The sequence below is a fragment of the Salvia hispanica genome, chromosome 1, assembly GCF_029641045.1.
Source record: "Salvia hispanica isolate PSC_SH4W2 chromosome 1, Shi_PSC_v1, whole genome shotgun sequence".
Taxonomy (NCBI): Eukaryota; Viridiplantae; Streptophyta; class Magnoliopsida; order Lamiales; family Lamiaceae; genus Salvia; species Salvia hispanica.
The window spans coordinates 46,332,605-46,404,693 of NC_142692.1; the positions used below are offsets into that span (position 1 = coordinate 46,332,605).

The following is a 72,089-nucleotide window of genomic DNA, read 5'->3' on the forward strand; positions in this document are numbered from 1 at the left end:
ATGACATTCTATATGTATTATATTGACATATTTTACATAATATATTGACATTTGTTGCTATACAAAAAAAATAAAATTTTTGAATTTTTTTTTAAATTTTGATATCAGAACATATACAAGTGAGTTGTTAGAATCCTTATGAAATTATCTTTAATTTGATATATGTTTTAGAATAATTTAAATTGAGGAAGTTATATGCGTTTTAAAGTTATGTGATATTTTTCAAAAGTTAGTTACAAGTTACAACTAATTTGTTGTAAATTGACCTTAATACTCTTATTGAAGTTTTTTTATTGATCGTATTGACATTTCGGGACTGGTGATCTAGGCACTTGATTTGAATATCTAAAGAATATTATTTAATTATAGTTAGTAATTAAGTATTGAGTTAGCAATATAACAGTTCTCCTTCATTATTTAAAGTATAGCATAATTTAGATGAATCCAATTAAATATAATACATAAATAATTTAATGGAGTCGTTTAATTACGTGATATATTTGTTTAAATAAAATAAATTAATTCGTCTATCTCAATGACCAGACATGTTTATAAACTTTTTAAATAGCAGTAATGGGTTAATAAACCAAATCATTTACATTGGGAGTAGTAGTTAGGAATAGATATGCTACAAATGTACGTAGGGCTTTGATTTGTTGGAGTCTTTTTCAACTTGTAACAACCAAATTTAAATAGATATTTTATTTTAACAACCATGTGAAAATCAATTAAATACTCAATGATTGAAAACCCAAAATTAAGTTTTAATCTTTAATATACTCGTAGTAAGACACTAGATACCATATATGTAGGGTAAGGGCATCCACAATGGGGCGGAATATACGACGTCCTAAGCCCCGCCCTATGCACCGCCACATCAGCATTTTATCCTCCGCCTCTTCCACCTGCAATGAGGTGGACTATAGCCCGCCCTAAGCCCCGCCCTAAGCATTTTACTTATTATTTGAATATTTAAACACTACAAAAATTCATTAATCATATTTTTTATGTTTGCAAATATATCAATTAGCAAGAATAAAAATATAAAAACACCACAAATTAAAGGCATATCCTATTGTCAGTATTTATTTTTTATATTTTATATTTTATGCTTGCAAATAAGGAAATCGTCCGAATTCATTATTGAATTTAAAGAGAAATTGAGATGGGGAAGAGAGTAAAGTGAAATGTGTGAAATGAAGTAAAAAAATTGGTGATATATATAGAAGAAAATATAAAAAAAAAGAAAAAAAAAAGAAAAATGTGTCCATAGTCCACCCTATAGTCCGTCCCCCCTGCAATGGGGCGGACTATAGACCGGACTGTGCAAAAATGTGTGCATAGTCCGCGGACGATGCATAGTCCGCGGACTAAGGAATGGGCTTAGGGCGGACGATGCATCGTCCGTCGCATCGTCCGCCCCATTGTGGATGCTCTAATGTTAAATTATACTCCCTCCGTCCCAAGATAAGTGACTTGTATTCCTTTTTGGGGTGTCCCACTATAAGTGATCTATTTCCATTTTTAGCAAAAAGGCATCTCTCTTACTTTATTCTCCACATACTTTATTCTCTTTTCTCTCCTCTATTTTTCCCTCTCTCATACTTTACTCTCCACTTTAACTTATTTAAATATCATTCCTTAAATCCCGTGCCCAAAAGAAGTAGGTCACTTATCTTGGGACGGAGGGAGTATGAAGTACTCCTTTATGGTAGAGGAATCGGTAGAATGGTGGATCTCGTAACCCAAAATTAAGTTTTAGTCTTTAATATACTCGTCGTAAGACACTAGATACCATATATGTAGGGTAATGTTAAATTATATGAAGTACTCCTTTATGGTAGAGGAATCGGTAGAATGGTGGATGTCGTAGTTTTTATATCTTCACGTTGAAGAGATCTTTTATAGTTCACAAATTGCTATAAAAATTTCGAGCAGCAGTCCACAAGCATGGAACTCTTCGTAAGGAGATGCACACGTCTAATTAAGATCTTAATTTGTACTCCTTCCGTCCCACAAAAGATATCACATTTGTGGGATGGCACGGGATTTTAGGAGGTTTTGTTTTGTGTGTTAGGTGGAAAGAGAAAATAGTAATATTTATATTAATGTGAGAGAGAACTTTTTCCAAAAAAGGAAATGTGACATCTTTGTGGGACAAACTAAAAAGGAAAGTGTGACATCTTTTGTGGGACGGAGGGTAATATGGGATTGTGATAGGGGTGGCAAAATGGGTAGCGGGTAATGGGTAATTCCTATTTCGACCCGATACCCGTTGGGTATCGGGACCCATTACTTGACGATAACGGGAAACATGGCAGGATCCGGTAATTTTTTTAGAGGTTTGCGGGTAGCGGGTATACCCGTTAATCCCGATAATACCCGATATTATTAATATTAGCCATGTGCTATACCCACTACCAGCGCATATACTTGTTAATCTAGTTAATACCCATAAAAAATTAGGATATATTGTGAATGACACGAGTTTTAATGTAGAATTGGTAAAGTAAAAGAGAAGGGAAAAAAGTAAGAGAAAAGTAGTGTTAGTGGAATGTGGCGTCCATATTATTAGTAAGAGATAAGGGAAAAAATAAAAAAAGTAAGAGAGAAGTTGTTGAAAACATTCTTTTTTTAGATGTGTTATATTTTTTATGGACAACCAAAAATGACAACTCTTTTATTTTTTGTGGACAGAGAGAGTATTAATTAGTATTAGTCATATACTATCTTTTAATACTTTATAGAATCTAAATGTTCTTTTAAACATTTTTATATTTTAATGAACATACAATTTGAAAACTCACTGGAACTACCTATAGATTTTATTCTCAATCTATTCAAAGCTTACCATCGAGATATTAATACAGTAAATTATTAGAGAACATTATCGGATGTTAGGGTTTTTCAAATTTTCTATTAGGGTTTCGGGTCGCGTACGAGATATCCGCCACGGGTATTGGGTAATCCCAATATGTTGGGGGCGGGTATTGGGACAACAAATTTGGCTAAAATCAGGTACGAGCACCCGATTTATCGGGTACGGATATCAGCGGGTAATCCGTTTCGCCACCCCTAGATTGTGAACTATGCATCTCCTCATATGAAGCCAAGATCGAATGGCATGATTAATTATTAGTATATGGTTAGGAATAGATATGCTATAAATGTACGTAGGGCTTTGATTTGTAATTGTCGCCTATATGAAGTTAATATTCTTCCATTGTGAATTAAGAAAATCCTTTACTTTGGTGAGTTATGTTCATATCAATGGTCTAATAAATGTCTTGTGTGGACAGATGTACCGTAGGAAATTATGAAAATGACAATTAATAAGATCAGATAGGATGACAAATAAAATTGGAGTCTTTTTCAACTTGTAACAACCAAGTTTAAATATATATTTCATTTTAACAAACCATGTGAAAATCAATTAAATACTCAATGATAGAAAACAAAAATTAAGTTTTAGTCTTTAATATACTCGTAGTAAGACACTAGATACCATATATATAGCGTAATGTTAAATTACATGAAGTACTCCTTTGTGGTAGAGGAATTGGTAGAATGGTGGATCTCGTGTTTTTATATCTTCATGTTGAAGAGAGTTTTGAATAAGCTCACCCCGCCTAAGAATAGGGAAAGACATGGGTTTAAGAGATGCAAAGAAAAATGGTGGAAAAAGTTAGTGGAATTAATATGGGTCCCACTTTTAGTGAACTGTAGGGTCCACTATAAAAAATGATAAAAAATGAAATGTGACAAATTCTATGAGACGAACGAAAATGGAAATATGTGACAAATTTTCAGGGACGAAGGGAGTGCTTTTTAGTGGTCATAGATATAGAAAATGAAGAATAAATGCGATAGGACCTCGACATACATGGCGAACACTTCACCCAATCTAACAGCCATGCGGTAGGACCTCGATAGTTCGACCAATCCGACCGAGAGGACTGCCGATGCAGAAGTCAAGAAAGTGCGTCCCAAACGGAAGACTACGAGGCGAAGCGAGATACAAAGACTTTAGTTCTTGATAGAGACCTTATCTTTGTATATATCTTTGTTTTGCTTTCTTTATTTTTGATTAGGTTAGGTTTATCAAATATTCTTTGATTCTTTCCCGAGCTATAAAGTCGAATCAATCAGGGTCAGGATTCTATAACTAATAGAATCCCATAGGAGTCGAATTCATTGCGAAAAAAAGAATATATTTTCACTCACTTTTCAATCAGATTGCTTAAAATCCACACCAAATCCAAATGGATCTTGAAATAGTGGTCTGAGGGAGTACGTTACAGTCTATACATGATTGAGCTTTTGTGAAATTACATATGCTTTTGAGTTGGACAATGAGTTGTTTGACTTATAATATCATTAGACTTCAACTCGATAAATAATACTCCTTCCGTCCTACCAAAGATGACCTACTTTCCTTTTTAGTTTTTAGTTTGTCTCAACCAAGATGACTCATCACTAAATGTAGATACACTTTTATCTCTACTTAATTCTCTCTCTTACTTTACTCTCTCCACTTAAAACATGTAGCATATATCAAGGAAGGATGTGTGGTTACTAATTATATGTGTGCCTTTTTTTTTGGAGATATGATCATCAATTACATGTTAGGTCATCCTTAACAATACAATCATACGTATTACCAAAATAAAATATGCTCAAGTCTCAATATACATGGATTTCTTAGTTCATACTGCATTTAAGAAATCCAAATTTCCAGTCACAAAACGCCACGTAGCAAAATTAAATGAACGGATGGCGACAAGATGATTTCATTTTCATTACTACTAATAATAAACATATGCAATCATGCATGCCCTAAACTAGTATAAATACAAGCCACCCTTGCTAGTTTCCAACCACACCAAAACACAAACATTGAAAAGCAAGAAACCCTAGATAGCCATGGCTCCCCAAACCACCCATTTCAGCTACGACTTCTACAAGCCCGACAAACCGACCGACCTAATCTACCAAGTCGACACCCACTACCCGAGCGAGACCCCCGTCCTCCGCCTCACCAAAACCAACGACCAGGACGTTCCACTGGAGTGGAGCACCGGGCGAGTCCTCTACTCCAAAACCGTCCCTTTCGGGCACGCAGCCGACTTCACCTCCACCGTCAAATTCATCATCAGACCCAACAGCACTTCCCCACAGGCTGACGGCCTCGCCTTCTTCATAGTCCCCAATGGCCACCACTTCCCCTCCCAAATTGGCGGCAACCTCGGCCTCTTTGAACCTCCCACCTCCAAATCACCGCACGTGTTCGCCATCGCCTTCGACACCTACTCTGACAACCCGGACTATGTCAACCTTGGAATCGACATCGAGTCCAGGAAACCCTCGGCTAAGGCGCAGGTCCCCATCAGCTTTGTTGGGAAGGAGCTCACTCTTAATGTCTCCTACGTCTCCGCCACCAAAGCAATCAGCGCCTCTGTCACTGATGGATCGCAGACTTTCCCTGTCACTTTCGCCTACGACTTGAGCCAGATTCTCCCTCCCAGCGTTCAAGTCGGGCTCGCCTCCTCCACCGGTGCTTACGTCTCAGTTCACGACGTCAACACCTGGGAATTCGATTCTACCATCCCGTGATGGCCCGCATTTCACTATCGCATCGTTTTGTTTTGCTCAAAGTCCATCTACGTCTAGTGTTTGTGTGTCTCTGTGTGTGAGAATAAGGACTAGTGTTGAGCTTTCTCTTCTATATTTCTCAATGTATGTGTGTCATATGTTCCTATCTTGATGGGAGTAATGAAATAGTACTATTTTCTTTGAGGCATTTTATCAAACACCGGAGCAAAACATGGTTCTAAGCTACCACTATCACTTGACAATTGACATGTTTCTTTGTCAACTAATTATTGCTTACAATTATATGGCATGTTTCGACGATCAAGAAAGCTATAGTATGTAGGAGTATTAATTAAATTGAGTCAACGTCGATTTCAAAACATAGAAGGTATATACACGATGGGGTTCCTTGAAAAATCTCAAATATACCATACGTGTTGAAATTAATTTTCTGTGACAGTTTGGAATAATAATATTCAGTCTTTGTTAGGAAAAATTAAGGCACATGGTTTCTTTTTTTGTGGGGCTGCTTGTATTTATTATATTCATAGCTTCTCAAGACGCTTTATAGTTTTTAAAGACTTTAATGGACTCACCTAATTACCAGTCATTCATTGAGTTTCTATAGAATATTCAATATAGCGTAATTTTTGTTTTTATTAATTAAATTGAAAAAGATAAAAAAAAAATTATCAAATTAAGTTTTTGCGTGAAAATATTAATATAGTGTTTTGAAAATATCAACACAATGCTTTGAGAACGCCAACACATTGCTTTAAGAATGACATTCTACATGTATTATATTGACATATTTTATATCCTATGTTGACATTTGTTGTTGTACGAAAAAATTAAAAAAGTTCAATATTTTTTTTCAAATTTTGACATCGGAACACATGCAAGTGTGAGTTGTTAGAATCCTTATGAAATTATTTTTAATTTAATATATGTTGTAAAATAATTTAAATCGAGAGATGTTATATGTGTTCTAAAGTTATGTGATATTTTTCAAAAGTTAGTTACAACTAATTTGTTGTAAATTGACCTTAATACCCTTATTGGCGTTTTTTTTTTATCGTATTGACATTTCGGGGCTGATGATCTAGACCCTTGATCAGAATATCTAAGGGCTATTATTTAATTGTAGTTAGCAATTAAGTATTGAGTTAGCAATATAACACTTCTCCTTCATTATTTAAAGTATATTATAATTTAGATGTTACAAGAATACGGCTCTGAGCTATTACCGTATCTGCAGGAGGAGGGGTTTTGGCTTATACGCTATTGGGGGTCGACTACAATGAAACAAGTGGAGAATGTGCGTTTCTCATACTCGACCCTCACTACACAGGCAACGAGGACCTGAAGAAGATAGTGAATGGCGGGTGGCGTGGATGGAAGAAGGCGGTCGTTAACAAGGGGAAGCATTTCTTCTTGCACGATAAGTTCTACAATCTTTTGCTTCCCCAAAGACCTGACATGGTATAACTGAGTTACTACGACTACTTGCTACTTTTTCTTTCTGTACCTTCAAATTCAAAATTCTCTTCTACAATTGCTTGATGAATCCTTGTCTGGAAAACTTAGTTTTTGTATCAAACTTTTTATCATTTCATTACATTTTCTTTTTGTGAAATGATACATAGTATAATTTTTATGGACAAAGATATTAGTATAAAATATATTCAACCTATGCGTACAGAGTACTCCCTCCGTTTCAGATAATTTGGGATACTTTGACCCGACACGGGTTTTAAGAAATCTAATGGAGAGTGAGTTGAAAAAGTTGGTGGGACGTGAGTCCTACTTTTAAAGTATTAGTTTTAAAATAAAATGTAAGTAGGAATGAGTTAGTGGAATACGGGGACCACTACCAAAAATGATAAAAGTGAAGTGGGACAATGTAACACCCCAACCTTTTCGCCCTTTTTATTTGTTCTTGAAAGGACGTCGTTTGTGCACTTGAAAAAAAAAATTCGCCTTTGTTTCTTTTGTCGAGAGAATGATTTTACAATTAAGGCTTTATACAATTATTCTTTTGCAAGTCCAATTATTTTTCTTAAGGAAGCCCATTTATTCTTTTTGAGCCCCAATTCATCTTAATTATTTTTCTGCAAATTAGCTTACCCTAAATCTGCCGTTATATTTCACAAATCTGTTTCCACAAAATCGGCACCCTCTAAAAATATGGAACAGAGTATAAACACGTCTTCCTCACCCTCACGTTCACACTTTTTGACACCACATTCATACCATATTCATTTTGTTTCAAACAATTGAGAAAGATAGAGTGCAGAGAGAGAAACGAAATTGAGCGAGATAGAGTTTGAGAAAAAGAGAGAAGAAGAGAGTGAGATGGAGGAGAGTGGCTGGCGCTCACCGGCGGTAGCGTTCCTCGACCGAACAGTGATGAAAAAGGAGACACAGAGGCGGCGCTGCATCTACCGGACAGCAGCGGCAGCGCTGAATGATCAGCAACGACGATGGATAGCGATGGCGGTGTGGCTCCGAGCGGGCCAGAGCAGCGGCGTGAGTGGATAACGAAAACGGCGCTGAAGCCGCCGTGATTTTCGACGGAGAGAGAAGGAGGAGATGAGGAGGATGATGGTGCAGGCATCGGGTGCGAACAGCAGCGCTGCAATGCACCGTGACAGCAACGACGCTGCATTATGACCGAGGGAAGTGCAGCCTTACGTTCGACCGAGAGAGAGAAAGAGACAAGTTTGGAGGCAGTGGCGACGGAGAGACCAAGCGGGTAGCGGCGCCGTGGAGAAGAGAGCTGCAGCAGCAAAGGCCGACCGTGACGGCGATGAACTCACGGCTGGAACGCGATGACAGTGAGCGACCTCAGCAACGGCTGCAAGGTGATGACTGTAGATGAGAATCGAAAGAGAGAAAAGAGGAATTGGAGAGAGTCGATTAGATGGAGAGAAAAGAGGAATTGGAGCTCTCTGATTTTGGGAGGTCACTGGTCACGTAAGGTAAGAAACGTTGAAGAAGTTTTGGGCATTGTTATATTTAAATATTTTGGGCCTAATGAATTAATTTAAATACCTTGGGCAGGATGAGATAAAAGAGAGAGTAAAGGATGTGCTGAATTAAATCTTGGGCTATTCACGCACGCTTTTCGAGGATGGAGCAGGAAGACAAGTAAGGTGTTCACTGAACGAGGTGGGCTTCCGAACTAAATACTTTCAAGAGCTTTAGTTTTAATATATCGTTTCGAGCATCATTTTATGTGACGAAATGCCTGTGATTGTAATTATAATTTTATTCCGTGATGATGTGATATGTATGCTTGAAGTGAAAGTGATTGTGATTTATTGCGAAGTATAGCTTTTTGAGTGGTTGTGAATTGCTCGATTTTGTTGATATGATGTGATGCTCGAACTTGAGAGAAAATGATTTGTGTTTCAATTACGGTTTATGAGAAAACTGGAGGTTGCAAAAGGTTACGTCATGCCATGTTTTTGTTTTGAGAAATGTCTATCTGTTTGTTTGTTTAGCAAGGGAGTTGTCCCTACTAGACCTATTGAAATCGAATTCTCGTCTGACTAGGGAGTGAGTCCCTACATAGACTAGTACACCATTGGGGATCGTGAGCCGTCTTTCGGGTCGGCTGGTCCGGTGATCGAGTTTGCGGCCACATTCTCATTTCACATGTTGTTGAGGTTGATGTTGAGGTTGTTGAGATGTTGATGTTGAGGTTGTTGAGATGATGATCTTAATGATTGCTTAGTGGGGAGTGAGTCCCTACTATGAGTTTAATCGAATTCGGGTCCTAGAAAGGGTGCATCCCTGCTCGGACTAGTGTACACTATGAGGACTGTGAGTCATCGAATGGGTTGGCCGGTTTTCGTGCTCGTGGAAAGTGGCCACCTTACACGGCACCGTAAAGAACAGATATGACAGTTTCTTAAATAAGTCAAGGAGAAATGGTTGTGTTTTAATATGATGAGGAAAAGGATTTGAGGATGCGTTGAAAGTTTCTGTTTTAGATTTTTAGTGTCTCGGGCCTTTTCAAATTAAAACCCCGAGGTCACTCAATGGCGGCATGACATAACTGTTTTTCAAATTGTTTTGGCATTTGTTCACTGAGTACATCAAGTACTCAGCCCTGCATGTGTTTTCCATATGTGCAGGTTGAGCGGTGACGAGCGCGGTGGGTGTTGAGCATAAAAGTGAAGAATGTCTATCAAATGTTCAGAATATGTTGTGTCTTCATACATAGCATTATTCTACTCTCGAAATGCTTCCGCTGAGTTGTTGTCTTTATTTTGAGTTCTTGTATTGTTGAGATAATATTCTTTTGAGCTGTTGATTGTTGAGATACTTGATTTTATTTGAGCTATTCCCAATTATTTAAGCTTTGGTCGAATTTCGTTGGTTTTCCCTTTCTTTCCCGCTTCTTTAACCCACCCCTAGTCGCGATTCACCGTGTTTTCTATCCATAGAAAATGCGGGCGTGACAGACAAATTACGTGGGACGGACCGAAATGGAATACTGGGACAAATTATATGGGACGGGGGGAGTATATGATTACTGTATTTTGGACAATAGGTATATTTTAATTTCGTCCAACTTATAAAGTGGCCATATTTTATATACGATGTAATTTCTAGTTGTATATAGTAAAGAATCTCATTATACACCGTATATAGTTGATTAATTGAATATGCAAACATGATATGATCATTTGAAATTGAATACTTGTAAAATTACTTTAAATTTGATACATTTCACAATGAATAATTTAAACAGACAGAATTATGAAATAATTTTCAGGAGAAATAAAATGACGAGTTTTAGTTTGTTATTTAATTAACTGCACAATATTTTCGACGTCCATATAAAATTACATCATTAAACGTGTTGTGTGTCCATCATGCAACGTTGCTGATATAGAGTTAATCTGATATGGGCTCGACCGAAGAGAGCCCAATCCAAACAAAAAATGGCCCGGACATAGCCGAAATTGAATGTAATTTAATCAAATCCAGCCCGTATCAATTAAATTCCTAGTAACTCAACGTTACAGCATTAGAAATGCTACTAAATGTCAACGCATGGCCCACATTCCATTTGTCAACTGTGTACACACTTGAATGGTACACTCTCTATCTAAGGAAGATGGCTCTTCTTTGGAGTCAGGGGATTTTATGCAACTTTATTTTGTATGTTAAATGCGTAAATTAAGAGAGATAAATTAAAGTAGAGATAAAAGTATTTTTATTTTTAGTAATCAGTCATCTTGGTTGGGATAAACCAAAAAGGAAAATGAGTCATTTTCAATGGCACAGAGAGAGTAGTAATATTTAATTCCGAGAATGGCTAGAAGAATAATAAATTCAGTCCCACATAGTTTCTATATTCTCAAAAAATTATAACAACTTTTTATTATCTTTACTTCATTAAGATATTTTTTTTATCTTTCGTTTGACTAAGATATAGTAAAAGAAAAGATAATAATATAATTTTAGTATCTCTAGTATGGTCTACTTAAAATAAAAGCAACACTATTATAAAGAGGCATTATAACATCTAAACTATATAATAGAATAACGTAATTCACATAGTTATGTAATTTATTTAATTTATGTGATAGTTTTTTATAATTGTCTACCTATTTTTATTATAAAGACGCTCTATGTTATGAATGTTATGCCCGGAAGAAATCAAGTTCATCCTGACGTAAGAGAGTACGGTCACATAGGGAGGGCAAAGAAAGGATAGAGAAGAGAATAAGAGACGATAGATAGATAAATCTTTTCTCAGTTCATAACGATAAACTAAGGAAGAAATTCACCTACATAATGACCGTATTTAGTTCGACTATCTTTTTATGATCCCGGAAAGAATAGTAAAAAATTCAAAAATTAAAACGGATATAATCACGCTCGTCACTCTAATTTAATCAAATTACAGAATATAAAAAAACTACTTAACCATGTTCTTGAATCTTGATAGATACGGAAGCGTGTTGTCGATATTGCTGCCGATATATAAGAATCTAGTTAAGATTTTGATATCTAAGATAAAACATAACCAAGATCTTCATACTTATGGACACAAGATATGAACCCTAGATTCCGTGATTGTCTTGCCATGAAGAAGTTCTTCAATGTCTTGCACTTTTCCTGATCTTATGCATCATAAATTTTATACATTATGGTTAATTTATTGCAGAAGTATTAAATGTTGAAATTCATATTTATATTTACTAGGCTAGCCTTTTTCCAGAATCAAACTACTATGGAACGGAGGGAGTAGTTCTTTTCATCATTTTAAATTTAAATAATAATAATAATAATACGAATTACACATGACAACTTATACACTACTAGATCTCCCAAAATCCTATTGATTTGAAATAATTGTACTTAGTTATTCAGGAAGAGTTTAGCAATATCTCTAAATAATAATAATACGAATAACACATGTTAGGTCATCCTTAAAAATATAATCATAAGTATTACAAAAATAAAATATGGTTAAGTCTCATTTAGTTGATAGTATTATCTTAAAAACTATCGACTTGTATTTAAGAAATACAATTTCCTGTCATAAAACGCCACCCAGCAATGACTTTTGAATTAACAAGATGATTTCATTCACACATGATACTTTTAATAAGCATATGTAAGCATGCATTCCCTAAAACTAGTATAAATACAAGACACCCTTGGTTATTTCCTTCCACACCAAAACACAAATATTGAAATATACTACCAAGCAAAAAACCCTAGCCATGGCTCCTCAAACCACCAAGTTCAGCTACGACTTCTACAATCCCGGCAAAGTGACTCAACTAATCTACCAAGCCGACGCTGACTACCCGAGAGAGACCCCCGTCCTCCGCCTCACCAGAACCAACGATCAAGACGTTCCTCAAAAGTGGAGCACTGGGCGAATCCTCCACTCCAAAACCATCCCTTTCGGGAACGGAGCCGACTTCACCACCACCGTCACATTCATCATAAGACCTTATAACACTCCCCCACACGCTGACGGCCTCGCCTTCTTCATAGTCCCCGCTGGCCACAACTTCCTCTACCCATTTGGAGACAGCCTCGGCATCTTTGATCCTTCCACCTTCAAAACATCTAACGTGTTTGCCATTGCCTTCGACATCTACTCTGAAACCCGGGGATTTGTGAACCTTGGGATCGACATCGAGTCTAGGATTCCCTCGGCTAAAACCTCGATCCCCGACACCTTTCTCGGGAAGGAGCTCACTCTTAAAGCCTCCTACGTCGCCGCCACCAAAGCAATCAGCGCTTCCGTCACTGATGGATCGTTCACTTTCCCGATCACCTTTACCTACGACTTGAGCCAGAGTCTTCCCTCCAGCGTTCAAGTCGGACTCGCCTCCTCCACCGGTGATTATGTCGCAGTTCACGACGTCAGCACCTGGGATTTCACTTCTACCATCCCGTGAAGACCTACATTTCTCTATCGTATCGCGCGTGTTGTTCAAAGTCGTTCTACGTCTAGTGTTTGTGTGTCTGTGTGTCATAATAAGGACTAGTGATTGAGCCTTCTCTTCTATATTTCTTAACTACTATTATAATCAATGTACGTGTCAACTAACATGATTCTAAGCTACCACTATCACTCAACATGTTTCTTTGTCAACTAATTTTTGTTCACATGACATGTTTCGACTATTAAGAAAACTAAAGTACTATATAGGAGTATTTAAATAGAATCAACGTCGAATACAAACAAAAATATCTAATTTAATTTCAAAACACAGTAGGATATATACACGATGGGGTTCCTTGAATAATCTCAAATGTATAACATACGTATTTAATTAGTTTTCACTTGCTAAGACATAGAAGACAATAACAAGGTTGTTAAAATAGGTTAATTGTCAAATAACATACGTATTTTGATTGTTAAACTAATCAAAAGAGTAAAAATGCACACATAATGGGAACATAATGATGATTAATAAAATTACATATAATATTCATAAGATCACTAAAATATTGTGTAGTTTAGGCCACTATATGACCGTGCAACCGACTATGGACTTTTGTTTTAATTCAAAAATGTAACTAGCTGTCCCAAACGTCAGCTTCCCGTCATTTTGTCGAGTTTCCACACTCCCAAAGTCACAATCATTAAATCTAACAATTTTTTGTAATATATTTGTAGCAATGATCGGGTCGAAACAACATAGAGAGACAACTCTTTCAATCCTGAATTAAATTATTAAATGAAGAAATATGATTAATCATGACATAGAAGGCAATTCACACGACGGGGTTCTTAAAAAAGTCCAAATAACTAATTTATTTTTCACTTGGTCAAATATAAAATTTAAGACATTTGAACACAGAGTGAACTACAAAAATAGTCCATACGTATGCCAGGTCGAACGCTAGAGGTACGCATGTTTTCAAGAATGCAACAGACCTATCTACGTATGGATATAATATCATTTGAGGTCCGTCCTTCTTCATTGTTTCTAGTCATTCATGCCTTTTTTCCCTTCACTTTTTTATCCAAAATGCCACTCCAAGGGTGTTTTAGTCTTTCTAATTTTTATAATTATTAAATTAGTACTTCTTTTTCTGTTATGCATTTTTTATTTAAATACTTAAAATTTAGATTTATAAATTAGTCTACTTGCCAATTCTAATTAGATTCCATATAAGTATTACGTATTTATTTATTTTTTACACTTTTTACCATTCTACATAATATTATGATACTCCTGATTTTATTTTCAAAAACACTTTTTGTAATTAGAATTTTTAAAACAAATATTACACTGAAAAAGAAAAAGTGCAAAATACAAAATATTGAACAACAAATAAATAAATACCTATATAATCTGATATTCTAATTAGAATTTGTAAGTATATTAATATGAATCTAAATTTTAAGTATTTAAATAAAAAATGAAAATAGCATACATGAAGCAAAGAAAAGATAAGAAGAGTAATTGCGTTTCATTCCTTTATTTTTTGTTGCATTTTAAAGACAAAAATGCCCTCAGTGGCATAAATGTAAAAAAGAGAAAGAAAAATGAACATGGAAGACTGTAAAATAGTAAAATAGGATCTCAAATGATATTATATCCATACTTAGAGGGATACGTAGAGGGGTTTGTTGTATATTTTTAAACATAGGTATCTCTAGCGTTTGACCTAACATACGTAGAGGCTCATTTTAATATATTATAAAAAATAAGTTTAAATTCATCATATTGAAAATAAGGTGTATCGAAGTTCGATATACTGAAAATCATGGTTAGGTAAAGGTATATGATTTTTGCTCATATCGAATTTTCGGCAAGGTAAAAAATAAGGTATGTACCTACCCTAGCCAATGCAATCCTCTTTGTTAGGGATCGACCAGCCGAAGGCTAAGGTTGAATAACCGAAGTCTACACAATTTGTGAGGTGATCAAGCCTCACTAAACAGATCAGTTACAAGAAAGAACAAATCCTAAGCAACTACTTGATTAGATCTTCCTGAAACATCAATAAACAATTAGTAACTTCAAGGAAACAATTTATGCCTACAAAATAGACAAAGAAAAGAGAAAAGTGAAAGAGGATCTTGAAACACAGTAGGCTCAAGTTGCACCACGTACAACCGCACAGGTCTATTAACACCAAGCCCACAAATCCCCAAATCTCAACTTGATTTGCCACAAGAGTGAAGAAGCAACAGGCAGACCACAATCCACCAACGATGTATCTCAGAACCCTAGATCCAGTGGCCTTGAATCGAACCAACACAAGCCTGCACACCACACTCTCAAAGTTTCTCCTCGCACACCCTTAGCCACACCAGGAACCTCTCACGGTCAAGAATCACAGACCAGAAACCAGAGGTTTCCTACACACCGCTCACACACTCACCAGAGATTAAACACTCAGGAGAAAGAGAGAGAGAGGAAGAAGATCTCAAGCCAGAGCACAGAGAATCACTAAGGGACAAACCCTAGAATTACAGAGCGTAGCTAATCAGAGGAAAGGGAGAAAACTGAATGAGAGAGAAAGATCTAGGGTTAGGAGGTTAAAAGGCTTCTCTCAAACACCACCCGGGCCAAACGCACACATAACTGGGCCACTGGATATTGGGCCCGGTTACTAAACATTGGCAATTAGACTTTTAGAGATAAGGGCCATATAACATCACACTCTTTTTTTTTCTTGACGATTTCACGCTGCCAATCAGCAAATCCTGTACCAAAATAATCAATTCCAATATTTCCCCAAATTATTAACTCACATTCTCGCAAAACACGGTATTTCAATCTGAATATCCTAATCTTTCCGCCTCCACACATATTACTCTTTTCGCATTTCACCGTCCCAAAGGAAGTAGAGAGCAGAGAAGAGAAAAAGGAGTAGAGAGAAGATAAATTAATTCCTTGCTCGACGAAGGTAAATACACACACCATGCTGTTTACTCCCTTCCCCTATGATTTGGGGTGACCAATATAATAGAGAAATTTCGTTATTAGGGTTAATTACGCTTACCTTTAATTTGGGATGGTCTCTTTTCTTGTTTGGGCCAGAGAGTAATTTAAAATCATGGGCCCAGAACTAATAATTGGGGAACTTTAGCTTGGGCTATCTTTACTCATACGTTGGGCTAGTTTTAATTAATTAAGTAGGCTGATCTTTAATTTATTTATGGGTTGATGCTAATTAAATTATATTGGGTAACGTTAATTTACTTCTCGAATGATTATGGAATTATCTAATGTTCCAGACTAATTAGTTTGAGAGTCTAATTACGGAGTTTTAATCACGTGCTTAAATTCAATCTTGGGATTTATTCTATGTGTACTTTTTTATTAAGTAGTTCCACTCGTGCATAATTTAAAGATCCATTTTGATTAGGCATAAATCTTTAGAAATTGTTTCTTTAATTTTTGGATCAATAACCAAAATACTACTACTATCATTTACGGATAGTAAAAGATACGCAAAAAGAAGTTCACCTTTGTATTTGAAGTAGACATCATTGTCAAAATAGTAAATTTAAATAATATGAATATAGAGAATACATAATTCGATGTATTAATTATGATTTATTTATTCCAAAGATAAAAATATGATATATTTTGGACAAATAAAAAAGAATAGTGTGATATCAACTTTGGATCATAAGGTAGTTTGATTATAATTTCCTCAAGTTTAATACTCCTTAATACTACCTCCGTCCCTGAAAGTTTGACACGGTTTGACCCGACACGGGTTTTAAGAAATGTAAAAAGTGTGTTGAAAAAGTTAGTGGGATATAGATCCTACTATTAAAGAATTAGTTTTATAATAAAATGTGAGTATGAATGAGTTAGTGGAATATGAGGTCCACTACCTATAATGGTAAAAAGTAAAGTGTGTCAAACTTTCAGGGATGGACCGAAATGGTAAACTGTGTCAAACTTTCAGGGACGGAGGTAGTAGGTAGTAGTACGTAGTTGTATAAAATAAAAACTAAACATAATGTAATTAGTATTTATTGCATTATTTCGATATTAATTACAATACCGGATACATACTTGATTGTACATTTTTATAGCATTATTTCCAAACTCAAACTCTCAATTCTCAAACTCGCCGCTATTAGGCCTTCTTCTCCGCATGGTGGAACTGAAAGACCACGCGACGACGTCGTGAACGGCGGCCAAACCTCCGGTGGCAGCAGATAATCCGGCCTGAACTTGTTCAGGTAGAATAGTGCTCAAATCGTACACATAACTCACCTCAAACCCCCTCGCACCGACGCTGCCGTTAACCCTAATCAAATTTGTGGCCGCATTGTAGTCGATGCGGGCACTCACCTCCTGCCCCAAAATCGCGTCGTCGACCGCCGTCACGTTGCTGGAAACCTGAGACTGAATGTCGATCCCTACATGACGAAAACTCGGGTCCCATTCGTTGCTGAAGATGTCGAACTCCACTGCAAAAACGGACGCCTTTTTTCCGGTTAAATCGAAGACTCCGAAGCTCCCGCCGCTTGCGTCGGGGGTGGAGTTGACGGGGGCGAGGAAGAAGACGAGGCCGTCGGCCGGCGGATTGGTGTCGCCTCGGTTCGGCGTGATGACGAATCTCACGGTGGATTCGAAGCTGGCTCTCGCCCGCCGCCGCCTCCCTCCCAAGAATCTGATGGGGTTGGAGTACAAGACTCGGCCGGCGGTGTTGAGCTCTGCGTTGCCGAAAACGTCGGTTTTCGTGAGGCGGAGGCGGGTGGCTCCCGGAGGGAAGTAGGCGTCGCCTTGGAAGGTGAGGTCCAATGGCCTCGAGCCGTTGAAGGTGACGGTAAAGGAGGTCCTTCTTGGTGGCGGACGCGGTCGCTGTGCTTCCGCTGCCGTGAGGAACAAAGCTATGGTGGCAAGGAGAGAAATTAGGGTTTGGAAGGAAGTAGCCATGGGTTTTGATTAGGGTTTTGTTTTGAATAATGTGATTAATATAATGATATCGTTGATTTGTTGGTGGTGTATTTATAGTAATATGTTGAGTTATGCTCAAGTTCTTGGTTTCTTACAAAAGAAGTATGAAAATAGAAAAAGTTATTTGAATGTATAATTTGAGATGCATGACATATGAATGAAACGAAAATATTGCAACTAATGTAACTTTATTAAGTTTAAGACATGTGAAGTCACGGTATATACTCACTCTAGTTTTTCCAAAGCCTGTAAGTAAACTTAAAAGCACTTTGCGGGCACACAGTTTGTGATCAAGGTATAAAGCCGTATAGGAGTTTAGCTTCTACCACCTTAACTTTTTAATAATTTTTTTTAATAAAATTTTTTGATTTTTTTTTCCAAAATTTATGTACTACTTAATGCAAATAGTACTTATATAGTTGAGTAGTAGTTAAGAATAGTTTTAAAAGCAGGAGATTGGATCACTAATCACTTCGCATTATTTAGTATCAAGAGACCATAATGGTTTGTTGGAATTATGTTTTAACTGGAAATTTTCAAAAAAAATTGAATAAATTTTCAACTATAAGGGAAAACAAAAATTAGCCCAAACCGAGCAATTCATCTTTAATTAAGTTTAAAATGAGGCCAACCCAACCTAATTAACTAAAGCAAAATCAAATTAATCCTCTCCTTTGTGCCAAGACCAATTAACCAAGCAATCTAATAGGCCCGAGAGAAATTAAGCAATTAATCTGCAATTATATTTAAAATAAACCCAACCCAAGCTGAGCTAACTAGAGTCCCTGGCCTCTCTGCTGGAACATCAAGTGGTGCATCCATATCTGAGATCTCTCCCTTCAGGAACGCTCAACACTGCCTCATGAAGCTGGTGAAATTTAGGACTTTCGTAGATGTTATCTCAACAACTTCAAATTTTTGTCGACGTTGTGAGAAGAGATGCATGCATGATAGGCGTTGAAGATTTGGAGTCTTTATTATTGTTGAAACAAAGAAAGATCAAATTTTCTATCCCTTGATTCAATTGATATTAGTCTTATACCTGTCGTGATTGCATCTGTTGAAAAAGTGTTTTCTGCTATGAAAGTTGTCAAGAAGAAACAACGAAATAAGATGAGAAATGACTATTTGAACGATGATACGATCCCATATCATATCTTTAGAAATCTCAATTATTTAGTTATATTTTAATTTACCGTATCTTTTCTATATTTGTTTAGATATTTGTTTCTTAGTATCCTAGTCTTATAAATAGGAGATATTGTATTCATTCATTCAATCAATGAATAAGAATGATTATTTCTCCCCAAAGATAACGTGTGTTTTCCAATCCTAATTTGGATTCCCTCCGCCGATCCTGGTTTCTTTTGTGATGTCGGGTTTACCCCCAAATGTCTCATCGGTTCCACCGCCACACCGCACCATCGAGTATACCAGTTGCAGGTCGGATCTCCAATCACTACAACGCTCGAGCATGATGAGTCACTGCAATTTAGTAGCGTCGCCGCCCGTTGCAGCTGCTGTCCGATATTCGAATCTGCCCCAACCAGCCACCATTGTCGCAAAGCAGCCCCACCAAGACTACCAACCGCCGCCAACGCTGCCCAGATCAGATTGCCAGCCACAGCAGCCGAGTCCTCCACCGCCCTTGGAGCTGCTGCCCTACTCCACTTCAGGACCTTCTCGGCCCTTGCAATCGCTGCCGGAGAACGCTCCATTGTTGGCTTTTGATCGTCTTCCGCAAGCTGCTGTCACGAGCTCAAGGTCAAAGGAGCGGCATACGAATCTGCAAAATGTTGATGAGTATGGTTTGATATAGAAAGTTGTGCCTTGTTCTAATGATGTTGTGGGAGAGAAGAACATTGTTGAAGATAAATGGAAAGAAAATGAGATGGGACCGAAGGGTTTAGTGGGGAGTAAAGATGAGGAAGACAATGATATATTTGGGATGATCAAAGTGATCATTTTGCGCGCATTCGATCCTGGTATATTTGTCAGTTTTAGCAAACGAAAGTATGGATTTCTTGCTATGCAGATGGAAAATTCGGATTTACATGAGAGCGAGAAATAGCTGCCACTAGAAGAAGTTATCAAGTGCTTGTTTTCCGCCGCAGAAAACTTTCGCATCGAGCTACACGTGTTTGTCAAACATGTTGTCTTCACTAATGCTCGAAAATTTAATGGAGATGATGAAGGGAAACGCTCAGCTGCTCGGTGTGTGTTTGATCCGGGAAGAGATTATTCGCCAAAGATTCTTCTTTCAACTCTTCGTTGCTTCGTGGTTTCCACCTTGAGGACAAGGTGGATTTTAACCGTGGGGGAGTTGATACGATCCCATATCATATCTTTAGAAATCCCAATTATTTAGTTATATTTTGATTTATCGTATCTTTTCTATATTTGTTTAGATATTTATTTCTTAGTATTCTAGTCTTATAAATAGGAGATATTGTATTCATTCATTCAATCAATGAATAAGAATTATTATTTCTCCCCAAAGATAACGTATGTTTTCCAATCCTAATTTGGATTCCCTCCGCCGATCCTAATTGGACGATGGAGTATTCTATCAGCCGCCTAGTTATCGCGTTGCTCGATGGGAGGAACCCGCGCACAACTCGAAACTATTATGCCGACCCGGCGAAGGGCGCCGGAACTCTTTTCGATCACCGCAAACACGCTGCAGATCGCAGTTAAGGAGAAGGTCCTTAACAAACGACAATTTGGTGATATTCAATGAAAGGTCCACCTTCACTACGGATCCAAATAAAAAAAATTTGAAGCATTTTCAAGGTAGGAATAATCGTCCAAATCATTTGTCATGACCAACAAATTCTAGTGATATTTGAAGTATTATACTTCCTCCGTCCACGAAAAACAGGACTATTCCATTTTTATTCCTCGTTTTGGAAAAATGATAGGAGTAATAAATAGTTAAAGTGGATAGAAAGAAAAGTAAGAGAGAGAATAATATAGAGAAGTCTATTGTCTATATTATTCTCTCTCTTACTTTTCTTTCTCTCCACTTTAACTATTTATTATCATTTTTCCAAAACAAGGGATAAAAACAGAATAGCTCTATTTCTCTTGGACGGAGGGAGTATTTAATTTTCATCGTATCATTTCGCTCCATTTTTCTGGATTCAAATGTGGCATACATCGATAATGAACTGTAAAAAATATAGACGATGGAATAGAATCAAAATGGGGAGATGCTTTTGCATTGCTCTTTCTTAAAGTCGAAATAAAAGATATTTTCACTATCTCATTATATTAAGTACTACAATTAATGAGGCCTCCATCCAATTAATCTAGCTATAGTTTTTGTGTTAGTTTGACTTTCTTAATTTATTCTTTCCCCGAATTCTTTAGATCAAACTTCAGAGTAGTGAGTATCACTTTACACACTCGTCGTCGGCGCCTAACATAATATTTTTGGGTGATATTCGTTGTTACTACATATCAGTATTAAGCCTAAACTCATTCCATTGTAATAGATTCATTTATTAAATCTATTGTGGAGCATAACTAGTTTGAGATGCCAAAATACCGCTATAAAAATTATCATAATATCGAATTATTTCTATGATTCCCAAATCGTAATTAAATTAGAAATGAGAATGGACTTACTTTTTTCCATTTTTTATTCATTAATTAAACATATATCAATATGAATATTAGCAACTTGTCCAGGTCAACTTGCCATATACTACGCACTCGCTTAATTACAGCTAACCCTAAATTAAATTAGTGACACGGAAACCTATTTACCAATCTGAACACATTTATTTCAGGTTTTGATGTTTTTTAATATGATAAAAACCACATGCATAAACCGCTTTTAGAATAATAAATTTCGAAGTATCGAAGTCAACCCTAATAATCTGATGTCAATCAATACTGCTGTGATGTTATCGCTGAAAATTCTAAAATAATACTCCTTCCGTTTCTTCATAGTTGAGGCGGAACTTTTCGACACAGAGTTTTATAAATGAATGTTGTGTGTGTTAAATAAATAGATAAAAAAATAAGAGAGAGTAAAGTAAAAAAGAATTTTTTTTTTACCATATATGAAAATGACTCAACTATGAAGAAACCTCCTGAAATGGAAAAATGACTCAACTATGAAGAAACGGAGAGAGTAACATTATTATATTATTAAAATTAAATTAAAAAAACTAAAAAATCATATTAAAGACAAGCAAGTATTCGAGACATTTAAGTATTTAGAAAAATAATTAGACAATTTAATCTCAGGTGACATTAAATGCGATGAGAGTGGTATTAATAATTATTCAAATATATATGCAAAACATAAAATTAAGAACACAAACTATTTCTAGTAGTATTTCTTGCTCTTATGTAATGTTTAACAGTTTGTAGGTTTATGCGTAAAACAACAAATAATTGTATTGTACAAAATGATGAAAACTGAGATCAAAATTGGCTTTGACAGTGTACAAATCGTTTAAATTTTGTCTCACGTCGATTTGATGAAGATATCATCTAGTCTATATAAGTGTGGATAACCATTCTCTCTTATGAGATCTTTTAATGGAGTAAATGACCCATTTCTATTATGGTATCAGAGTAGACTCAAGTCTATAATAGGTTTTATCTCTTTATCTTTTTTCTTGCCTACTCATGTGATGGAAGTCAGTGGGTAAGTGACTCATTTCTATTATGGTATTAGACCCAAGTCTTTGATAAGTTTTATCTCTTTATCTGTTGTCTTGTGCTATTATGCGGGACGTGTTTAAACCCATGTGATGAAAATCCGATGTGTCATTCCGGTCCACACGTGCAGGGGCGTATTAAAATATTTTCATTTCTATATTTATATACGTGTAGATAATTCTTCCTCTTATAGTCTTAAAAAGACATTTAAGAGGGTAAGTGGTTCATTTCTAATAGACAGATATGCAAATAGTAAAAATTTTAATGGATAAATTCAGATATTGAGATAGTAGTCCGATTGAAAAGGACTCGATTTCAACAAGATGTAACTAATCTCATCAAATGAATTTCTTCATGGTGCTATCTGTTTTAGTAAAACTGATTTATTTAAACCAAACAAATCTACACACAAAATAAATTATTTTAGAAAGCAAGTAATGAGCAATTCCTAAACAACATTTTCAACAATGAAGTCCATATTATGACTTTTTCGGCATTGATAAATTATTATTCCAGAGCCTGATGTATTATTTGATATATGCCCATGGTGTGTATGAAAATACAAAAACAGAAAACATACTATTATTGGTAACACAGGATGTCATGTATATTTTCTTAATGACATCAGCATTTTACAAATACATTACGAAACAAGTAAAATTTTAAGAAAAGAAACATCACATTTTATATCATTCCTGACTTATTTAGAGCACACTCCATCACTTAACCTTATTTGTAACACAAACTAAAATAATAAAAGATCTCAATTGTGCTTCTTGTGCCCCATGGTGGAAGTGAAAGACCAAGAGATGAGATCATGAATGGCGGATAATCCTCCGGTGGCGCCGGAGATCCCGACCTGAACCTGCTCAGGAAGAAACGAGCTCAAATCATACACATAGCTCACCTCAAAGGCCTTCCCACCGGCGCTGCCACAAACGCTTATCAAATTGGTGGCTGCATTGTAGTTGATGGTGGCAGTCACCGCCTGACCGACGATCGCGTCGTCGACCGCGGTAGTGTTGCTGGATACCTGAGACTGGATGTCGATCCCAACGTGGCGATAGTTTGGATCGAAATCTTCATTGATGAAGATGTCGAATTCCACTGCGAAAACCAAGGGGTTTTTGCCGGATTGGTCAAAGACTCCGAAGCTGCCACCGGGCTCGTTGGGGGTGGAGTTGGGGGCCGTGATGAAGAAGACGAGGCCGTCAGCCGGTGGGTACTCGTAATTGGTGTTGGGCGTGATGATGAATTTCACGGTGGATTCGAAGCTGGCTTTCCCCCGTTTCCCCAAAAATGTAATTGGATTGGTGTACAAGACTCGGCCGACGCGGAGTTCTAGTGCGTTGCCGTTTTCGTTGGTGTTTGTTAGGCGGAGGTAAGAGTCTTGGGATGGGAAATGGGCGTCGCCTTGGAAGGTTAGGTCAGTTGGTTGCACGCCGTGGAAGTCGTACGAGAAGGAGACCGTCCCTTTGGGGGGCGGACGCTTCGCGGTTGCCATGGTGAGGAAAATTAGGGCTGTGGCGGAAAGAAGAGAAATTAGGGTTTGGAGGGAAGTAGCCATTGCTTTTGATTAGGGTTTTGCTTTGAGTGTGGTGGTGTATTGTGGTGTGTGGTGGATCCTATTTATAGATGGTTTTGGTCATGGATGAAAGTCAACAATGATAAAAATAGATAGTTACTTATTTTGTAGATCAAGTTTGAGGTGATGAACCTCGAGATCTGTATAACCTAGTGGGTGTATTATATAGTTACTCGATTGTGTTTGGTTCGATTTAAGGATTCTGTTGATTTCGTAAGTTTGGGTAGGCTTTTGACATAAAACCTATCGAAACAAAATTTGTAATGAAGTTTTCCTTGACTCAACTTACAATTAGTTTATTTTGTATTGGTATTATTTTCGTACAAATTTCACATTCATTATGCTATATTCTTTTTAATGGAGTCATTTTGCCATTTTGGTGTATTTATAGTAGTATAGTCATTTCCATTTTTAATAAAAAATCAACACATGTATTCTTACTTACTCTATTCTTCCTTACTTTATTCTTCCTTACTTTATTCTCTCTTCATTGTCTATCTTTTTTATTTCCTAATACTTAATTTATTCTTACTTCACGTAGCTCACTTAACACAAATTTATTTAAATTGTGTGCCCCAAAAAAAAGTCTCCACTCTCCACTATTATGAAATAAAGGAAGTAATACACACTGTATGGATCATGGGTAGAGCCACTTGAGAAGTATGATCTGCGGCAAATGCTCACCATCAATATATTTTATTTATACCATTTTGTTCTTCAACTTTCCAAATTTTCAAATTTCCTTCAAAGTGCACGCCCCATCTTAAACTCTTAAAAAAGATTATATTAGTACTCTTTCTATCTCATAATAGATTTATATTTGGGTAATGACTGATGACATAAGATTTTAGGAGATTTTGAGTGTTAAGTGGTTAGGAAAAAGTATAGTTTTATATATTAATGATGTGAAAGAGAACTTTTTTTCTAAAAACGAAATCTTTTATGCGACAAGCTATAAAAGAAAGTGTGACATCTACTTTGAGACAGAAGAAGTACTCCCTCCGTCCCAAGATACACTACAAAAAAAGCGGCTGTTTGTGACCACTTTATTGCGAGCACTGACTTTTGCTCGCAAACTTGTGACCACTTTATTACGAGCACCGACTTTTGCTCGCAAACTTGCGAGCATAATAGCGAGCATACACGAAAACAACATCCATTTACACCCATTTTTTGCCGGCTGGAATAAAATGAGGGATTTTGCGAGCACACCTATAGTGCTCGAAAGTTTGCGAGCAAAGGGTGCTCGCATCTGTCACAAAATATACATGTGCTCGCAAATTAGTGAGCAATAATAGCTGCTAGCAAATTAGTGAGCAAAAATAGGTGCTCGCAAACTTTAGTTCTTATCCAAATCTACTTTCTTCTTTTCTCATTTGTTACCTTTCTCCACACCGTAGATTCCATCCCTTCCATCCCTTCTGCCATCAGCTTCCACTCATTGCAAAAATTTTGCCAGATCTACTTACATAAAAGTTGGGAGTAGAGATATGGGGAAGCAAGCTTATTAAATTTTGATATTTTCACATTATTGAAAATTGGGGGTAGAAAAATGTGGGGAAGCAAGCTCATCAAATTTTGATATTTTTCAATTATTGAAAGGTAAAACTTTGATTTGCTAGTTATTCTTCTAAAGTTGTGGGCTAAATTATTATACTTGATTTGTTAGATATTCTTAAAAGTTGTGGGCTAAATTATTATACATGATTTGTAAGATATTTCTTCTAAAGTTGTGGGCTAAATTATTATACATGATTTGTTAGCTATTCTTTTAAATTTGTGGGCTAAATTATTATATACTTGATTTGTTAGATATTCTTTTAAATTTGTGGGCTAAATAATTCACAATATTATTATACTTGATTTGTTAGATGTTTTTCTAAATTTGTGGGCTTAATAATTCAAAATATTGGTGTACTCGATTTGATCTATATTATGATATTTGATTTGTTAGTTATTCTTATTTGTGGGCTAAATAACTCAAAGTATTATTACACTTGATTTGATTTATATTGTTTCTTGACTAAGATTTATGCGATTTGGAGGTGTTTCCGCTACCCGTCGGCCCAACTTGGCATTTTCCAATTATTAAAAGGTAAAACTTTGATTTGCTAGTTATTCTTCTAAAGTTGTGGGCTAAATTATTATACTTGATTTGTTAGATATTCTTTAAAGTTGTGGGCTAAATTATTATACATAATTTGTAAGACATTCTTCTAAAGTTGTGGGCTAAATTATTATACATGATTTGTTAGCTATTCTTCTAAATTTGTGGGCTAAATTATTATATACTTGATTTGTTAGATATTCTTTTAAATTTGTGGACTAAATAATTCACAATATTATTATACTCGATTTGATCTATATTATGATATTTGATTTGTTAGTTATTCTTATTTGTGGGCTAAATAACTCAAAGTATTATTACACTTGATTTGATTTATATTGTTTCTTGCCTAAGATTTTTGCGATTTGGAGGTGTTTCCGCTACCCGTCGGCCCAGCTTGGCATTTTCCAATTATTAAAAGGTAAAACTTTTATTTGATGAATATTTTAATTTGTGGGCTAAATAATTCAAAAATATTATTGTACTTTATTTGATTTATATTGTTTGTGTATGATAGATAGTAAAATGAATCAAATTCCGGGAAGAGAGTGGATGTATGAGAGAAAATTTTCCACCGGAGAATTGAATCTTGATTTTATTGATGGTTTGGATAAGTTTATAAATTTTGCTGTGCAACATCCCTCTAGAATGGATGGTTCGAAAATTAGGTGTCCATGTGCACGATGTGATAATAAAAATTTTCTTTATACGGACACGGTGAAGGAACATCTTGTGAGAAGGGGGTTTACTAAAAATTATTATGATTGGAGATTTCACTATGATGTTGAAGCGTCGTCCAGCTCAAGACAAATAGAATCCATGCATTGTGATCCACCATTGAATCCGTACCAGCACATGGTGCATGATGCGTGGGGACAATCAGGTGCTCACGAGCATTGGCAGTATGTTCTGCCTACATACATGCCAGAGCCCCCATTCAATGAGTCGCAGCAGTTCTATAATTTGTTAGAAGCGTCTAAGTCTGATTTGTGGGATGGGTGTGATTATTCTGAGCTGTCAACAAATGCTCGAATAATGACTATGAAATCTGAACATCGAATGTCTCAGCGAGCTGTTGACGAATTGTGTCAGTTTATGGAGGAGCGTTTGCCAAAGCCAAATCGTATGCCTAACAGTTTCTACAAGTGCAAGAAACAAATGCAGACTTTAGATATGCCCCATCTGAAGATACATTGTTGCAAGAAAGGATGCATGATCTATTGGAGAGAAGACGAGAATAGGACCGAATGCAAAGTTTGTGGTCAGGCTAGATTCAAGGATAATGGTAGGAGTCCATTCAAGAAGATGTATTATTTTCCTCTGGGCCCAAGATTAAGACGATTATATGCGTCTGAAGTTACAGCTCAATCCATGCGATGGCACGCAGAGCACGCCCAGACTCCAGGAGAGATGCGCCATCCAGCTGATTCTATAGCCTGGAAAACTTTCGACAAGTCACATCCCTTATTTGCTTCTGAATCAAGAAATGTCAGGTTGGCACTTAGCACAGATGGATTTCAGCCATTCGGCCAAAGTGGTTCACAATACTCATTATGGCCGGTAATTTTAACTCCATACAATTTGCCGCCGTGGATGTGCATGAAAGATCCATACATGTTTCTCACTGTGATCGTGCCAGGTCCGAAGAGTCCAAAACAGAAAATTGATGTATTTCTACAACCCTTGATTGCAGAGCTCAACGATTTATGGGCTGAAGGAATTCCAGCATACGATATATCTAGAAAACAAAACTTCCAGTTGCGTGCAGCACTGATGTGGACTATCAGCGACTTCCCCGCATATTCAATGTTATCAGGATGGAGTACATCTGGGCACCGTGCATGTCCGTATTGTATGGAGGACTCACAAGCTTTTTCCTTGAAGCATGGACGGAAAACTACTTGGTTTGATTGTCACAGGAGGTTTCTCAATAGAAATCACCGGTTCCGCAGAGATAAAAAGAATTTCATAAAGAACAGAACCGAACATTCCGGTCCTCCTTCGATCTTAAACGGAGAACAGATACTTGATAACTTGGAACAATTTGAGTACAAGAGAGTGTTTGATGAAGGTGCAGAAACAGCAAACTCCGAGTTGAGCAAGATTTTTGGATGGAATAAACGAAGCATATTTTGGGATCTTCCGTATTGGAAGACAAATGTGATTCGTCACAATCTGGATGTCATGCACATAGAAAAAAATGTTTTTGACAATATCTTTAATACCATCATGAATGTGGAAGGCAAGACAAAAGATAATGCTAATGCAAGAAGAGATTTGGAAGAACTTGGTATACGGCCTGAACTTTGGCCGTGTGATGGGAAATATCACAAGGCTAATTTCACACTTGATAAAGAAAGTATGAAATTATTGCTCAAGTGGCTCAACATTTTGAAATTCCCAGATGGTTATGTTTCTAACTTGTCAAGATGCATTGATATGAAGAAACATAAGTTGTACGGTATGAAAAGCCACGACTGTCATGTGTTTATGCAACGATTGCTACCAATTGGACTTCGTGAGTTACTTCCACACGATGTATGGGAGCCTCTGACAGAGTTGAGCAATTTCTTTAGAGATCTTACTGCTACAGTGATACGAGAGGCTGATATGACAAAGTACAGTGAGTCGATTGTGGTTACCTTGTGCAAGCTTGAGATGATATTTCCTCCGTCTTTCTTTGACTCCATGGAGCATCTTCCAGTCCACTTAGCATATGAGGCATTGATCGCAGGACCGGTACAATTTCGATGGATGTATCCATTTGAACGGTACATGCGCAAGTTGAAGTTAAATGTAAAGAACAAGGCTGCTGTGGAAGCATCAATATGTAATGCGTATTTGACTGAGGAATCATCTCACTTTTGCACTCATTACTTTGAGTCACATGTCCGTTGTCGAGGTAGAGATGTTCCTCGTAATGACGACGGAGGGGGATCTACTCACTCCACAGATATGCTTCAAATTTTCACATTTGATACCAGATGTGTTGGGAAGGGACGTGCACGATTCTTGTCAGAAGTCGAGTACAGAGCGGCACACACTTACATATTGTTGAATACTCAAGAAGCAAAGGAATATGAGCAGTAAGTTTGATTTCCTTAAATTCGTTTATTGAACTAAATAGATGCTACTTATTTAATTACTTTTTTCATAAAACAGCATGTTCGTCGAGCAATTGCGCGAATGCTTTCCAAGAATAACACCGTCAGAGATAGAGCAACAATTAGAAAGTCAATATGCGTCATGGTTTAATGCATATGTAAGTTTTCTATATATTTTTATTTTGTACATTTTTAACTGTCGGAAATATGTAACTTATTCACTAAGTGGTTGATATACAGAGTCAAAATAACCTACCTCACGATAGTCATTTATACTATTTGTCACAAGGACCATTGACCGGGGTCACGAGTTATAATGCTTGTATTGTCAATGGATATAAATTCCACACAGACTCTTATGGAAAGAGTAAATCCACATTCAACAGTGGGGTTTGCGTCAGAGGGTCGAATTACAACTATGACGAGGATGACTTTTATGGCATTTTGAAAGAAGTTGTGGAGGTCAAATATCGTGCAAGACCAATTAAGAAAGTTGTCTTGTTCAACTGTTTATGGTATAATCCGGGTCCACCTCCACGTGGTGGTACAATTGTTCATCCGAGGTACAAAATTACAGAAGTAAATATTCAGAAGGAGTACCCAAAATATGATCCCTTCGTCTTAGCTAAACAAGCATCTCAAGTTTATTTTGTACCTTTTCCGAGCAAGAAAAAAGACAGGGCGAACTGGCGAGCAGTGTTCAAGGTTCGAGCAAAGAAATTCGATTCTAGTTACATCGCCATGAAAGAGGTAGAAGAAGATATAGCTTTCCAAGAAGATGAACTGGAAGTTCACGAAATATCTGATGATGTACAATTCATAAACCCACCACATCGTGACCCTAGCGGCGCAATGATTCCAATTTTTAGAGAGATTATAGATGAGGATGAAGATGAGGATGAGGATGAGGATGAGGATGAAGAAGAAGAAGAAGAAGAAGAAGAAGAAGAAGAAGAAGAAGAAGAAGAAGAAGAGGAAGATGGCGATGAAGATGAAGATGACTACGACTAGTTCTTGGACATTGATGCTATCTCAAAATGTAAGTACTATCTTATTTTTATTGTTTCGTCTAATTATTGAAATTTCGTAAAATCTAAAAATATTAATTGTTGTTATCATTTTTGAAATATTTTATTTTAAAAATGATAACTATAATTAATTAATATTAATAAAATTATAAAATGTAAAATATAGACTTAATTGTGTATTGGGAGAAAGCAATCGTGAAGTCCAACATATTGAAAATGCAATTCTGAAGTCTTGGAAATGAAAAAGACTTAAATTCCTTGAAGTGGTATTCTCATAAATCTCTCGATATAATTCTCACCTCTCCTCCCCCAATTCTCACAGATTCTCCTTCCCCAATTCTCATCTCCTCCCCCTAATTCTCACCGATTCTACCGTGATATGAAAAACGATACCGATAGTTTTCTGGTCTTCGATAGATTCTCACCGTGATATGAATTTGCAACAGTTTCTGGTCTTCGATAGATTCTCACCGTGATATGAATTTGCAACAGTTTCTGGTCTTCGAGAGATTCTCACCGTCACGGAGCAGATTTCACTGACCTCGTTTCCCTGCTTGATCGTCTGCAATAGGCGATTCCTCTATGCTCGACGACGATGCAGTTTTTCTCTCTCTCTGACTTCGTTTGCATGCTCGATCATCTGCAATAGGTGATTCCTCTCTTCCTTTTCACGGCTTGCTTACGGAATTCTCCACAATTTTCTGTTTTGATTGTTACAATTTCCGGAAAAGTGTTGGTCGGCATTTGCTTGCTTATTTTCTATTTGCAACTGTTTAATTTGAAAGAGGTTATTGATCCTCTCATCGATTCACTGATCCTCACCAATACATAATAGTTGCTGAATTTGATTTTGCAGATCTTAATCAAACATTCATAGTTCTGTGTGATATTTTTAGTTAGGCTACCTATTTTAGCTTGAAACCCATCAGCCGTAGTTGCGCCGCCTTCAACCTCTCCTGGAGACATCCTGTAGTTTTGGAGGTGAATTTTGTTTCTGAAAACCAACAATTGAATAGAGTGATGAAAACTGCACTGTGATCAATATGTTGTAAAATTTCCTAATTTCTGGAATATGAATCAAATCATGGATGAAAGTTTTACAGAGCTGTTGTATTGATGGCGCACTGAAATTCCTTTTCAATTTGCAAAAAATTAGTTTTGGGAACTTATTAGTGGTTTTGCTGAAACTAGATGATTGATTCCAGGCTTGTGAATTTTTAGTTGCTAAGGAAATGCTTCAAGAGAAATGAGTTTGATATTTGCAGTTCTGTGCAGATCAGTTATTGTTGTACTTACTACTGTTTTGCACAAGAGGGGGGCTGTTCAGGCAGGGAGAATTCATTGCTGCCTTTCGTTTAACATCTCAATCTCAGATCAGCGTTTAACATAACTCAGGTAACAACTCATATATACTAATTTTAATTTTACATCTCTGCTTTCGTTTGTTTGTTAAGAATTTTACAAGATCTTGCTATTATTACCACAAGGCTTTGGGAAATGAAAATTTTGATTTCTTGTACATGCAAAATAAACGAGATTTTGAATAATTATCTGTATTAGACTCAACTCAGTAATTATGCTTTTCATCTTCTAAATGTGGTTGTATGTTAATTTTGACTTTTGTTTTCAAGTTTTAATTTTTTCTTACTTGCTACATGTTTAAATATAGTGATGATGCTGTTTAGAATTAGAGGAGAATGGAAGTGGATCTGATCTCTATGATATGCTTTTATTGTGCTTCATCTTTTTGACTTGATTATATGATCTTACATCCATTTTAAATTCATGTGTTACTGTTTTGAGTTGTGTGCTATTCAGGGCCTGGGTGTTCATCAATTGCCTATGGGCTGGCTGATGAAATTGGACCATTGCATATTGAGAAGGATGGGTAGTTTCTATATGCCTCTTGTAGTTTTTTGTTTGGTTGAAACTGAAGTAATTGAAATGGACCCTCAAGTTGTTGAAACAGCAGCTATAGAAGATTTCGTTTTAGGTTGCGTTCGAGTTTGAGATATGCAAAGGATATTATATCAACTAATGGTCATTTGGACTGTATAGATGTCTACCTGAAACGTACAGTGTTTGATGCTCTAGCTTGATGTTTTGCACCCATCTTCTTAGTTTTCTAGCTATGATCTTGATGAGTCATTTAATCAAGCTGATTATGGTTATTATGTCTTATATATTGCTGTTTCCTTTTTAATTTACTCCTCACAAAGTGGATATGATCTTGTAATAATAAAAAAAGATAATCCTACATTGGCTGCTCTACTTGCCTGTTTTGTTACCCTACTTTATGTGCTTTATTTTCAAAAGTAGACAATTACATCCATTCAGAATAAGATATGAAATTTTCTCTGTTTATAGGGTACATCTGGTACTTTATATGAAATGTTTCTCTGTTTATCTATGTGTATGTGTTAGTAAATTCAAATGGGGCGTTTTTATGTCAGTACCTAATTAATTAACCTCATTTAGTGGCTGTGTGAAATGAATGTTGAACTAAACTGTCTGGCATTCTATTAATCTGGCTATTCTTTTGTAGTTTATGTTGATCTGCTGCTACTGGCCCTAGACTGAAAGGCCTAACTGAAGCTTCATCTTATTGGTGAGTATAGCTTGGTTTATATTAATCTAGCATGATGTTACTGATAAGTTCATAGAATATTGTTTAAAATTGTATGCATTAACATATAGCTTATGCACTTAAATCTTTCTATGTTTGGTCACATGTGGGTCTTATAGTATTGCCTCCTTACAATATTCTATAGAATGATACTCTGAATAGAAATCTGAGGAAATTGTATTTTTAGGCTTGACATGGCAGCAATAGGCTCGCAGATTGGATAATACTTACTATTACTCTTATCGTCAGTAGTAGGTTGGATAGAAAAATGCGAGGAGGATTTACAAGACGAGGACGCAGGTTGGCTCTTCTCGATGATGATGAAGAAAATGCTCATGAGGAAGAAATTCATGTCGAAGAGGAAGAATTGGAGGAAAATGATACAGTGAGCGGAAATGGTACAGTGAAGGACCATCCTACACATGATCAAGAAGGCCGTATATTCATTCATCTCAGGAATGATGGATTGTAAGTGGATAGATAATTTTATACATTTTTTTATAAATTTTAAAGTTTATAACTATATATTGATATGCAGATTGTACCCTTCCAGAGCTGTGGCGAACATATTGAAAGATGCTTTCCAAAATATAGTGCACCCAACTGCATTCTCACAAGCAAAACTTGATGATTCATGCATTGAATCCTATTGGCAAGAATTTAAGGTAATTGTATAAACTATAATCCATTAGAGTAAAGAATGGTCAATGTTTTACTTGATATTCTAATTGTAGCTTAGAATTTCTTGATCTAACTGAATTCTTTTCTTTATTAACATTTGCTGGGAAGTCTATAGAATTTTTATATATTTTATTTAATATTTTGTTATATAACTTTTTTTTTTCTTTTCTTTTATATGATTTGGCAGGCCCATGCCAATATTGAGAACTATAATCAAGACCTTGCCAAAAGTGCTTTTCACACAAGATGCAAGCGTAAGTATGGCAATCATATCTACAGACTGAAAAATAGGAAAAGAAAGCCTGCTTACTTCACGGATGCATTGTGGGAAGACTACACTAAAGCATGGAATACGGCTGCGTCTATCAAGGTTTCCGAGAGATGCTCGAAGAATCGTAAACAAGGATATGAGAAAGCCCCCGGCACACATTGTAACGGATCTGTTTCATTTGACGTTACAGTGGAAAAGATGGTAGACATTACATTTTGTAGTTTAACTTGTTCATTTTTTAATTATCATTAATCATTTTGAATATTCTTTGCAGATTAAAGAGAATAATGGGAAGATGCCTAAGTTTGTAGAATTTTATATAAGGGTTCACACGCGAAGAGGCAAAGATTCACCGGGGGAGTTGTGTTCGCAGCGCGCCATAGAAAAAATGGTAATCTCAAATTAATTTGCTTACAAATTTATTTATATATAATTAATATTTTAGTGACAACTGCTGGAAGTAAATATGAATATGATGGTAGTAGTGACTATGATAATCACTTGATCCTTTGATGATCACCCCCAAAATATGAAATTAAATAAGATATCAAGCATTTTTTGGTCTTGCATCTTTGGGATTTTAAATGAAGAAAAATGGGTACTGCCTTGCATCTATGCTATGCTTCCATGATTGATTCTATGTGAGCATTTCATGAAAAACCAAGGCAGTGTTGAAGGGGGTTTACCATTTGCTGATATCATTACTGTTGAAATAAAAGGTTTGTTATGAAGGAGTGAACAGGTGATGAGCATATATGTGAGTGTGCTATATAAATCTGATTCTTGATTACTCTTGAAATAAGAGGTGTTGTAGTTTGGAAACCTCACCATCTTCTCATTTCATGTATTAAATTGTTTTCTTGGCTCTTTTGATTTATGAGAGTAGCAGATAAAATCCTTTAGCACCATTTCAGATTGAATTTGGCAGCAATGCATTGCTTTCTACGAGTTTTAGGGTCATATGCAGGTTGTAATAGACCGTATATAGCATGTGCATGCATTGGTTGGAGTAGACCATATCTTGATTGATTAATATCTGTATCTTTTAGTTATGCAAACAAGGGGCATTGATGCTTACTGTTTTCTTCTTTTAGTTCTGATGCTTAACTGATGCTTACTTGCTTATTGTTATCTTTTAGTTACTGCATTGGTTTGAAGTCTTATTATACATGTTCATAGGAGCAAGTTAAGGCAAGAGCCGATGAGTTGCGGGCTGCTGGGGAAGTAGATCCAGATTTTGATCGCATTTACCTTGACCTTTTTGTGAAGAATATGAAGAGAAAACAAATTCCCGGAGCTGGACAGGCCACAAGCATTTATTTCGCTGATGCTAGCAGTTCGTCCACTGGGGGCTCAGGCGTTAGCACGGAAGAGTTACAAGCAATGCGAGAACAAATCACAATTGAGATGCGCGCGGAGCAGGAGCAGCGATATGCGGAGCTGGAGATGCAAAATGCAGCGTTGAAAGCGGAGCTGGATAGTCAAAGTGCAGAGCGTGATGCTGCTTTAGCGCGTCAAAAAATGGAGTTACGCGCTGAATTTGAGAAAGAAAATGAGAGGATGTTAGAACTATTGTTGGATCTTACTAAAAAGGTTAACCGAATTAGTAAAAACTGAAAGTGTAAGTTTTGAACTATTGTTTTGTTTTAGAACTATTGTTGGATTTAATGTAAGTTTTGAATTTTGTTCTTTATAAATTGTCAATTTCAATTTTGTTCTTTATGGTTATCCAGATAATAAATTAGAAAAATAATGAGCACAAGAGGTGCTAGCAGAAAGAGCTGTCGATAATGCGAGAACAAATCACAATTTTGTGCTAGCAGAAAGAGCTGTCGATAATGAGCACAAGAGGTGCTAGAAAATTTGCGAGCAAAATGGAGGTGCTAGAAGAATTGCGAGCAAAATGGAGGTGCTAGGAATATTGCGAGCAAAATGGAGGTGCTAGAAGAATTGCGAGCAAAATGGAGGTGCTAGGAATATTGCGAGCACATACATAGTTTAATCGACATCCACCATTAGCGAGCAAAAAGGTGGTCGCAAATGAACTTCTGCTCGCAAAAACTACTCACAAATTTGCTACAAGCGCTATAGCGAGCAGAGTTTTTGCTCACAATCTGCTAGCAAAACTTATATTTGCGAGCACTTTTATATAGTTTTGCTAGCACTCTGGTGCTCACAAACGAGCGCTTTTTTTGTAGTGATAAGTGACTTGTATTCCTTTTTGGGATGTCCCACTATAAGTGACTTATTTCCATTTTTAGCAAAAAGTCTTTCTTACTTTATTCTCCACCTACTTTATTCTCTCTTCTCTCCTCTACTTTTCCCTCTCTCATACTTTACTCTCTCCACTTTAATTTATTTAAATACTATTTCTTAAATCCCGTGTCCAAAAGAAGTAGGTCACTTATCTTGGGACTGAGGGAGTACAATTTTTGTCTATCGACTATATGTGACATAAGTTTTCTCATATTTTTAACACAGTTATCTAATAATGCAAATCCTTAATTAATTTTGCGGAAGGACCCTGGCATGGTAATGCCCACAGACACAATCTCATTTTTTCTTGCTTTTTGTATTTTATGGGCTTATTCTTCTATCAATGTGCTTTATATGTTCTTATTGTGTTGCTTCTATAAATTTTGGTGAGTCTTCCTCTATTATGGCTATAATTCTACTCGGATTTACAACCCATGCCAACAAGCACAAATTGTTGAGATAACAGAGAAGATCGCAAATTTCAAGACAAGAACGTGGTATAATGTGATACGTGGCCATAATGACCGGTAAAATGAGAAGATGCTTCTGCATTCCTCTTTCTTAATATCGAAATAAAAGATTGTTCACACCATCTCATTTTATTAAATATTACTATTAATGTAGGTCTCATCCAAATCTAGCCAATTTTTTTGTTAGTTTGACTTTCTTAATTTGTTATTTTCACGTTTTCTTTAGAGTAGAGTAGTGAGTGTCACTCCAAAAACTACGGTGATATTCTTGGTTAGTCCTTACGGATTGATTTTACAAATAATTATCAATATATGACGTATGTATCAAATTGATTTCTGAATTTAATTTATTTCAAAATAGATAATAAACTTTATATTTTATATTACTTTTAGTTTAATTCAATTTGAATAATTATTTTATTCTCTATAACAATTATAATGCCACATAATATTTTCTATTTATATTAATTTTATAAACTATTTACAATTGTTTATGTATTAATTTGACATAATTTCTTTTTAAAAATAGAGAAGATGGATCACGACAGAAATTATCTTAAAGGCAGAATGCAAAACTGCAAAACTATATTGTTTCGCAAATGCGTTAGATACCAATTGAAATCACAAAATATATCAATTTTTGACTCAATATCAGTTCGGTGAATCTTGAATATCAATTTCGGACTAAATATCAGAAACTGTATATTTTGGTAATGTCCGTTGATATTAATATATGTGAGAACTAAATACGATTTACGGTTCTCAAAATTCTCATTTTTAAAAAGTTCTCACTATAACTACTCACTGGATTTGATTCTTATTTGTGGCCAACACATTTAATAAGTTTAACATTTACGGCCAAAAATACTTAATGTGAATTTTCGTATTCGCACCTTTCCACGTCAAATGAATTGTATAGGCATCATTTAAGGAATTTTATACTATATGATTGAAAATATTTTATTAATACCATGCATCCTTCAAGGCTTAATCAACTTGGGTAGAAATAAATTTGATTAGTTCAATTCGACTGATTAGAATTTTGAAATAATTTGATTCTAAGTTATTCAATATCCTTTAATTTAAAAAAGAAACATATATGGAATAAAGAAGGAATTGTAAGTAGTTTATAAAATTAACATAAATAGAATGTATTATGTGGTATTTTAATTGTTATGTGTGATAATTAATCTACATTTCCTCAACACTCATCAGTTTTCCATCTTGTGTTCGTCATTTTGTGTTGCATAATATAGGAAATATGACTTCCGGCTGGCTTCTGAGAAGATCATTCTCTTCTTGAGAATTGGAGTATTTAGTCGATGTTGATCTAGAAATACTTATACCGGTTGAGGCTTGAGGGGTACAAGTGTACGTCAAGAGAATCATTGCCAATAGTTCAAGTGTAAAATTATAGCAAACTTTTGTTGTCTAAAAAAATTACTAACTCTTATATGGATTTCTATTTTATACCTGCAATAAATTTTATTGTTGGGGAACTGAGAGGAATTGATTCATGCGTCTTTGACAGTGACACTGCTATAGTATTCTTTTGTAGGGGAAGAAGGCCTATTGGGCTTATCCCAAGTGATAGTTTTACGTTGTTGGAATATTAATTACTTATGATATTCGGTTGTCGGGCCCAACTCAGTCTCAAATTTCAGTAGCCTTTTTAATTCCTTAATACAGTAGTTTTTTTATTTTATGAATAATTAAGGTGTTCTATATTCTAACATACTACATTATATTCTTCAATAAAATATAATAGTGTAATATGTTCTGATATTACATAATGACACATTGAATAGTATAGTTTCAATATGTATATCGGATTTTGAATTAGTGATGGTACCTATGAGGAGAATTTTAAAAAATTCCTGATTCCGTCCCTAACTATCCCAAGTTTCATAAATATTGATAAATGTCTCGTTAAACCCCAAACTATAAGTTTCATGAATATTGGCAAATGTCTCTTTAAACCCCAAACTATTTTCACAATATTAATTTGGTTCTCAACTATATATCGAAATTGTTTTTCCATCAAGGGCTATCGATCTTCTGATCCTGACCTTAATTTTTCAGTTATCAAAATTAAGTAATTGATGTCGCACCTCTAATTGCCTTAATGTATTTGATAGTTAGACATGTGGTATATAGTTGGTAAGGGGAGTATTATATTGCTAACTCATAACTTAATTGCTAATTACAACTAAATAATAGTTATTAGATATTTAAATTAAGGGCTTAGATCATTAATCTCTAAATATCAATACGATCAATGAAAAACGTCAATAAGGCCATAGAATTAATTCCAAAAAATATCAAAAGGGGTATTAATGTCAATTAATTACATGTTTAGTTATAACTAACTTTTAAAAGAAATCCCAAAACTTTAAATTCATATAACATATATCAAATTAAAGATAATTTTATAAGGATTCCAACGATATCGTACATGCATATGTTCCGACGTTAAAATTTGAAAAAAAAATTGAAAATTTTTAATTTTTTCGTGCAGCAGAAATGTCAACATACTATATAAAATATGTCAATATAATACATCTAGAATGTCAATATAAGCAATGGGTAAACATTCTTAAAGCATTGTGTTGACATTCTCAAAGCATTGTGTTGATATTTTCGAAATACTATGTTGACATTTTCATCCAAAACTCTAATTTGGAGTTTTTTTATCTTTTTTTTTTTATTTTATTAATAAAAATAAAAATTACACGTGGCAAATTGTAGACCACGCGTTTTCTAAAATCCTATGGCTTTAAATTAGTTGTAGTTAGCAATTAAATGATGAGTTAGCAATTGATCACCCCTAGTTGGTAATATATCATGCTCATCAGCAAGGAATTCAATTGAAAAATAAAAATCTACATTTTGTGAAGATTTTTTTTAATATATATTTCAAAATATAATAGAGGGAAAGAAAATAATTCAGCCTCCCTGCAATATTTCTGATTAATACTAATTGATGTCGACATTCATATCATCTTTTTGGGATCAATTAAATAAACTCTGATCGAAAAATTGAAAAGATTTATGCCACTTACGTTGCAGAGATGTAAAATAATGAAGGCCTAAATGCAAAATGAGTATGAATTCCTTATTTATCTTTTGTATTCTCCCTAATTATATATTCCTTCTATCTATGATTTAAAATCCCACTTTAACACGATATGAATTTTATGGAATGTGAAAGAATATCGGTGAAAAAATGAATGAAATATAAATTTCATTATGTATCTTGATTTTATAATGAAATGTGACAATAGTGATCTAGTTTATTGTGTGATTCACTCATCTAATTTGAAAAATAAAGAAATAAATAAGACTTTAATCGTGGATTCTTTGAAATGTCAAATAAACAATTAATTGGTCGACTATTATATATAAGAATGAATGCTTCCACGATCATGTCCCAATACATACATGCAAATTATATAATCTCCATAACTTAATTTTCATGCTTTTATTTTGATACTATATAAATAAAATCTATATATAGAGAGTAGAATACCATACATTATTAAATATTATATGTACAAATTAAATGACCAAAAAAAAACTTATCTCGAATGTGCGATCTGAAAAAAAAACTTAATTTTCAAGATTTTATTACCCTCTATAGAAATCTCTATTGTTCCTTTGCAAAACTACATGAGCACATTGAACATCAAAGTGACACGTTAATGTTTTTGTTTTTGTTTTTTATATTTACGTGAGGACCATCAATTAATAATGGGGTCCCAAGAACTATCAAGACATACCACATTTTATTTGTGCATGGAATTTATTAAAAAATAATGCCAAGTTGACGCATTTTATAAAAGAGCAGTCTATACTTCTTCTCGTTTGTTAGGTACGAGCCCGGATTCTACTATTTACCTTTTAGGTATTATTGTTACTCCAATACGAAAATACCCTCACAAGTTATTTGGCATCATTGAAGAATGACGTACTGAATTTAAAATAATTTCTGTTGCACTATAGAATTTCTTAGAAAAATCAACAATAGGTCACATTTCCGCCATTGAACTACGTACATGCATATCATTACAATAAAAATGTGAGACCATTTTTCAATCATTAGTCATTATCTAACTTGTCGTAACATATAGATAACAAGGAGTCCTTATTTGTAGTAAATCTAAATAAATTCAGAAATACTAGCATGATCGCACATTCGATGCCCGTGATAATAGTAATACTATATTCAAACAAGGCTTATATATGCATAAAGAACACAAACATTACAGTCAATGGCAGATGCAGGTCTGCAGGATTTTAATACTGGGGGGTCCAAATACTGTTAATAATTGTTGCATATTTTTAGTGTCAACGACACCCTTAACAACCATGACATGAATAATACGTGAATAATGAGATATGTATAATTTAAGAATGAACAATATAAATTAAAGGTACATACCATGACAGTACAACCGCAAAAAAGAATTAATGTGAAAAAAATTATATTTATGAAGCATAATTTATGATCTTAACAATAACAAAATTTACATAAATGAGAAATAAAATAAAATTTACTCAATTGATAGGGTAAAAACCCAAATAAATATATATAAAAAATTAATTATGAGCATTGGATAAATTAATTAATTTATCTTTAATAAAATCCATTATCGTGATTGTCTGAGAAATTCAAAATATATACATAACTAAATATATTGCAAAACAAATGTTGTAACAATGTGAAAACTTTATAGATATATTAAATATATTAATTAATCACCAAACGAACACCATATATGCAAAAAATGAATTAATCATAAATTAAAGATACATACCATGACAGTACAACCGCACAAATGAATTAATGTGAAAAAGATTATATTTATGAAGCATAATTTATGATCTTACAATAACAAAATTTACATAAATGAGAAATAAAATTAAATTTACTCAATTCCTAGGGTAAAAACCCAAAAATATATACATAAATGAATTAATTATGCAAAAAATGAATTAATCATAAATTAAAGATACATACCATGACAGTACAACCACACAAATGAATTAATGTGAAAAAGATTATATTTATGAAGCATTTTATGATCTTACAATAACAAAGTTTACATAAATGAGAAATAAAATAAAATTTACTCAGTTGCTAGGGTAAAAACCCAAAAAAAAATATATAAATGAATTAATTATGATCATTGGATAAATAAATTAATTTATTTTTAATAAAATCCATTATCGTGATTTTCTGAGAAATTCAAAATATATACATAACTAAATAAATTGAAAAACAAATGTTGTAACTATGTGAAAACTTTATAGCATTAATAACTAGGCAAATGATTCTACTCATGTGAGAAAGACTCCCGTGAGAAATTAGAATATTAATTACCAAATAAAAGTAGCTACGAGAGTCTTAATAAGAATACAAATGATTAGTGTGAGAAATTAAATATATTAATTAATCACCAAACGAACACCATATATGCAAAAAAAATGAATTAATCATAAATTAAAGATACATACCATTACAGTACAACCGCACAAATGAATTAATGTAAAAAATATTATATTTATGAAGCATAATTTATGATCTTACAATAACAAAATTTACATAAATGAGAAATAAAATAAAATTTACTCAATTCCTAGGGTAAAAACCCAAAAAAATATATATAAATGAATTAATTATGCGAAAAATGAATTAATCATAAATTAAAGATACATACCATGACAGTACAACCGCACAAATGAATTAATGTGAAAAAGATTATATTTATGAAGCATAATTTATGATCTTACAATAATAAAATTTACATAAATGAGAAATAAAATAAAATTTACTCAGTTGCTAGGGTAAAAACCCCAAAAAAATATATAAATGAATTAATTATGATCATTGGATAAATAAATTAACTTATCTTTAATAAAATCCATTATCGTGATTGTCTGAGAAATTCAAAATATATACATAACTAAATAAATTGCAAAACAAATGTTGTAACTATGTGAAAAATTTATAGGATTAATAACTAGGCAAATGATTCAACTCATGTGAGAAAGACTCCTGTGAGAAATTAAAATATTAATTACCAAATAAAAGTAGCTATGAGAGTCTTAATAAGAATACAAATGATTAGTGTGAGAAATTAAATATATTAATTAATCACCAAACGAACACCATATATGCAAAAAATGAATTAATCATAAATTAAACATACATACCATGATAGTACAACTGCACAAATGAATTAATGTGAAAAAGATTATATTTATGAAACATAATTTATGATCTTACAATAACAAAATTGACATGAATGAGAAATAAAATAAAATTTACTCAGTTGCTAGGGTAAAAATCCTAAAATATATATAAATGAATTAATTATGAGCATTGGATAAATAAATTAATTTATCTTTAATAAAATCCATTATCGTGATTGTCTGATAAATCCAAAATATATACTCCCTCCGTCTACAAAAAATAGATCACTTTTGCCATTTTGGGACGTCCACAAAAAATATATCACTTTCTAAAAATGAAAAGTTTATCTCTCATACTTTTCCCACTTTTTCTTCCCTCTCTCATATTTTACTTGCTTTTTCTCCTATCTCTCTTACTTTACCTACTTTTTTTTCTCATCTCTCTTACTTTACCAATTGTATATTAAAACCCGTGCCAACCAACAATAGATCTATTGTTTGTGGACGGAGGGAGTACATAACTAAATAAATTGCAAAACAAACGTTGTAACTATGTGAAAAATTTATAGCCTTAATAACTAGGCAAATGATTCTACTCATGTGAGAAAGACTCTCGTGAGAAATTAGAATATTAATTAACAAATAAAAGTAGCTATGAGAGTCTTAATAAGAACACATATGATTAATGTGAAAATTAAATATACTCCCTCCGTCCCAGATAATTTGATCCAGTATTCCATTTCGGACTGTCCCACATAATTTGTCCCATTTCACTTTTACTATTTTTGGTAGTGGACCTCATATTTCATTAACTCATTCCTACTCACATTTTATTATAAAACTAATACTTTAAAAGTAGGATCCACATTCCACCAATTTTTTCAACTCACTTTCCATTAGATTTCTTAAAATCCGTGCCGGATCAGAATGTCCTAAATTATCTGGGACGGATAGAGTATTAATTAATGACCAAACGAACACCACATATGCTAAAAAATGAAACTGAAGGGCCGCCATACGGAATCAAACTGCCGACATCCAGCTGGTAGCTGCATATGCAAACCAACTCCGCTACATGAAACTTCAGTAGTTTCAATATGTAAATAATATATATAGTCATATTTCATATGGCTGGGGGGTCCGCCCCTGATTATAGTACATATAATAACTGTGAAGAACTTTAGAAACAAATAGATAGAAAATCTACACAATTATAAAATTGTAAGAAATTATACTTATATATTAGGTACGATAAATGAACAGCTAAACAAAATACAGTATATCATACAATAAATACAAATATGGATTTAACCTAAATGATATGCGATCGACCAAATTTTAAAATGAGAATGGAGCAAGAGTGGTGCTAAATTTCCATGACATCAAAGATGTGTACGTAATGTTGTTGTACAGAAGGAGTATATAACTTAATGGATGAGAGGGGAGAAATTGAAAAAAGCGATAACCAATAGTGGAACAAAAAATCTCCACAAATAAAAAACTAAAATTGTTAAAGTTGAATTGAAATCAAAAGAATATTGGAATATTTTTGTGGAGGTGCGTCCCTTGAACTACTACTATAAATACCATAAGCCATTCACCACATCAAACACAAAATAATCTTACAACATCTCATTAAATCATAAGCCATGCCCCTCTTTCACACCCTAAAGCCTCTCCTTTCTTCAGCAGCCATAGCCTTGTTCGTCATTCTAGCAATGACGAACAAGGCCTACTCTCAGAGCGATTCAACTTCCTTCACGTACGACTTCTACGGCTCCCAACCCACATCCCTAACCTACCAAGGCGACGCCTTCTTCCCACCAGACTCAACCTTCCTCCGCCTGACAAAGACCGACGCCTCGGGGGTCCCACAAACCAGCACTATCGGCCGAGCCCTCTACACGAAGCCAATACTGTTCCGCGCACAAGGGGCAGTAGCGTCATTTGAGACCACCATAAACTTCCAGATCACCTCTAGGTCGGGCGACAACAACCCGGCCGACGGGCTCGTGTTCTTCATAGCCCCTGTGGGGTCCACCATCCCGTCTGGCGGCGGCGGGAGCAACTTCGGCGTGTACAACGCTTCGGGGCTGGCTCCCAACGTGTTCGCCGTGGAATTCGACGTGTACGTGAACTCGGAGTGGGACCCGAACTTCCGCCACATTGGGATCAACCTCGGCTCGAGGACTTCTAGCAATGTGACGTCGTTTGAGGGCACCAACGGGCAGCGTGTGTCTGCCCGGATAAACTACGAGGCGGCGACTAGAGTGATCACCGTCTACGCCACCGCAGCAGCGGGCAATTTCGAGGTCAGCTTGGTGTCCGACTTGGGCGCTTTGCTGCCCGAGCAAGGCCAAGTCGGGCTCGCTGCCTCGAGCGGGCTGCACGTCGCTGTCCACGACGTAGTTTCGTGGTATTTCAGCTCCACCCTTGTCCGTTAATGGCGTGACACAGCGAATTGTAATTGTGTGTTTTCGTGTATCGTTTATGTATAATACTTATTTGTGTGACATAAATAAGGACTCGACGTCGTACTAATAAGTTCGGTGTTCGTTTCTATGATCATGAACGTCTCTGTGGACTATGTTCGAGATGGTAATGAAATTTCTTAAAGATACGTATACTATTTAAGTCCTCTCGTATTTTTTTTTTAACATCATGTGATCTTAGAATTAGTGAGAAAACGAATTTCATTTGCATATAATAGAGAATCAACAGAAATAAAATGTGAACCTCATGACAAAATAACATTTTAATAAATAATATTCCCTTTGTCCATAAAAAATAGTCTCATTTGTGGACGACACATGTTTTAATGTGAAATTGGTAAAGTAGGAGAAATGGGTAGCAAAAGTAAGTAAAATAAGAGAGTTGGGGTGAAAAGTAGATTAAGTACGAGAGAAATGAGAAAAAGTAGGTAAAGTATGATATATAAACTTTCCACTTTTTGAAATGAGGTTATTTTTTGTGTACATTCCTAAAAAGACAATTGAGACCATTTAACTAAAACTACAATTGAGAAACTAAAAGATAATACTATTAGATATTCTAATTTGAAATGATCAACGGAATTATCAAGAAGGGATTAAATATTAATTCAACTGAGTTGTATTCCTTCTAGAATTCCAAGGACGACCAGTTACCGGGGATCTTGTGTTTCCCGGCGTGAGGAGAATCCCGGAGATGTGGAAGGTTGAAGAATGATAGGCGCAATTTTTGGGGTAACTTATTGTGTGTAAGAATAATCTGGACCTTGTATTTTAAGTGGGCTAGGCCCTTTCATCAACTTAAAATTGCAGCTGGGTGGCACCTGATTTCTTTTCCAACAGGCTGACAAGTTTTAATTTATGTGGGCTGCCCAAAATATTTTATACTCGTATGGAAGTAATATTTTATAGATAAATTTCTAAATACATTAAATAATTCATTAATTATAATAACGTAGAATTAAAGTACAGTATGAGATTTAGTTAAAAGTATCCATGCTCGAGTTTTGAATTAAGATCGTCACGTGGAGAAGGAGCAAACAATCGGTGATTCTTTGGAGAATTAATTCGGTAACCCTAAGCAGTAGAATTCATGTTTTAGGATTTATATTTTTTAAGCATGAATTATTTGTGTTCTAACCTTCAATTATATGTTTAACATGTGAATTAACTGACCTCATAATCAGGCAAATAGATCCTACGTTACGTTTGATTATGCAAAGGACACTAAATGAGAGATTATAAGAATTATTAGGCTAATTTAAATGATCCATTTGTTAAGTTATTATGGTCTTAAGTGTAAATACCAAAAATTAGTTATGTATTTATTATATAAATACATCATATATTTTCTATAAAGATAAGTTATGGTCTTCAAATATCAGAAATCGAACGATTTCATATTTATGTATTATCTCTATAACATATTGAAGAGAACGTCTATGATTGTCCATAAGTTACAACCGATGCAAAGGCAAATCAACACAAAATTATCCCACATGAAGTTTAGTATACTTCCGCTTTATAATTTTTCATCTCCATTTATTTCGGTTTTTCGTCATAAATAGGATAATGAGATTAATTGAGTGAGACGGATTAATGTGAATCCTCTAGATTGAAGACTCATGAATTTGTCCCGGACTTGTTCTTGTAAATAAACCCAATAAATAAACAAGATAAACCAAGAAATGGAACAAGAAAAATGGATAAAAGGATAGATGATGGATTAGTGTTATGATTTAGGTGAAGAACAAGAAAGAAATCCCAAAGGCACTTTCACATACAAACACCTAATGGCTCCACAAACTAGCAACACAAGAACTAGCAAGAATATATTTACAATCAACCTTAGCCCGGCAAAAGATCGAATGCAACCCGAAGGAATTTGATAAGTCTTCAAAAGATGAAGAAGGTGAGCTCTCAAATATGGAGAAATTGTCTCTTACAAATATTCAAAAGCTGAGAATGAAACCCTACAAAAGAGTATTTATACTAAAAACAAAAGTAATAGGGAAAATAGTCTTTAAAATCTTGAAAATTGACATTTTCGGACAAAACGCCCGGCCCGGGCGTTTTGGGGCCTTGCCCGGGCATTTTCTCTGTGGTCGGGCGTTTTGCTTGTTGGACTGCGCGACTTTCGTAAAACGACCATAACTTCCTCATCCGGGCTCCGATTGAGGCGTGTAAGGTACTCACGCGAAGCTCTTTTGACGATGACGACAATGATGGTCTTATAAGAGCATTTGGACACCATCTTCATAGGTATATTGATGTTTGAAATGGATCTCAGCTTCGGTGTGGTTCATTGGATGCCTTCGTTTGTTCTATTGGTTTGGCACTTCCCGGATTCACATCATCCTCTCCTTCTTTTTGAAAGGATTTTTCCTCAAATCCGGTTCTTAGATTCGTCTTTCGGACACCCGGATTCACATCATTCCCTCCTTCTTTTGAAGGATTTGTCCTCAAATCCGGATCAAGCATACCTACAAAACCAAGTAAGTCCAAATCAAGTATCATAGTTCTAGAAGATGGACTAGGCTTACCAAGGGTGTAGAGAGCTATACAGCCAAGATTGCAAATCTCCATGTGGAGTATATCTAATGCATATATGACCTCATCAATCATACCGTCATCATGATCATAAAGTAATAACAATATTGGAAAAATTCAGCCACTAGGGATTAGGAGGCTATAATCAAAGAATGAAGCTTGCATCAAGTAAGAAGCATAGGATTTACAACCTAACCATACTACACATGTATACTCAATTTCATAAGCAATGGTATGGTTACCAAGTTTTCTCCTAACACAAATGTGCATCCCATCAAGACATTTTCCTTGATCATACTCTAACGAGTCCAAAATATAAGCACAAGATATGGAGGCACAAAAGCCTAACAATTAATTCACAAGGCACCTCAAAACAAAACCATTTGTTGTAAGATCTTTGACAAAATAGCCATAAAACATACCAACTCCATTAAAAGGTTTGATTGTCTTGCAATAATAGAACCTATCAGGCCAAGACACACATGCATAATACACTTTGTACCTCTTGGTCCAAAATTCACCCACTCTACCAATCCACATATCTAACATTGCCTTCATAAAAGAATTTACATTCTTAGAAGGGCTAGAGACACACAAGAAAGGATCCTTATAACTTGTAGGACTAAACTTAGCAAGTAATGAATCAAGATTATCATGCCACATATCAAACAAACCACAAGTGATACCAGTATCAACACAAATGGGCATTTGAAAACCAATCACATTCACTTGCTTCATTAAATCATTATCACAAGTTAAGGTGAGAATACTTGAACCTTGGGAAAGAGGTGATTCAACTTGACCTTGTTTCCATGAGTTCATCACCGTTAAGAAGTTACTTGGTGCATCCACGATTCAGAGTTCACATTCCAATACTTCCAATCCATGTTTCAAAAATCCATCAAAGAGAAAAGACACGTTAAAAAAATTAGTGAAATAAGGGTCATTCTCCTCACCAAGGGCAAAAAGGATAGGGTGATTTAGAGCCCTCCCAAGGTTGATCTTAGAATCTAAAACAAGCAACTTTTTTTTCTCACATGCTTGTAGTTTTTCTCTCTTGGTTGTTTTGATTCACACTCACCCCCACCACTCTCTCTTGGCTTTTGCATCTCACTTTTTAGCCTTTTCTCACACTCTATATTTTCTTCTCTCTCTTGCTCATTCCTCAAGTACTCATTTACTTTAGCAATCTCATTTGGCTTCGTTTCAATGCTCAATACTTGAAGGGCTTTTAATGGCTCACACTCGTCCTCGGCTTCCACCATGCTAGACACACCATCATTGAAAGTTGGGCGAGCGTTTTCTCCATGTACGGCCGTGGAAGACTCTTCATCATCATCGGCAACAAAATCCACTCTATGCTTGACATGTTCTTTAACAAAGTGGTTAACATCGCCACACTTATTTTGATACAAGCTCTTTGAAGGAGTGAAGTTGGATGACAACAACGATGAAACCTTCGTGTGATAGCTAGGATGGGATAGGTTCACCTTCTTTGGTGGGATGCTTCTTCGGCTTGTGTCTCCACCACAATTTTGAGGGCTTGAGTTCTCCCTTGATTTACTTGAGACTTCCTCTCCCATTACCACTCATGCACCTTAAGATGACCATGATCCTTCATCCTATTAGAGTGAGACTCTCCATAGAACTTTGGTACTCGTTCCCTTCTACTCCCTCTATCAAGTTCATCATCATGGTACCTTGACTTGTAGCCACTCTTACCATGGTATGCCGTAAAGCCCCCTTGAATAGAATTCATGATTCCCCGCACCTCGTGCATCTCCTTCATGGTTGAGGAAAACATCTCTTTGAGGGTGTCGTCGGATGTGGACACGATGTCGTCCCCATCCTCCCTTCTAGGCGAATTGTACCTAGAATTCCTCGTATTTGGTGGCATTTTCGGGTACCTACAAAGAAGATAAAAAGGACTAAGGACACGTCCCTTTTGTTAGTAACACAAACAACGCACACACCCAAGAATGGAGATTTTAGTGAGGAGCTCACTTCCCAACCCACAAAGTATGTCCCCAATTCCCCAAACTCACACCCAATGTCTCTCGAAAGGCTTAGAGATTTAGTGGCTAGATACTCTCCCTCACTTGCTCTCGATGATGTAATCCCAAGAGTTGCACAAATAGCACAAACAAGATACACAACTAGGCAAGTGAAAACTAGTCCAAGAAGCCACAAGATTAGTGAAAGTGGGGTGCAAGGCCAAAGGGACAAAACAAAAAACAATTTGTGTGCACAATTTCACTAAACAACAATAGACCCAACAATTGATGGAATTTCGGCCTATAACTTTGTAGCATTCACATAAACGTACCCAACAACACATATGCAAGTTTATAGCTAATGCCCATGGATAGATTTGGAGATATCTCTTCTTTTTTTTTGACAATTTTCTAACAATTTCAACATTTGGGGATTTTTTTTTTCTTTTCTTACAAGAACAAGAACCAATGGCTCTTGATACCAAATAATGTGAATCTTATAGATTGAAGACTCATGAATTTGCCCCGGACTTATTCTTGTAAATAAACCCAACAAATAAACATGATAAACCAAGAAATGGAACAAGAAAAATGGATAAAAGGATAGATGATGGATTAGTGTTATGATTTAGGTGAAGAACAAGAAAGAAATCCCAAAGGCACTTTTACATACAAACACCTAATGGCTCCACAAACTAGCAACACAAGAACTAGCAAGAATACATTTACAATCAACCTTAGCCCGGCAAAAGATCGAATGCAACCCGAAGGAATTTGATAAGTCTTCAAAAGATGAAGAAGGTGAGCTCTCAAATATGGAGAAATTGTCTCTTACAAATATTCAAAAGCTGAGAATGAAACCCTACAAAAGAGTATTTATACTAAAAACAAAAGTAATAGGGAAAATAGTCTTTAAAATCTTGAAAATTGACATTTTCGGACAAAACGCCCGGCCCGGGCATTTTGGGGCCTTGCCCGGGCATTTTCTCTGTGGTCAGGCGTTTTGCTTGTTGGACTGAGCGGCTTTCGTAAAACGACCATAACTTCCTCATCCGGGCTCCGATTGAGGCGTGTAAGGTACTCACGCGAAGCTCTTTTGACGATGAAGACAATGATGGTCTTATAAGAGCATTTGGACACCATCTTGATAGGTATATTGATGTTTGAAATGGACCCCAACTTCGGTGTGGTTCATTGGATGCCTTCGTTTGTTCTATTGGTTTGGCACTTCCCGGATTCACATCACGGATGTAGTATTAGTTTTATAATAAAATGTAAATAAAATGATTTAATGAAAATGAAACTTATTTACTAGTAAAAATTAAATAAGACTAAACGAATCAAAATTGGCAAAATGAAACGTGTAATAATTAAAAACTATGAGAGTAGTATTAAATTGGTCTATTTGTATCTTGACTTGATTAATTTTGGTATATCTTGTTTAATCGACAAAGTTCAAAGTTCAAACCATGTCTTAATTAGAATGTTTCGGAATTATTTTACGTGCCACATGATTAACAACCTTGTTCGTGGAAATACCATTTCCGTCGACTTTCTTCTTTCTAATTGAGTCATTAATTAACACTCGAACCACAACACGCCGTTATTCACTGCGATAAGGCTCTGAATCATGTAAAAAAACAAAACAACCACAGACGAATTATAACATAACATAATGGAATACTCCATATAATTGATCGCACTCACACAAACGAACATCGAACTTATAAGTTCGACCTCGACTCCTTATTTATTACTATTATATAATTAATAAAGCACAAACATGCATAATGCTTACACATAATAGGACTTACAATTAGAGGTGGATGGTTTTGGCGCCCTCAAACTCGTTCATGTGATCATGCACGAGGGTGGAGCTGAAATACCAGGATACGACGTCGTGCACGGCCACATACAGGCCGGTAGAGCCGGCAAGCCCAACTTGAACCTGTTCAGACAGCAAAGCGCCCAAGTCGTAGACGAAGCTCACCTAGACATGGCCAAACCAAACCGGACCGCCGGTTAACCGCCGGTTTCTAACCGGCGGTTCGGAACCGGAACCGGAACTGGACGCCGGTTCCGGTTCGAAATCCGGTTACACGGTTTTTACGGTTCGGTTACGGTTCAAGAAATATGCAACCGGAACCGGCGGTTAAGCGCCGGTTCGGAACCGCCGGTTAACCGGGAAAAGTAGCCGTTCGCCGATAGGTTCGTAGGGTTGCAGGGGGTAGGTCTGAAAAAGCACGGTTAACCGCCGGTTTGTGTCGGAAACCGGCGGTTTGTGTCAGAAAACCGGCGGTTTGTGTCAGAAAACCGGCGGTTCCTGACACAAAACCGCCGGTTCCCGCCGGTTCAGGCGTAGGGTTCAGGCGTAGGGTCTAGGGTTCAGGCGTAGGGTCTGAAAAGGTATCGGAAACCGCCGGTTTGTGTCAGAAAACCACCGGTTTCTGACCGAAAACCGGCGGTTTCCGACCGTTTCAAATTTTGAATTTCAAATTTTTTTTTTTTTTTTTTTAAATATCAGATTTTCCCCCCATTTTTATCTATAAATACCCCCTTCTTCATCACTTCTACTCACCCCATTCTTGTGTTAACAAGGATTTCTCTCTCAATCTCCAATTCTCTATTCTCTACCTCATTCTCTCAATTTGCTCTCTACTTGTTTACTTAAGTTGTTCATCAATTTTCATAATTTGCACTTCATATTAGTTACAACTTACAACTTGTTCAACTACATTACTATAAAAAAAAATATGTCTTCTTCTCGTGGTGGTGGTGACCGTGATCGACGGGGCAAAGGAATTGCAGAAGATCAATCTACTCGTCCGAGAAAATCACGACGACCTACTTGTCGAGAAATTTTGGAGGAGGTTTCCCATGCTGAGGCTGTTCGCTTACAAGTAAGTTATAAAATATTTTGCATATTATTTTTTTTATACATAAAGTCATAACTTAATAAGTTTGAGTTCATGATTTTTCTATGTTCATCATCTTCTAAATTCTAATTCGTACATACTACGTATACTATTTGTAGATGGAAGAAGATCGTCGTGCAGCTGCAGCCATTGCACTATCCCAATTGGGTGGACATGGCGCGGTTGGCGCCGAATCCGATGCTGATAATTACATCTCGGTCGATGATTACGATATTGATGATGTTAATGTTAATCTGAACGATGATAATGAGGACAGTGACGGTGGTGACCACGAAAATGAGGAAATGCCCCCCCCTTCACAAGAAGGCCGCGGAGAAAAAACTAAATATAAATCTGATATATTTGTGAAACATTTCAAAAAGGTCCCAATAGTTTCTTCCGCTAATGAAGTGCCGGTAATTTTTATGGCAGATTGTAACTACTGCACCAACAAATACAAATTCAAGAAGTCCGGGGGATATGGCTCTCTCATCCGTCACATGACGACAATTCATCCCGAACTATATGGACATAGTGCTAGCCAAACCCAACTCAACTTCCAAAGTGCGAGTGCCCATGGCTCTGCCTCCGGTTCGTCTCAAACAGGTACGCCGTCCTCCGCTCTTTTAAGATATGATCATAAGCATACTACTGACGTTATGGCTAAATTTGCTGCCATGCATCATCTTCCTTTTAATGTTTATGATAATCAAGATTACGAAGATTCGATGAAAGAGTGTTATAATTTGAACTCAAAAAGACTACCTAGAACTAGTATTCAACGATCTACCAAAAATCAATATAATGAAATGAAAAAAGATTTATCACGATATTTGAGTAACTTGGGACACAAAGTGAATATTTGCTCTGATGTATGGACTGACGCTTTCCAAAAGCATGCATACATGGGAATTACGGTTCACTTTATGGACAATAGTTGGTCTTTGAACAAACGTTTAATTGCTTTTAGAGATTTTCCTACACCACACACTGCAAATGCAATTGCTTTTTTAATTATTCAAGTTTTGAATGAATATCAATTATGCAATAAGGTGTTTTCTATTGCTTTTGATAATGCAACTGCTAATACTGCAAGTATTAGCGACTTGATTGATGCGTGCTCTCCGATTATCGATGGTAAGTATTTTCATCAAAGATGTGTATGTCATATTTTGAACTTATGTGTACAAGATGCGCTTTCTTTATGGCAAAAGCATGTTGATCCTATTAGAAATGCAGTTAGAGCGATCCATTTCAAGCTTGGCAAGGCTTGGAAAAAATATTGCCGTAACAGGAACATCAGGTATACAACTTTTATAATGGATGTGTCTACTAGATGGAACTCTACATATGATTGCCTCAATTCTACTTTGGAGCATAGAGATGCTTTGTGCGATTTTTTTAGAACTAATCCCTATGGTGATATAGTTCTTACGCCTAATTGTTGGGACCAAAGCATGAGTTTATGTCAATTGTTCAAAGCTTTCAAAAGTGCTACCGTTGAATTATCGGGTGTTTACTATTGCACATCTGTTCGTGTGTTAGAGCATTGCATGTATATAGCACTTGGTTTTAAAACATGCATGAAAAATGCTAGATCTCGTGAGTTAATGTGTGTTTTATTTTATATGATTGAAAAATGGTTGAAGTATTTTAGTGAAATTCCAACTGTGTTTTTAATTGCTAAGTACTTGGATCCGAAATGGAAATTAGCTGGCACAACTAAGATCTTAGATTTCTATTATCAAAATTTGCGTTCTATTGATCTTAGTCCACTTCAAAATTTGCCTTTTGATGATAATGAAACCTCGAGAGTTTTTGAACTAACCATTCCTGATAGATCACTTGTTCAAGCTCAATTTGAAAGTAGTTTGCGTACTCTCTTTGCCGAATATGAAGAAAAGTATAACCGTACCCACCAAATTCATCCACGTACACAACATGCTCCTCAACCGCAGCAATACGGCGGTTTTGGTTTTGCTTATGATGACCCCGATGCTCAATCACAATTAGCCGACTTATACGGCTACGGCACAAGCTCAAGTTCAAGGTCCATCTCAATGGGATCGGTAAGCGAGTTAGATTTTTATTTGGAAGCACGCCACCATACTTTTAGTGATGCAGGTCCGACACCTGCCCAAATCGACGTCCTAGAGTGGTGGGGAACACACGAGAAAGATTATCCCATACTTGCGTCAATGGCTAAGGAGATCTTTGCAGTCCCGGCTTCCACTGTAGCCGTCGAGTCCGCTTTCAGTGTTGGAGCATGTGTCTTGGATGTGAGAAGAAGCAAACTCTCCGCGAGAAATATGGAAGCCGTGATGTTACTTGATGATTGGGGAAAAGCTGCAAGGAGAGCGCAAGAACCAGATTGGGATGCTCGTGAAGAGAGTGAGGAAACCTTCACTGACACCGAGGATGAAGGTGGAGAATGAAGGCCAACCGTCGTCAACCGCCAACCAACAAGGTAAGCAAGGTAAGAGAACTACGTGGACTTTGATTCCTCAATGCAATTGAGCATTAAGGATACGTAGGCACCTCAACTTAAATTTTAAATTTAAGTTGAGCTCAAGTCCTTTTCCTTTTATTTCTTTTTTTTCTAATTGTTTCAACTTTACTTTTAATATATTTTTTTTAAATTGTAATTTTGTATTTAAATTTTAAATTCAAGTGTATAGTTGTAGTATTGTTGTATTTTGTAACTTGTAATTGTAATATTGTATTGTAGAAATTTACATTCAAAGTTTCAAATCAATAAAATTGCAATTATTTATCGTTATCGATTCTCTTTGGATTTTACTATAGAATTGCAATAAAAGTTATAACTCTAAGATTTAAAAAAAAAAAAAAAAAAAATCGAACCGGAACCGAACCGGAACCGGCCCGGAACCACCGGAACCGGCAAAAAACCGGCGGTTAGTAACCGGAACCGGAACCGGCGGTAACCGGCGGTTAAACCGGAACCGGATAACCGGTATCCGGGCCGGTTACGGTTCATGATTTTGACGAACCGGAACCGCCGGTTCCGAACCGGAACCGGCGGTTTTCGAACCGTGGCCACCACTAAGCTCACCTCAAACTTCCCTTCTGCTGACGTGGCATGAACAGAAATCACTTTAGTCTCTGCCTCGTAGTTTATTCGGGCAGACCCGCTGCCCGATCGTACCCTCAAACTTTGTAACATTGCTTGAAGTCTTCGATCCGATGTTGATCCCAATGTGGCGAAAGGTAGGATCCCAGTCAGAGTTGACGTACACGTCGAATTCCACAGCGAAAACATTCGGAGCCGATCACGATACGTTGTACACGCCCAAGCCGCCCCCGAAGCTGCCCGCGGGGATGGTGGAGCCAACAGGCGCCATGAAGAACGCGAGCCCGTCCGCCGGGTTATTGTCGCCCTCCCTAGAGGTGATCTGAAAGTCTATGGTGGTTTCGAATGACGCTACTGCCCCTTCTGCACGGAACAGTATCGGTTCCGTGTAGAGGGCTCGGCCGACAGAGTTCTTCTCTGGGACCCCTGCGGCGTCGGTCTTTGTCAGGCGGAGGAAGGTCGAGTCTGATGGGAAGAAGGCGTCGCCTTGGTAGGTTAGGGTTGTGGTCTTGTCGCCGTAGAAATCATACGTGAAGGAAGTGGCTTCGCTCTGCGAGTAGGCCTTGGTCGTCATTGCCAGAATGACGAACAAGGATACGGTCATAGGCTTTAGGTTTTGGAAGAGGCCCATGGCTGATGCTAGCTTGTTGTGAGAATGTTTGATGTGGTGAAAATGGATTATGATGTTTAACTATTTATAGTAGCTGTGCAGTGGTTCGTTGAGGAAATGGTACTTAATATACTTACCAAATTTGGCAATATACATCGCTCATCTTTCTTAATTCTATTAATGGTTTGCTAGCCATAAATTGATTCAAAGTATATATATAAATATAGGAGTTATTTAATTTTTGTCTTATATTTGAAGGAAAAGCTTAAAAACCATTAATAGAAGAAAGATGAGGGATGTATATAGCCAAATGTGGTATTTTAATTAAATACCGATTACAATACATCTAGCTGTATTTATGCTAATCTAATGAAGAGTCTATAAACCCTTTACGATACACATAAGCATAACTAACAAATCTAGTAACAAATGCAGGAATCAGACCACACTACATCAAATTCCATTCACGAGCTCATCTGGTCCATGCTTTGAGTTGGAAACTTCTCACTCTCAGGACCATCACCAATGCTTGACAAGTGTCCCTCATCCTTTTTCACATCTAATTTCCATTCATGAACGTCTTCATGCATTAGCATTGCTTTGATTTGAAGAGTGGTATTTGCACCATCTTTAACATATACACTCCCTCAATCCCAGGGAAGATGGTGCTATAACCCCAAGTTTAGCACTTAATTTCATGAAGGATTGCCGAACAAAATGTGCAATATCAATGTGCTTTATTTGATCATGTACGCAGTACCGGTTAGAAGCTTAGATTGTCCACCCAAATAACTATACAACCATTCTCTTTTAATGACAACGTTCTTCATTAATGGTACCCCCAAAGGATTTCTAACCTGGGGGTGCAAAAAATAATTATAACCAAAATTCTTCCGATCTTCTAATCACAATTTAATCGTAATTTTTTTATGATAAACGTCATTGTATATAGAAAACTTAGAAAGATAAAAATAAATACAGAGAATTAAACAATGTTTTATAAGAACAAATTAAATATATTAGAAGTAATGGATGTAAAAGAAACAAAAAGATAAAATAATTATATACTTTCAAAAAATTAAAATACTTTACAATAAAATAGACAAAATATAAATTAAATACATTTGCAAAATAATTATACACTAAATGCATTATATCGAATAGGAAAAAATAAAATAAAAGAAAGAACCATACAAGAAAATAATGAACAGAGAAAATAGGCTAAAGAGAATAACAATATTGATGAATAGTGAAGATATTGTAAAGAGAAAATAAATGAGTAGATTGGTACTAGAAAATATAATAAACAACAGAACGTAGAGGATAAAAACATTGATAAAATATACACTTGAAAGAGAAAATACTGGTGCTGAAGGGATTCGAACCCGCGCTGCGCGGATGTGCAAGGCTATACACTCGTACTAGGGGTGGCGAAACGGGTAACCCGTGGGTACCCGCACCCGACATGTCGGGTACCCGTACCCGATTTCGACTAAATTTGTAGTCCCAATACCCGCCCCGCAACGAAACGGGATTACCCGATACCCGTGTCGGGTCCCGTACCCGACATTGCGGCTACCCGTACCCGACCCGAAATCGGTGCTTTTAACTTTAATTGTGCATAAAGTGCTTCAAACCAAAAATATGAGTTCATAAAACTAATTTTACATTTATGCTTTAAGTTTTCGTTAGTAATTATCATCTATGCAAGTCATCTACTATTGCAATTTTATACAAGTGAATGAATTTTGGATTGTTGTTGTCTTGCTGACTTGCTACACTATGATTTAAGTTTTTTGTTTTTTTTTATTTATTTATTCTTCAATCTTCAATTCTTCATGCAAAAATTTCAATTGTGAACTATTTAAAATGAGGTCATTTCTAATATCTCTCTTGAAAAAGTGAAAATAATCAAAATATTATCAGAGTACGTATGCATCATATTTCCAAAGACGGGTATAAACGGGACTAACGGGTTGTTTCCCGTTATCGTCGCGTAGGGGGTACCCGATACCCGCCGGGTATCGGGTCGAAATGGGAATTACCCGATACCCGCTACCCATTTTGCCACCCCTAACTCGTACCATGTTGTTCTAACGTAGATCCGCTAGTGGTACCCCCCCCCCCCCCTCCTTCATTTTCAGAATTTTGAAAAGTTTACATTGTACTCCCTCCGTCCGTCTTTTGGAGTCCCGGTTTATCATTTTATTTAATCCGTCCGTCATTAGGAGTCCCGATTCACCTACTAGGTACACTTCACGTTCCACTAACTCATTCCATTCACATTCTATTATGAAACTAATATATAAAAATATGTCTCACATTCCACAATCTTTTCTCTCACCGACTTTTTTTATACTCCCTCTGTCCCAAGATAAGTGACCTACTTCTTTTGGGCACGGGGTTTAAGGATTGGTATTTAAATAAGTTAAAGTGGAGAGAGTAAAGTATGAGAGAGGGAAAAGTACAGGAGAGAAGATAGAATAAAATAGGTGGAGAATAAAGTAAGAGAGGTGACTTTTTGCTAAATAGGTCACTTATAGTGGGACACCCCAAAAAGGAATATATGTCACTTATCTTGGGACGGAGAGAGTATTTTTTAACGACCGTGTCGAACTCAAATGACTCCTTATAATGGCGGACGACAAGAGTACATAAAACAATATTGGAGCAAAGTAAGAGTGCATAAGAGTGACAATCCAGCATGTCAACTATCCATCAATTTTAAGAAATTATTTACTTTATACAAAAGTGATAGAAAAGATAGTCAATTTTAAGAAATTATTTACTTTATACAAAAGTGAGAGAAAAAATTAAGAAATTATTTACTTTATACAAAAGTGATAGAAAAAATTAGTAGATGTTTTATATATTGATTTTATAATAAAAATAGTAAAAGTGAAATGAAATATATATATATAGCCTGTGATTAAATAACATATTTTCGTTAGTCGAAACTATAAATGATTTGTGAGAAAACAATTCAACTTACATGCAATATTTCGGATTATTATTAATCCATGTTGACAGCGTGACTATAATCCCTGAGATGTTCTGGGCTATTCTTCGTTTATCATCTACTGGGCTAATAATTGATTGTGAAATGGACCTTGCAATTTAACTGGGCTAGGACCGCATCTGATTGAGCATGTATCTCCTTCGAAAAGCAGCTGATTTCCATAAGGCTGTTAAGGTTTAATTTACGGCAGCCCAATTGTAGGCAGTCCAAAAAATTACTTATGTGATTTATTTAGAATTAATTATATAGAGTACTCTTATATTGCTTATAGCATCATAATCTAAAACTAAAACTAAATTTACACCTTTAGATTTTGAGATGAAAGGATGATATTAAGCCTCATGAATTTCAATAAATATTAGAAAAAATATAAACAAATGGGTAAGGTCGTCATTCTGTTATCATAACATAATTTTCGTAGTTTTTTTTTATATCAACATAGTGTATTACAAATATCAACATAACATGAAAATTTCAACACAAGTTACCAAAATATCAATACAGTTTTATTGATATTTTGCATGCATTATATTGAATTTATTTTATGCATTTGTTAATATATGAAAACTGAAATAAAAATTATCAAATTTGATCATCGAATGTCGTCAGAACATATGCGATTGAGATCTCGTTAGAATCCTTATAAAACTACCTTTAATTTGTACTATACTTTTTGTAGAAAAATAATTTAAATTGAGAGAGTTATGTAAATTTAAAGTTTGGAGATGATTTAGTTTTAACCAACATATATATAAGAATATACATTAATACCCTTTAAGTTTAGGGTTAACTGCTCCAAAAAACATGAATTTTGGCAAAAGTTTGGTATTTCCCGTCAACATCAAATGTTGCACCAAAAATCACGAACTTTGCCAACGTGCTCCGATTTCCCAAGTCGGGTTTTCTGGCTAAGTAGTGTGCTGACGTGTGTATATGTCTGACGTGGATGGTGATGTGGATAATGACATGGAATAAAAATTAGATAAAATTAGCCCTAATTTATTATATTTGTAGAAATATGGGGGATTCGTTTTGTTACTATATTTTTAAATAGGGAACTATAGTTCATGCTTTCCATAAAAATAGTTTTGTAACTATACGTCCCACATAATTTTACCCATTATTCTATTTCGGGCCGTCCCACATAATTTTACTCATTTCACTTTTAACATTTTTGGTAGTAGACCTCATACTTCACTAACTCATTTCTACTCACATTTTATTATAAAACTAATACTTTAAAAGTAGGACCCACATCCCACCAACTTTTTCAACCCACTTTTCATTAGATTTCTTAAAACCCGTGTCGGGTCAAAGTGCCCCAAATTATGTGGGACGGAGGGAGTATATTTTATTGGCCAAAGTAGAACTTCGTTTTGTTACTTTATGGCGAAGAGACAGCCGCTGCTGACGACAGTGGCGGCGTTGACGAGCTAGCGCGGCGGCACGAAAATCAGAAGGAGGGGGAGCAAGATGGGGGAGACGGCGGGGGAGTGCGCGGTGGTGCGCTGCTGCTACTGCGTCCGAAGCCCTGAAAGCTCCGATTGAATCGGGGTGTCGATGGGATTTTGGGGATTTCTCTGTTGGGTATCTCCGTCGGGCGAGGGAGATAGCAGAGAGGGGAGACTCTCGGTACTTCTCCGACGGCGAATCGCCGGGGTTATGGTGGAGGTGACGGGCCGGCGGTAAATGATGGTGGAGGTGGAAGGTGACGGATTTGGGCGAAGTGAAGTGAGGAGAGTGGAGATTAAGGGAGTTCACTGATTTTTTGAAAAGAAAAATTTCAAAACACAAAACGACATCGTTTAGTGTTCCAGCTGCCACGTAGGATAAGTTTACACCGGAAAACTGTCGGGTCGGGTCAGATGGGAAATTTGCACAACCCGGCAAAGTTCGTGATTTTTGGTGCAACATTTGAAATTGATGGAAATATCAAACTTTTTGCAAAAGTTCATGCTCTTTGGAGCAGTTAACCATTAAATTTATTTACTAATTATTTAAAATTTTAAATATAATACATGTGTCATTATTTCAACCACTAGATCTTCTAATTTAATGGCTAAGAATTGGTATCAATTTGGAATTGCTAATTAGTTAGCAATTTATCACAACCCTAAGTATATATATATAAATATAGAAAAAATAAATTAATTACATTAAATAACTCGTTAGTTAGATAAATAAACTTAATTATACTTCATCCATCACATTCTATTTGTATCTTTCTCTGGAAAATAGATTTAAAAAAATTGATATTTAAAGGTTAGATAAACAGAGTATAAAGTAGAAAAGAGAATAATTATAAAAACTATATACGAAAGTAAGATTCATCTTCTATTAACTTTTTTTTCTCCTATTTTCCAGTACATTTCTTAAAATCCTTGCCAATCAATAGAGGATAAAAGGAGTGTAAACCAAGGATATCAATTAATTAAGGGACGGACGCAAAGAAAAATTGGTGTCAATTAATGGGAACGAAAGGAGTAGTATCTCCTAATCTAATAGTGTCAATTAATTGGTCTCAATTAATCGAGCACTAGGTTGTTTATAATTATTTATTATTCTTGTACTACTAAAAGAATCATATTTTACTAAGCATAAGGTCGCAGGCCAAGTCAAACAGTGTCAATTAATATGGAACGGGGTAAGTTATAAATCGAAAGCTAGGAATGGGTTCAATTTCCATCTCATCTATTAGTAGAAATATAGAGATTGGTGATTTTATTATTGGACTCGGTACACATGAGTGACTAAGTCTTTATTCACTACATAAACTAGGCAGTCGACAAATAGTTGTCGACCGTCGGAGAACCTTTGATGAAGTTAAATAGCCAAGTTCTGATGTCGAAAATGGCTACTCCTTCACCGGTAGCGGCAGAGAGGCCCACTTGACTCTCTTTCTGAAGAATACTGCTCAAATCAACCACATAGCTCACCTCAAACCTCTTTCCTCCCATTGCCACACTAACATTCAAGAAATTAGTAACTTGTTCGTAAAATATCCTTGCACTCACCACATTACCGATCAGATCGTTCCCGATAACCGTCAAGTTACTTGATATTGGACTTTCGATATCAATCCCAACATGAGGGAAACTCGTGGCATCTATTCCAGCGTTGAAGAAGGTATCGAATTCAACTGCGAAAATGTTGGAATTCGGCCCCTGTGGGCTGAACACTCCAAAGTTGGCGCCGCCGCTGCCGTCGGGGATGGTGGTGCCGGCGGGGGCGATGAAGAAGGTGAGGCCGTCGGCTGGCGTGGTGTCTACGGGAGTGATAACAAATTGAAAGAGACATGTGAAGAGGAATAGCCCCTCAAACTTAAAGATCCCGGGATCCAGGACTCGGCCGACACTGTTCTTCTGTGGGTAGCCGGAAGCGTTGGTTTTCGTGAGGCGGTATAAAGGGCTGTGGAAGTGGGCGTCGCCTTGGTAAATAGGGAGGTCTTGGTTTAGGTTGGTGGAATCGTAGTAGGTTGTTTCAGAGTTGGCCGCGGCGAGGAGCAAGGATATCAGAGGAATTAAGGTTTGGAGGAAGTTGGCCATGGCTATGGATTATGTTTACCTTTGGATGTGCTTGATAGTTCTCCTCTTTTAAACCATTGTGTCACATGTATTCTGCCTTTATTTAGCTCCGTTTGACTTGACTTGGATTTTGTTAAATGTAATTAAAAAAATATATAAAATAGTGAAATGTATACTTTTATATATTATTATTATAATAAAATCTGAATGAGATGAAGGCAAGAAATAAGGAAAAAATAGAGAGATTATGGTTCTATATTTAGAAATGGTCATTTAGAGTTGGTCATCTCAAATAGAAAATTTGTATTGTATTATTTAGAGTGGGATAAAGGGAGTATATGTTTACTCCGACAATCATATCATGCCATATAGAACTATAAGATCAGCTCAAGGAGCATTCTGTTGGCAATTAAAACTAAAAAATAACATATAACTATCTCACATCGGTGTCGAGATAAAACTGAAACTAGTATATAAATCTTATGGGCCACTCCTCCTATCACCAATTGGTATCATGGTATCAGAGCGGGTCGCCGACTGTGGATCAAATTTAACTGACCCAGCAGTATATCTGGGCTTAAAATTTGAGCTTAGTGGGCTTAAAATTTGGGCTTAGTGTTGGCAATTAAAACTAAAAATAACATATAACTGTCTCACATCGGTGTCGAGATAAAACTGAAACTAGTATATAACTCCAATGCTTCACCTTGAAGGATTTGAGGGAGGGTGTAAACTCCTATGCTTCACCTTGAAGGATTTGAGGGAGGGTGTTGACAATTAAAACTAAAAATAACATATTTTATATCGTTGTCAATATAAAACTGAAACTTGTATATTAATCATATGGACCAATCCTATCACCAATTGATTTTAGGATCGAACCTATGGATAATTAATTCAATTATTTTCCATCATTTAAAGAGATCTGCTCAGATCATGATCATGAAAGTAATTAATGAGTAACCCCGTATTTATTCTTTGATCAACCAAATTAACGAGTAGACGTCTCAATGGCCAAATGAATCATGACAACGAAAATTAAAATAATAAAAGTTGCAGATTAAAAAAGTGATAACATGTACTTTAAATATAAAAACACGAGTTAGATGAGGCGACATAGTTTTCGAGAATTTATTAATATTATTTAAATGGATAATGTCTTATTCTTACTAGATAGATAAGAATAATGATGTTTTCGATGATTTAGTACTAAATGTGGACACGTTCTATCTTAATTAAAATTCAATATTTCTGCAGTCCATTTCGGAATGCTAATTAGTCCATTCCGGAATGATTTAGTAATAAATGTGGACACATTGTATCGTTTGGGGCCTGTTTGGTATGTCTGTTGAGAGGACTTAACAGATTATGTATGACGTTTGGTTTGTCTGTTGAGAGGACTTAACAGATTATGTATGACGTTTGGTTTGTATGTTATGCTATATGGAAGGCCCGCAGATAGCGCAATGGCCCGACGATTTTGTGTTGAAATACCCAGTTAGCGTATTTGCTCCATTTGCTCCGATACATATCGTCATTGAAAATTGAACCCATGTAAACGAGGAATGAGGAATTGACTGTTTACACTTCTCTGGTAAATTACAAAATAAAGGAACCTTCCATAGTTCCATTGTTTGACATGGCAACTGAAAGCGAGAAGAAAACCTAATAGATAACAGTGTCGCTGCAACCTCATTCTGGTCAAATCAATTTGTATTTTACAAGTGTTGAATTCGCTTGTGGATTGAGGATGGGAAAGCGGCGCAGGGTTAGTGAGGACAAATTGGAATTTCATAAATAAGTTAGGATATGGGTGTAAATTTTAATAGGAATACCTAATTTATTCTTTCAAAACAATCAAAATACTCCCTCTTTTAGTAGTCCTATTTAGTTAGTGCACAAATTTTAAGAAATACTCCCTCCGTCCCACTTTAGGAGTCTCGGTTGAGTTCGGCATGGATTATAAGAAATGTAAAGAAAAGTTGATGAAAAAAGATAGTGGAATGTGGGTCCTACTTTTTTGTATTAGTTTTATAATAAAATATGATTGGAAAAAAGATTAGTGGAATGTGGGGCCTATTGCCATTTATGGAATATTCCAACCGGGACTCCAAAAATGGGACACCCAAAAATGGTAAACTGGGACTCCTAAAGTGGGACGGAGAGAGTATAGAAAATGTGAATTAAATAAGTTACTGAAATACGAGTCTCATCACTTATATATAGTACTTAGTTTTATAAGATGTAATCAAATGCATAGTCTAAATATTATACAAACTCCAAACTATTATCTAGATCGTTATAAATTCAACAGATAACAAAATAATACTCCCTTCATTTCTTCATAGTTGAAGCGAAACTTTTCGGCACAGAGTTTTAGAATGAATGTTGGGTGTGTTAAATAAATAAATAAAAAAGTAAGAGAAAGGAAAAGGTAGAGAGAATAAAATATAAAGTGAATAAAGTAGAGATAATAAAGTAAGAGAGAGTGAAGTAAGAAAGAGAAAAAAGTTACTATATATGGAAATGACTCAACTATGGAGGAACTTCCCGAAATGGAAAAATGACTGAACTATGAAGGAACGAATGGAGTATCAACAAAAGATTATAAAGATGTCAACACAATGTCACGGTTGATATTGTGTTGACATTTTTTACTTGATGTTATTTTTTCATCTATTAACATTTTTTAATGGTTCAGTTTCATAGTTTGAAGTTTGTACATTTAGAGTTGCATTTTATCACTACCCACTCTTGTATTTGTATTGGTCCTGTTAGGTTGACAACTATCTTAAATTTATAACTGACAATTATATCAACAATCTACATCATAGATGTTAGCACAGAAATATTTGTATGTCAACAACCTAAATGCAGTTGACATATGTATGTCTTCATGTTGACATACAAATGTCTTCGTGTTGACATTCATAACGTAGGTTGTTGATATTAGTTTACATCCATGTGTCTTTGTGTTGACATTCATATTGTAGGTTGTTGATATAGTTGTCCGTTATCAATTTAAAATATGGATCACATCCCAATGTATAGGAAAATGATCAAAACAAAATGCATCTTAATATAGAAATACATGTCAAATTGTGGTCCTAAGATTAGGCGATCTGATGGTCAATGATTAACCAAAAATACGAGAAATCATTATTAATCGGTTTTATATCGTTTTATAAATCAAGGTTTAATTCTATTGTTAGATTATTTTAGATTATCATCTATTAAAATGACACGAAAAAAAACTAAAAGTAACCTAAATATATTCTCTATATATAATTTTATTCTGCGTTTGTATATTTAGATTTTATTTTGCGTGGATACAAACCTTGTATGTTTATTGTTTGTTACGTAATCCAGCTCGATTTGTAATTAGATTGATCCAACCACTTCGAAGAATATAAACTACTCTCTCCGTCCCGTCTAAGATGACACATTGCTTAGCCGGTACGAGATTTTAGGAGTTATTGGTTAAAGTGTTTAATTGGTGAGAGAAGGTTGAGTGTATTAATTGGAGAGAGATAATTATAAAAAAAGGAAATATGTCATCTTAGTTGGGACAAACTAAAAAAAAAAAACGTGTTGAACGGAACGGAGGGAGTAAAAACTTTGTCGGTTCGCATACCATTTCAGTTTTTGAAAGATTGTTTATAACAAGATAAGAAAATATAAAATTAATAAAAATAGTGACTTAAATAAAATGGTCCTGGGAAACAGCAAGATATCTAGCTAATGCCGACAAAAAAATGTAAAAAATAAAATACAGTACTATTTAACTTTCCCGAAGTGCCACCTATTAAAGATAAATATATATATTTTTTCAATATTTAATTTTCCGAAGTGCCACCGAATTGCGGTAGCAGAGATCTCGAGCTTATATTAGTAATATATATTCATCGTCTTGAGCGATTATAGCAACACGTTTTTACATTTGGTTATTTTGTTATTTGGATGGTTGACTTTCTCCAAATCCTAGTGCCTCTTAATATTTTTGCAGTAAGGTCGGTTTGTCACAAAAATTGTGTCATAATCCATAAAGAATCCTTCTTAAAATAAGATTTAAAAACCAATACATATAATTGAATTATAATGTACTAGCGTGATGAAGATTTAATGCTATGGATATCAATTTTTATACCACGAATATCACTATAAGGGTATTATTGGAAGATATAAAATATAGGTGACGGTTAAGTAAAGCTAATAATTTTCTCTTTCCTAAAAAATATACTATTAAAATTCAAACCTTTAAAAAAAATTCACAATTTTCTTGCTTTAAATTATTTTTTTCACGAAATACATGTCAAATTAAGGATAACTTGTGAAGAACCTCCTTTCTCAAATTAAGAAATCAAAATATTTGTGTTATGTTTATTTTCAAAAATAAGTAAAATATTAACATATCTATCATTTATCATTCAATATCAGTATATTGATTTTCTATGCTAGACACAATATCAATATGCTTTAATACATCAGTATATTAGTACTTACATAGGCCGTATAATCCACATTCAGTATACGCACTGAAAATTTTCTTCCTCTAATATACTGTAACTACCTTAATTTTAATGGATAATTGTATCGCCAAAAAATAATTAGAAATCGGATTTTATTAAATGCCACATGACATGTACCATGGCCATGTTTGGTAGAGGTGATAACTCATCTACGGATGGAAATCTATGAACCTAGATGAGTTATCAGGGTGACCAAACATGTCATAAGTCAATTGATCAAATCTACAATAACTTATTTACTTTCATTGTATTGTTATTAGAATAAAAGTTATGTATTATTATTAATAGTATCACCCCCTTCGATGCACAGAATATGATATTTTAAAAATATTAATTTTTAAATTTTAAATTAATTAAATAAAATTAGAATCGGTATTAATAATTAACAAAATAACCAACCAAATTTTAGTTATATGATAATTGAACATATATAGAAATCAACATTGCAACATAATAAATTTTAAATAAATAACATAATATAATGTTCAAATGTTAAATCATGGAACAGAAGATAAAAGCTATCACAATAAATAATTAAACCAAAGGGTAAATACTCATAATTTTAAAAAAACTTCTTTGTACACTACATAAACTTTATAATTAAAAGACCATCACCCTCGTCATTATAAACTAAAACTTTTCATTCTTCACAACTCGTCACTCTCCATTAGAACTCAAAGGTAAAATAATTTGTTTCCCTTGTTTAAAGTCATTCATCTCACCTAAAACTACAATTAAATACTTCCATAACTTTAAAAAGAACAAAATTATAATCAATAACCAATATGCATAGCAAGTTTTGACAATTTATATAATTTTCAATAAAATTAAATAAAAACTAAACAAACTGCATTTAATTTTACCAATAATAGTAATACTTTCGTATAAATCAACCTAGAAATTGGGCGGTTATAATTTCAACATAAATTTTATAACATAGATCAATTAGAAAGTACTAATATAAATAGACTAAAAATCTAATCATTACTATTAAAAATATTGTAATGATTAAAATATAAAAGAAAAAAATTGTGGTAACATCATGTAAAAAATATAAACATAACAATTAATAAATAAAAGCAGATGGAAGAAATGAAAATATAATTAAAAAGAAAAATTATCAATAAGTTCATACTAATATTAAAAATATACATGATGTTTTATCATAATTGATAAATGAATATGGTGAAAGAAACGAAAAATATAGTTAAGAAAATGGAAAGGAATGAAAAACATAATTAAAAAAATGAAAAGGGGCGAAAAATATAATTATAAAGAAAAAATAACAATAAGGTCATACTTTAATATCAAATATATACAAATACAATGCTGTAAATAAAAAATATATATTTATACAATATTAAAGACATATTATTATGCATTATCAAAATGCATAGCTAGTTTCGTCTAGCAAGTTGTACAGTTTTCAATGGCCTTAGTAGGAAATCCATAACTAAATCTCACCATGTTTATGCCAACATTAAGCATTCCACGCAGAAAACCAGCAATATTGCTATTGAGTTGAATATGTGCAACGTATTCGGGCTTTGTTAATGGGTTACTCTCGGTAATATCTCGTTTTGAACACCTGCAGATTACATGTTAATGTTGTCTATATAAATATTCTTCTAGCAGCTAAGATTAACATATATAGTTTACAACTATTTGCATACTACACTTTTAATCTCAACATAGAATAAACATAATCTACAATTAACCAGACTAATAATAATAAAATACTAAAAAAGATTAAACCAAGAAATGCAAATTGAGCATGATCAGTATGTCGGCGGTAAAATGATGCTACATAGAATCCAACCACATCATCGACCTTCATCCACGATCCCTCTATTTTCAAACCAAGAAATGCAAATTGAGCATGATCGGTATGTCGGCGGTAAAATGATGCTACATAGAATCCCACCACATCATCGATCTTCGTCCATGATCCCTCTATTCCATTCTCTAAACAATTTGTCATTGAGAAATGCCAAAAAAAAAAAAAAAAAAAAAAAGACCAAACTAAAAAGATAATTTCACGACTAAAAAGAAGCGTATATATATATATATATAGACAAAAAAGAAAGACCTCATTTATCTAGTTAATAATAACAATTAAAACAAATATCAAATGATAATTTAATTAGTGACCGTTACTAAAAGGCTAACATTACTTTTCAATGACCAATCATTTAGTGATACATTAATTTTTTTATTTTAAATTAATTAAAATTGATCAAATAGATGGATGTTACTTACACATTGGCATGAAATAATTTATGGGCTCAAATATTTAATCATTTGGAAATAACTACACGTCAAATTTATAACTGAAAATGCTATTCTTTACAAAAAGGAAGAAACTATATAATACTCCTGGTCATACTTAATAAATATACAAAATTTGCCCAATACTTATAAGTATTTAAAATAATGGCCAAAACTCATCTTTTATATATACTAGTGTTAACCCACGTGCGATGCACGACGAAATATTTTTTTATCATACGATTTTAAATTATTAATTAATTAATTAAAATAAAAAATAGTATAACTATATAAGATTAAAAGTAGAAAAATATACTAGTATAAATAACAATTCAATAAATATACTCCACTACTTAAAATGGAACCAAGACAAACACAATTATTTAGACAACAAAGAAGAGAGTATCAAGTGTTGATACTTTTGAAAAATATGTTTAAAACAATCATTCATATCTCTCTACTGAAAAATTTAAATCACAATATATACACGTGGTACTCACTATTGTAAGAAATATTAGGATAAAATTCTCGAGTCAAGAATGTTTCGATTCTTCCCTCTCTAAGAATTGTAAGAAATATTGGGATAAAATTCTCGAACCATATATACATGCGGTACTCTAACTATTGCAATCAAATGAAAAAACAACAATACATGAAATCATCTCTTTCAGCAAGACAAATTACATTACAAGTAGTGCTCTCGGATTGACGTATTATCCCCAAATATGAAATCCTCCTAACGTACATAACATCTCAAACCTGCTAGGTATCGATGAACTTGATGGGGCTCCAAAAATTGAGTAATACAATGTTCCTAAAATGTACAACAAAATGTTGAGAACTTGAGAGAGAATGGAAAATGCTTTTGTTCGGTGTGTGATTCATCTACAACTCTGTGTCTTTTATAAGCACAAAATTAGTCCATGAGAGATCATGGAAATAAAACAACATAATTATAAATTAAGACAATAAAGGTTACAAAATTTGACTTTTCTTATTCATTTTTGTTGTTAATAGCCATTAATTAAAAGTTATAACATGTTTCTTATTATGAATAAATGAGTTTCAATGCTTAGTTGCTTAGTCCACCATGATGATTGACCGTTACTTCACATTGTATACATGCAATAATTTATAATTAATTTCTAAACAATGACTGAAAATTTGTAATTACAATGTCAATAATCATCTATTTTATACTCAATCACCCATATCTCACAAATATTCATATTTAAACCCCAAAACTTATATATATTTCAAAAGAAGGCTAAAACTCGCATTTTATATATGTATAGATATATATATATATAGATAGTGGGTCATATTCTAATGCTTATAACACCATAATCCAAAATCAAGACCAAATCTCTACCCTTAGATTTTAAAATGAGTGAATGAGATTAAATCTTACCAATCTCAATAAATAGTAGACAAAATATCAACAAAAGGGTAATATCTTCATTATGTTATCATATGATAATTTTCATGAATGTTTTTTTATATCAACATAATGTATTACAAATATCAACATTATGACATAAGAATATCAACACTAGTACAAAAAAATATCAACACATATTTATTGAGATTTTTACATGGTTTTATTGAGATGATTTTTTAATGTATTTGTTGATAAAAATCTGGTTAACAATAGGCCTGCTTAACCGGTTCTCCGGTTCTCGGGTACCCGGAATCGGAACCGGAACCGATCGGGTAATTGAAGAACCGGAACCGAAGAATCCGGTTCCGGTTCTAATATTTTCATAAATTCCGGTTCCGGTTCTACCCGGAACCGACCGGTTCCTACCCGGAACCGAATAATATATACTCCCTCCGTCCCATTTAAAATGCAACGTTTACTTTTGCGCACTTATTTTGGAAAAATTATAATAAATAACTAAAGTGGTGAAAAAATAAAGTAAGAGAGAGAATAATGTAGATGAGACTCCCCTTTATATTATTCTCTTTTTACTTAATTTTTTCTCCACTTTAACTATTTATTATTATTTTTTCAAAACATGTGCAAAAAAGCAAACGTTTCATTTCTAATGGGACAGAGAGAGTATTAAATTTAATTTTTTTT

General features: G+C 35.1%; 6 protein-coding genes and 3 pseudogenes across 8 annotated transcripts; 4 read left to right on the forward strand and 5 right to left on the reverse strand.

Annotated features, from left to right (window-relative positions):
- The first annotated feature begins 4,923 nt into the window (after positions 1-4,923).
- Positions 4,924-5,613, forward strand: LOC148933957 (bark agglutinin I polypeptide B-like). Its single transcript, XM_089062111.1, has one exon. The coding sequence runs from the start codon at positions 4,924-4,926 to the stop codon at positions 5,611-5,613; it is 690 nt and encodes a 229-aa protein (XP_088918237.1).
- Positions 5,614-12,481: 6,868 nt separating this feature from the next.
- LOC148933958 (uncharacterized) lies at positions 12,482-14,064 on the reverse strand (annotated as a pseudogene).
- Positions 14,065-17,062: 2,998 nt separating this feature from the next.
- LOC125220534 (agglutinin-2-like) lies at positions 17,063-18,017 on the reverse strand. The gene has a single exon (XM_048122696.2). The coding sequence runs from the start codon at positions 17,994-17,996 to the stop codon at positions 17,169-17,171; it is 828 nt and encodes a 275-aa protein (XP_047978653.1). The 5' UTR covers positions 17,997-18,017; the 3' UTR covers positions 17,063-17,168.
- A 5,227-nt stretch (positions 18,018-23,244) lies between these two features.
- Positions 23,245-24,276, reverse strand: LOC125220523 (agglutinin-2-like). Its single transcript, XM_048122686.2, has one exon. The coding sequence runs from the start codon at positions 24,259-24,261 to the stop codon at positions 23,458-23,460; it is 804 nt and encodes a 267-aa protein (XP_047978643.2). The 5' UTR covers positions 24,262-24,276; the 3' UTR covers positions 23,245-23,457.
- Positions 24,277-27,205: 2,929 nt separating this feature from the next.
- On the forward strand, positions 27,206-32,528 carry LOC148933959 (uncharacterized). The gene is made up of 4 exons (XM_089062112.1): positions 27,206-29,472; positions 29,549-29,648; positions 29,731-30,300; positions 32,337-32,528. The coding sequence occupies exons 1-4, from the start codon at positions 27,206-27,208 to the stop codon at positions 32,526-32,528; spliced, it is 3,129 nt and encodes a 1,042-aa protein (XP_088918238.1).
- On the forward strand, positions 30,824-35,813 carry LOC125202513 (uncharacterized). Of its 3 annotated transcripts, XM_048100919.2 has the most exons (8): positions 30,824-31,167; positions 31,794-31,913; positions 33,064-33,126; positions 33,397-33,612; positions 33,683-33,809; positions 34,013-34,297; positions 34,371-34,487; positions 35,276-35,813. In XM_048100919.2, the coding sequence occupies exons 4-8, from the start codon at positions 33,413-33,415 to the stop codon at positions 35,711-35,713; spliced, it is 1,167 nt and encodes a 388-aa protein (XP_047956876.1). In that variant the 5' UTR covers positions 30,824-31,167; positions 31,794-31,913; positions 33,064-33,126; positions 33,397-33,412; the 3' UTR covers positions 35,714-35,813. The 3 variants fall into 3 exon arrangements, with proteins under 3 accessions (XP_047956876.1, XP_088918552.1, XP_088918553.1); XM_089062426.1 differs by lacking the exons at positions 30,824-31,167; positions 31,794-31,913 and adding an exon at positions 32,278-32,406; XM_089062427.1 differs by lacking the exons at positions 30,824-31,167; positions 31,794-31,913 and having other exon boundaries at positions 32,908-33,126.
- An 8,831-nt stretch (positions 35,814-44,644) lies between these two features.
- Positions 44,645-45,651, forward strand: LOC125220532 (agglutinin-2 pseudogene; annotated as a pseudogene).
- A 6,215-nt stretch (positions 45,652-51,866) lies between these two features.
- On the reverse strand, positions 51,867-56,687 carry LOC125220530 (agglutinin-2-like; annotated as a pseudogene).
- A 5,772-nt stretch (positions 56,688-62,459) lies between these two features.
- LOC125220519 (mannose/glucose-specific lectin-like) lies at positions 62,460-63,230 on the reverse strand. Its single transcript, XM_048122682.2, has one exon. The coding sequence runs from the start codon at positions 63,228-63,230 to the stop codon at positions 62,460-62,462; it is 771 nt and encodes a 256-aa protein (XP_047978639.2).
- Positions 63,231-72,089: the final 8,859 nt, after the last annotated feature.

What these genes read in the sequence shown, in the direction of transcription:
- LOC125220519 (XM_048122682.2), bottom strand. Translation starts at nt 63,230, where the DNA reads ATGGCCAACTTCCTCCAAACCTTAATTCCTCTGATATCCTTGCTCCTC.
- LOC125220534 (XM_048122696.2), bottom strand. Translation starts at nt 17,996, where the DNA reads ATGGCTACTTCCTTCCAAACCCTAATTTCTCTCCTTGCCACCATAGCT.
- LOC148933959 (XM_089062112.1), top strand. Translation starts at nt 27,206, where the DNA reads ATGCATTGTGATCCACCATTGAATCCGTACCAGCACATGGTGCATGAT. An exon ending in GAAGCAAAGGAATATGAGCA is followed by an intron (nt 29,473 to 29,548) that starts GTAAGTTTGATT and finishes TTCATAAAACAG; the next exon opens with CATGTTCGTCGAGCAATTGC. An exon ending in CGTCATGGTTTAATGCATAT is followed by an intron (nt 29,649 to 29,730) that starts GTAAGTTTTCTA and finishes GTTGATATACAG; the next exon opens with AGTCAAAATAACCTACCTCA.
- LOC125202513 (XM_048100919.2), top strand. Translation starts at nt 33,413, where the DNA reads ATGCGAGGAGGATTTACAAGACGAGGACGCAGGTTGGCTCTTCTCGAT. An exon ending in CATCTCAGGAATGATGGATT is followed by an intron (nt 33,613 to 33,682) that starts GTAAGTGGATAG and finishes ATTGATATGCAG; the next exon opens with ATTGTACCCTTCCAGAGCTG. An exon ending in ACGTTACAGTGGAAAAGATG is followed by an intron (nt 34,298 to 34,370) that starts GTAGACATTACA and finishes TATTCTTTGCAG; the next exon opens with ATTAAAGAGAATAATGGGAA.
- LOC148933957 (XM_089062111.1), top strand. Translation starts at nt 4,924, where the DNA reads ATGGCTCCCCAAACCACCCATTTCAGCTACGACTTCTACAAGCCCGAC.
- LOC125220523 (XM_048122686.2), bottom strand. Translation starts at nt 24,261, where the DNA reads ATGGCTACTTCCCTCCAAACCCTAATTTCTCTTCTTTCCGCCACAGCC.